At 41.3% G+C, this 72,089-nt stretch overlaps 2 protein-coding genes across 4 annotated transcripts in view; both read left to right on the forward strand.

Annotated features, from left to right (window-relative positions):
• Positions 1-8,981: 8,981 nt before the first annotated feature.
• On the forward strand, positions 8,982-34,519 carry LOC119871024 (putative protein ZNF720). Its single transcript, XM_038525533.1, is given in 5 exon segments — positions 8,982-9,398; positions 14,034-14,160; positions 14,661-14,756; positions 30,531-33,771; positions 33,773-34,519. Coding segments are annotated over 5 exon segments (3,567 nt in total). The 5' UTR covers positions 8,982-9,383; the 3' UTR covers positions 33,861-34,519.
• Positions 34,520-58,208: 23,689 nt separating this feature from the next.
• The window catches only part of LOC119870922 (putative protein ZNF720), a 15,383-nt gene continuing 1,502 nt past the window's right edge, over positions 58,209-72,089 (forward strand). The window contains exons 1-4 of one of the 3 annotated variants that reach the window (XM_038527927.1): positions 58,209-58,660; positions 60,485-60,611; positions 61,494-61,589; positions 71,105-72,089. The exon at positions 71,105-72,089 is cut by the window's right edge and continues 1,502 nt beyond it. In XM_038527927.1, the coding sequence (XP_038383855.1) occupies positions 58,646-58,660; positions 60,485-60,611; positions 61,494-61,589; positions 71,105-72,089 (1,223 nt within the window). In that variant the 5' untranslated portion in view covers positions 58,209-58,645. Of the gene's footprint in view, positions 58,661-60,484; positions 60,612-61,493; positions 61,590-62,479; positions 62,727-67,196; positions 67,659-71,104 lie in introns of those variants that run through there. The other 2 variants (XM_038527928.1, XM_038527929.1) reach the window with 2 other exon arrangements.

The raw sequence follows: 72,089 nt of genomic DNA on the forward strand, positions 1-72,089 counted from the left end.
ATTTTGTATCTTCTCAAGATTGTGAGTGTTGAGCCAGCATCCCCTCATTGGACAAATATTTTCTGCGAAAGATTGATAGACAACAAGTACAAATCAAAAGTAAATGACAATTCAACTGTGTATTTGTTCTAAACCAGGCCCCTGGCTCTGATAGTAGCCAACTGAAAATATTTGTTGGTACTTATCTGGACTTCGGAAAGAATTGTTTCTCTCCATGCCACCTGGAAGTCACCTCTTACAACGGCTGTGAGGTAAACTGGTGTAATACTATATGAGGGCACTGAATGACATAACATAGCATATTTGTGAACATAAAACCATGTATAAACACGAACCATGAATAAATGAACTCTTTGGTAGGAATAGCAAAACTTCAAAGATAATTTAAAAGAGTAGTGTTATCTCAGAAAAGCTGTTTAGAACCACATGTGTTATCCCTGATACTCTTAAAAGTTTTGAATTCAGAAACCATGCTCTTGGATTAAAATCCAGAGTTGGTGGGACACCTGAGTGGCTCAGTGATTGAGCGTCTGCCTTTGGCTCAGGTCGTGATCCCGGGGTGCTGGGATCGAGTCCCACATCTGGCTCCCAGGGGGGAGCCTGCTTCTGCCTCTGCCTACGTCTCTGCCTCTCTCCCTGTGTCTCTCTTGAATTAATAAATGCAATCTTTAAAGAGATAAAAATTAACCAAATCAAATCAAATCCAGAGTTGAGGGCTGTCTGGGTGGCTCAGAGGTTGAGCGCCTGCCTTTAGCCCAGGGCATGATCCCTGTCCAGAGATTGAGTCCCACATGGGACTGCTTGCATGGAGCCTGCTTCTCCTCCCTCGGCCTGTGTCTCTGCCTCTCTTCCTGTGTCTCTCATGGGTAAATAAACAAAATCTTGAAAAAAAAATATGGGATGCCTGGGTGGCTCAGAGGTTGAGCATCTGCTTTAGGCCCAGGCCTGATCCCGGGATCCTGGGATCGAAACCCACGTCTAGTTCCCCATGGGAACCCGCTTATCCTTCTGCCTCTCTCTCTCTGTGTGTCTCTCATGAATAAATAAATAAAATCTTTAAAAACAACAGCAAAAATCCAGAGTGGGTTGGTAGCTCATTAAGAGAGAAACTTGGCGAAATCTGCACCTTATTAACCTTCAGAAATGTGCACCGAATCATAATGAGGCTTTTTCCAAAAAGGTCATAAATAAAAGAGGTTTCTGCCTCCTGCAAGACATTGGGAAGTATATGTCCAGGGCACTTTCTATCCACAATAGAGTTAGAAGAAGCCCCAGTGAGAAAATGATGTGCCTGTCCATCCAGGGAAATCTGTGTCTCCAGATATTGTCTGCTTCAATTCAGGGAAACCTTAACCCTCAGATCCCCAGATGGTGTGCAGGTCCAGTCAGGGTTTGGTTTTTCCCTTCTTCCTCTCTTTCTTCCTCTTCTCTTTTTCAGATTTTATGTATAAATTTGCAACAGAGAAAGACAGAACATGAGCAGGGGGAGTAGCAGATGGAGAGGGAGAAGCAGACTCCCCACCGAGCAGGGAGCAGGTTGAGGGTCTTGATCCTAGGACCCTGGGATCAGGACGTGAGTCTGAAGGCAGACACGTAGCCATCTGAGCCACCAAGGTACCCTGATGCTTTCTTTAGACCTGTCACTTGGATACAAGAGTTTATTCTCTGCTGTTTGGGAGCAGTGTAGGTTGTTCAACGGGACCGTGTGACTATTTCTTCAGTGGTCTTACCTAAAAGACAGTAGCAGAAATGGCTCTGAGGCCAGGGGGATATCACCAAGCCACATGGTCCAGTTGATGGCTATAATTGCCTGTGGGCAATATTTTTGTCCCTATGTTTCTGAGTGAGCACTCCAAGGTCATTTCCTTCCCCCTTGCAAAGAAGAAAAAGGAAAGTTGATAATTAGGATATCTGAAGGTAGGGACTCTTTTAGACTTTTTTATTTTATTTTATTTTATTTTATTTTATTTTATTTTATTTTATTTTATTTTATTTTATTTTACAGTCTCAAAGGCTATGTCTTCCTCTCCTTTCTAAATAATAGGGTTAGGTTAGTCTTTTTTTTTTTTTTTTCTTTTCTTTTTATGTAAACATATACAGACTGAGACCTGAAAGAGAAGTTTGAAATCCAACTTTGACAATAACTAGCAAAGTCCAAGAAATCCTCAAAGTTGCTGCTTAGTTTTAAGTTTGGGGAAATTCAGGATGCCTTGAAGTCTGCCAAATCCAAATCTAGTCCCTGTTCTGAGAGCAGGTACCTTAAATATCCAAGCTAAGTGTGAGCAACCTGTAGGGTATTTGGGGGGGAGTAGACTTTAAGTCTACTTCGGGCAAAAGTTTTAAGGGATAGATAATGTCTGCATGTAAAGTAGCTTGAGAAGCGAGCAAAGAACCAAATCAACTACACATCATAACAAAGAAGAGCTTGCAGAAAACTTTATGTCATTCTTATTAGCCTTTAAGATTTGTGACAAACAGGAAGGACCTACCATGTAACCTGGAGGCATTATTGACCAGGTGTATTGCCATTCCTCCGAAGTGAAGGCAAAAAGAAACTGGCTACCCATATCAACTGGAATACTTAGAAATGAACTGCATAGGCCAGCCCCGGTGGCGCAGTGGTTGGCGCCACCTGCAGCCCAGGGCGTGATCCTGGAGACCCTGGATCAAGTCGCAGGTCAGGCTCTCCGTAAAATGCCTGCTTCTCCCTCTGCCTGTGTCTCTGCCTCTCTCTCTGTCTCTCTGTGTCTCTCATGAATGAATAAAGAAAATCTTCAAAAAAAAAAAAAAAAGGAAAGAAATGAACTGCATAGATGAGTTTCAGTGAAAAATTTGCTTTCAATGGGAATGGATGTCACTAGTACATGAGGGTTAGGAACAACCGGATGCAGACAGAAAACAATGTTATTTGTTTCTCAGAAATACTGGGAAAACCTCCATCCTCAGACTTTGGGTTTTCTCACAGGTAAAATAGGGATGTTATAGGAAGTGACTTAGGACAGAAGGAGGCCCTGAGCCTTGTAATCCTGTTATGTGCTTGATGCCCTGAAGGGCTGCTTTAGGTGTAGGGTATTGATTAATTCTAGACAGGTCTTTAGAGGATCTATTTGAATCTTGATGGGAGGGGCACTGTGGATTGGGCCAATATCGGTTGAACATTTTCCTCATAAAAAGGATGGTAGTGGGGACTCCTGGGTGGCTCAGTGGTTGAGCATCTGCTTTTGGCTCAGGGCATGATCCCAGGATCTGAGATCAAGTCCCACATTGAGCTCCCTGCGAGGAGCCTCCTTCTCCCTCTGTCTATGTCTCCGACTCTCTCTCTTTCTGTGTCTCTCATGAATAAATAGTTTTTTTAAAAAAAGAGGATGATAGTGGGCACCCAGGTGGCTCAGTGGTTGAGCATCTGCCTTCGGCCCAGGTCATGATCCGGGGGTCCTGGGATCAAATCCCACCTCAGAAACTCCTCAGGGAGCCTGCCTCTCCCTCTGCCTATGTCTCTGCCTGTATTTGTGCGTCTCTCATTAATGAATAAACAAAATCTTTTTTAAAAAATGAGGATGGGGGGATCCCTGGGTGGCTCAGGAGTTTGGCGCCTGCCTTTGGCCCAGGGCGCAATCCTGGAGTCCCGGGATCGAGTCCCGCATCGGGCTCCCAGCATGGAGCCTGCTTCTCCCTCCTCCTGTGTCTCTGCCTCTCTCTCTCTCTATGTCTATCATAAATAAATAAATCTTTAAAAAAAAAAAAATGAGGATGGTAGTTGATCCAATAGAAGTGATTGCTACCCCTCACCTCAACTATAATTGCTATCAGAGACAGAGCATAGGAAAATATTAAAGTGTCATTTATTTACCCTAGTTCCCAGTTGTGGTTACTACTGTGAGATTTTAGAATCATGTTCCTCTTTTGGGAGGAAGAAATTCTACTATGACATTTTTTAAAGAAATCTCAGGCCGGTAAATAAATATTTGGGGCAGATGAACTAAGGAGAAAAGACTGTCTAATGCTCAAAGGGTCTAGACACAGGAAGTGGGTTCAGACAGGCACCCAGGGAGATTTGTTACAGAGCCATAATATTTTAACTGTTTTAGTATTCTGAGGCAGGGGCTGCTTGATAGCAGTGGGATTGAGCACTGACAGGTGTAGCTCAGGTGTCAATAAGAACAGAGACAGATTTATTCGCAACGTGGAGAGTAGTTTCACAAAGCCAATTGAGAGGGAGGGTTGGGAAAAGCCCCTAGAGTTCCTTGGAGCCCTGCCACTGAGAATCAGGAGGACATTGAAAAAGTTGGCTAAAGAGCTGAAGGTGCCTAAAGCTCTTTTTTTTTTTTTTTTTTTTAAAGCTCTTAAATATGTAATACTGTTCTTCTCCAATGTCCTGGTTTCCTTTTTGTTTTCTCTTTTTCTTAAAGATTTATTTATTTATGGATGATAGACATAGAGAGAGACAGAGAGGTGCAGACACAGGAGGAGGGAGAAGCAGGCTCCATGCCAGGAGCCCGACGTGGGACTCGATCCTGGACTCCAGGATCGCGCCCTGGGCCAAAGGCAGGCGCCAAACTGCTGAGCCACCCAGGGATCCCAATGTCCTGGTTTCTTGAAGGAATTGCAGAAGCAAGGCTTCCATTTTTGTTTAGGGGCATTCATTTCCTGGAGTTGAATAATGAAAAATTTTAGTGGTCTTTCCTCTAGATGACTTCTCCAGGGTGTGAGCAATCTGGTTTGTTTAATTAATTAAATCTGAAGTGGACATGATGTCCCCTTTCATCTTGATGCTTTTAATTAAAAGGGAAAGATCCTGGATCACTCCACTAACAAACATAGAGTTAAGGGGCACCTGGGGGGCTCAGTCAGTTAAGCATCTGACTTTGGCTCAGGTCATGATCCCAGCATCCTTGGATTGAACCCTCCCTTGGGCTCCCTGCTCAGCAGGGAGTCTGCTTGTCCTTCTCTCTCTCTGCCCCTCCCCCTGCCTGTGCTCGCTCTCTTTCTCTCTCTGTCTCTTTCTCTCAAATATATAAATAAAAACTTTTTAAAAATTAAAAAATAAATAGAAAGTTAAAAGCTACACAAGTAGATTCAACTTATAAAGGCTAGAAATTTCTTTAAAGACAATTGAACTTGATCATAATCATCATGAAGGGAATAACTGGTCTTCTGTGTACAAGTCTGAATTTTGTTCCAATCCACAGAATTGGGAAAACCCATCATAATTGATTGGTGGGGCCTCTAGCAAGTTTTGTAGCATCTTGCCAAAAGTTACAGGTTTTGTTGCTTTGGATTCTGTTCATGATGTTCCCATTGGGCTAGTTTCATCCAGTGTTTGACCTGGCCCTCACCAACAAGCATGTAGACCAATTGATATAAATCTGACAAACCACTTTGGGAAGTTTGAATAACTATGTTACATTCTTGAGCAAATCTATTGGGATCCTCGGTCACTATAGGGAACTTTAGGGAACTTCAGCTCAATGTTCAGCCTTCCTCCAGAGAAAATAAGAGACATTGGGTCCACTGAGGTCCTCAAAAGACTCAAGGAAGGCAAATTTTTAATAGATTCAGGGGAGGAGGTAGCAGAGGGAGCTTCAAAGGAAAAGGGAGGTGTAACTAAAGGATAGAATGAGAGTGGAGATTAAGAGGGAAGAGAAGAAAGGAAGATTGCACTAGAGGTAGGGGCTGAGCATGAGGTGGCTTCCTAGAGGCAGTTGACAAAGAAGGTAGGGGAGAGGAAGAAGAGTTCCCAGAAGCCCCTTTTCATTTTTGTAATTATCTGCTTACCTTATTTATTTGAAAAAGTGTAGGTTGTCATGAGGCGATATTACATTCCTGATAGCGTTTGAAACCTTCAAAATACCAATTAAAATAGGAAACCCGTTTAATTTTGTCAATTTTAGAACCATGGTTGTCCACCTTATCTTTGATAAAAATTCCGTTGGATGGGGCATCGCGGGTGCCTCAGCGGTTTAGGGCCATCTTTGGCCCAGGGTGTGATCCTGGAGACCCGGGATCAAGTCCCATGCCGGGCTCCATGCATGGAGCCTGCTTCTCCCTCTGCCTGTGTCTCTGCCTCTCTGTCTCTCTCTGTCTCTCCCTGTCTCTCATGATGAAAAAAAGAAAAAAAAAAAAAAGTAAGTTCCTTTGGAAAGATCAAAGAAGGCAGTTGTGGCCATTGAAGTTCGTGATTACTTCCGGTTAAGTCAGTCCATTTCTGTTCAAATGCCCACGAGGAGGGAAAGTATTTTTCAAACATAAGTGTCTCTTCCTTCAGTTGGAATAGAGGAGTAGTATCTAGAAGTAAGATCAAGGCCATATCAGATCAAGCCCATCTCTTCCCGCTGGGTTTGCAATTGACTACCTGTAGTAGGGCAGAAAAGCTCCTTTCCAACTCCATTTTAGTGAGGCATTCCATTACTCATTTTCACAGTTGGAAGGGAAAATTTGCTTTGTTCAGGAGGTTGGCAGATGGAGACCATGGTGGATTTATGTCCAAAGACACTCTGTTAACCAGACTAAGCAGGAAGTCCTTCAGGGGAAGGAACATAGGAGTAGTGAGCATTGACATGCAGGGGAAGCAGTGCTTAATCGTTCTTGGTATGATCTCAAGGAGACCTGCTGGCATCAGGGAAGGCCACTTTCTAGTATGGTCAAACTTGATCTTCCAGAATCATCGGGTTCCTTGTTTCCCCCACATCGGAGGTCTGTTGAAATCTCAAGAAGCTACAATGAGTCAATCCTTAAGCAGGAGAGCATAGGGGAGTGAGTTAGATTTATGTAGCCAGGAGTGCTCGGCATAGCTAGAGTCTGAGAAAATCTACATCTGGAAAATAACATAGATATTCTATTAATGCAGTATATATTGAGCTTTTACTCTGTGCACACACATGATATTTTGCTGGGACCTTAGGAACATGTGAGTTAATCCTCATAATACTTTAGTGAATTCTCATAACACTCACAGTTGGTACTAAGTGTTTCATATTTTCCCTGAGAATGTAGATACCGGGCACCGCCTTTCTGTTTCTTTTTCTTCCTTAACATTGGTTGTATAAAATAGGAGCTAAATATTGATTGGAGAAACATACAAAAGCATAAACCAGAACATTATTGACTAAGAATCAAATTGGCATAAGATAAACAGGAAAATCAAATTTAAACCATACATATGGATACTCCCCACAGAACGGAGTGTTGCAAAGACTGGCAAAGTAATGGATATATGTCTTTGAGACGAAGGTTGAAGTCTGGGAACTCCAAGGGAAGAAGAAATTCAACTCACAGGGAAGAAGAAAACGAGGAAATATTTGATAAACAAATATCATCTAGGCCACTCAAAAATAATAGGCCATAGAGAACTTTTCTCAAACAGGCCTAACTATGTTCCTCCCTGTTTCTCAAACTTAGTTTATATAATAATGTAGTTACATATGGTGATAGCTTTCAGCCTGGGATAGGTTCTCTCTCTAAATTCTTTTTAGTCCGTGAAGGGGGTGAAAACGACATTTCCTGAATCTGCCCCATTTTGATTGCTTTTTCAGTCAAAATCATCTTTCTGCCAAAGTGGTCCATCATGGAGCAGTCTGGGCTTGGCCCACACTAAATGGAGGATATTTTGTTGACATAAATAAAGCACACACAGAAAAAAAAAATTTAGTATGAAATCACATGGAATCCTAAACAAGGTTAACATCATCATTTGAGGATGAGAATGTTTGCTGCCCAATACTGAGAGTGAAGGAAATGTTGAGATATTGATCAAATGTTGATTGAAAGTTAGTAATTGGAACCCTCACTAAAATGGAGTCAGGAGGTTTTCAGCAGAGGGAGATCTTAAGCCCTATCACTCATAGTCAATGGCAGTTCCAACAGGAAGGGAAGATCTTGACCTTACACAAGCTTGACCTTGGGAGCGGTTTATACCTACTATTGCAACCAAAGGCAGAGATGCTTTTCTTATCCCTCCCAGGCAACAGCCTCACCAGTGAAAACCCACCGTCCTTCAAACCATTTTACCAGAAATAATTTTTATTCTGTAACAGACTTCTCAACTTAAGCCTTGTCTCCTCAAACCAAGCACGCCTCTCTTTGTTCCCTGGACTTGCCTGCTTCTCTCTTGGCCTGCGTCTCTGCCTCTGTGTGTGTTTGTGATAAATCAATAAAATATTAAAAAAAAAAACCCATCTTTTGGTGAAAAAATCATAGGCAGTTTTTATTTTTTAAGAAGAATTTATTTATTTATTTACTCATGAGACAGAGAGAGAGAGAGAGAGAGAGAAAGGCAGAGACACAGGCAGAGGGAGAAGCAGGGTCCTGGGATTCAGTCCCGGGTTGGGCTCCCTGGTAAAGGAGGAGCCTGCTTCTGACCCTCTGCCTCTCTGCCTGCTTGTGCTCTGATTTCCATTCTCTCTCTCTCTCTCTCAAATAAATAAATAAAATCTTGAAAAAGAAAAAGAAACAGAAGACACAGGAAAAGGTGTGACACCCAATGGTTCTTTAAGGAAGAGATATTTGCATTTGTAAGGGAAAGGTCCTTTCCTAAGAGTATCTCCCTTTGTGTAGCAGGAAGAGGGAGAAGATATAAATCTTGAGAAACTCTTATCAGTGAAGAAGGCGTGGATTTAAATCTGGTAACCGCACAGCCTGGGCTGCGGTGCTTTGCCGGTCACCTCCCCAGATGTTTCCCGGAGTATCAAAATAGATCATCCCCGGTCGCCTGGGTGGCTCAGCAGTTGGGTGTCTGTCTGCCTTTGGTTCAGGACGTGATCCCAGAGTCCCAGTATCGAGTCCCACATGGGGGTCCCTGCGAGAAGCCTGCTTCTCCCTCTGCCCGTCTCTGCCTCTCTGTGTCTCTCATGAAGAAGTAAATAAAATCTAAAAAAAAAAAAAAAAAAAGTTCTTCCCCCTCTGATTCTGTCAATTGATGGTGGAAACAACAGCGTTGTTTTAAGTCAGTGCTCCGGGTGATTCGAAGTGAGGCCACAGTTAAGTAGAAAGGCTTCCTTTTAATTTCTGAGAATTGAGAGCAGGCTTCGCCTTAGGAGGGGTAATGGTCTCCACTACCCGAGTCAGGAGGGTTAGGGCCACAGCACACGGGGCCTAGGCTGTAGCTGAATCTGTGAGCATCTGGGGGAGGGGAGGGCCCTGGAAGCAGAGAAGGAAAAATCAGTTCCTGATTTCCAACTGGGAGTTCACAGCTTCTCAACAGCTCCACACCCAAAGGACTAGGAAGTTGGGCTTTTTGTGCATTTCAAAGTCCTGCCTGCAGGGGAGCAGTTTATAGGTGGAGAGACTTGGCTGCCTTTAAAGGTGTGTTCTCCTGATGCAGCTGGGACTCCTCCACGGAGATCTTGTGAGAGAGCTCGCTAGAGGCCGAGGTGGACGGAGCAGAGATGGCGGGGTCTCAGGTAAGCCTTGTGTCCCAGCTTAGAGGCCGCAGTGCCTTTTTGGCCCGAAATTCCCTGCATTTGGAGATTGCAAGTGTTGATTCCTCCAGCTCTGATATTTCTGCCTCGTGGTTTCACTTATTGTTAAAAACCTTTTCAAATCTAATACCCAAGGCTCGATCTTAGAACACTTCTCCCGCATCACCTTCTTTCCCTTCTCTCCAACGGGGCTTCCAATAAGCCACCAAAACTGTATTTATTTTTTATTTTTGAAGATTGTATTTGGGGGATGCCTGGGAGGCTCAGCGGTTTAGCGCCTGCCTTAGGACCAGGGCTTGATCCTGGAGACCCGGGATCGAGCCCCACATCCGGCTCCCTGCATGGAGCCTGCTTCACCCTCTGCCTGTGTCTCTGCGTCTCCGTATCTCTCTCGCTCGCGCTCTCTCTCTGTGTATTCTCATGAATAAATAAATAAAATCTTAAAATAAAATAAAGATTGTTTTTATTCTTTCATGAGAGCCACAGAGAGAAAGGCAGAGAAATAGGTAGAGGGAGAAGCAGGTTCCATGTGGGGAGCCCGATGTGGGACTTGATCCCGGGATCACGACCTCAGCTGAAGGCAGACATCCAACCGCTGAGCCACCCAGGCATCCCAACAGTTGTACTTTAAATTACAGTTCTGCAAGCTTTGAAAATGTACCCTTGCTGACAGATCCCTAGAGAAGACATTGAGTCCAACATTCCTGGTGGTGATGGGATCCTGGGATAGCAGCCGAGGAAAGCACTTGCCCTTTAGTGGCCACCTGGATGCTTTATCAGCTCTGTGTGGGCCAGGAGTAGGAAAATGCACCAATAAATGCTATAGATATATAAGGTCCAGGATAACTCAGAATACTCTTTAAAAAGAGGAGACTTACAGTTTAGAATGTGAAAAAGATAGTGTATTTAGGGACGCCTGGGTGGCTCAGCGGTTTAGTGTTTGCCTTCAGCCCAGGGCGTGATCCTGGAGTCCCAGATTGGATTGGAGTTGCACATCCGGCTCCCTGCGTGGAGCCTGCTTCTCCTCTGTGTCTCTGCCTCTGTGTGTGTTGCATGAATAAATAAATAAAAATCTTTTTTTTTTTTAAAGATACTCCTCTTAAAAATATATTAGGTAGGGACGCCTGGGTGGCTCAGTGGTTGAGCGTCTGTCTCCGGCTCTGCCATGGTCCCGGAGTCCCAGGATCGAGTCCCACGCCGTCTCCCCTCGAGGAGCCAGATTCTCCCTCTGCCTCTGTCTCTGCCTCTCTGTCTCTCGTGAATAAATCATATAATCTTTCAAAATATGTAAATACATACTAGGTATTACAAGACAATAAAAAAAAAGACAGTGAAAGTATATGTGACCGAAATGTGTATAAATCCACTGTATTCTCGTAATTCAATTAATATTTTTTTATTTTTATTTTTTTTATTTTTTATTTTATTTATTTATTTATGATAGGCACACAGTGAGAGAGAGAGAGAGAGAGGCAGAGACACAGGCAGAGGGAGAAGCAGGCTCCATGCACCTGGAGCCCGACGTGGGATTCGATCCCGGGTCTCCAGGATCACGCCCTGGGCCAAAGGCAGGCGCTAAACCGCTGCGCCACCCAGGGATCCCTCAATTAATATTTTAAACACATCAGTAACAACAATCCTCTTGATGAAGTTTTGGGGAAGTTTTCTTTTTTTTTTATTATTTTTTATTTATTTATGATAGTCACACAGAGAGAGAGAGAGGCAGAGACACAAGCAGAGGGAGAAGCAGGTTCCATGCACCGGGAGCCTGATGTGGGATTCGATCCCGGGTCTCCAGGATCGTGCCCTGAGCCAATGACAGGCACCAAACCACTGCGCCACCCAGGGATCCCATTGGGGAAGTTTTCAACTATATTTCACCTACATCTCACTAATAAAGTTTTCACCTATGTTAGGTGAAGTCCTGAGCCAACAGCCAAGAAAGAATTCTTGAGACGTCCTTTTGTGCTAAATGGTGGTTCTATTAAAGCACAAGGACAGGGCCTGCGGGCAGGAGGAGTCCCCAACCTGGGCCTGTGAGGGGTGGCTGATTATTTACTGGGAGTTGGGAGGGGTTTGAGGATAGCATACTCTGTAAGGAATTTTGGAAGCAAGGTTTCCAGGACCTTGAAGGGGCTGGCAATTGTTGGGAAAAGGCCACGTATACCATCTAATAAAACCTGAGTATGAGCCCCTTCTGCTGGATAACTGTGGGTCATGTGCTGGGGGGATGATTGCCAACACCTACCTTGGGGGTGTAGAAATAAAGGACATTTCTAAAAGAATTTTCAAAGGTTAAAGTAGACTTACAGGCTCCTAGGGGTCAGGCTAAGATTGCCTTTTGCCCTAGGCAAAGTGTGACCATCAAGACAGTTGAGTCCGGATTGGAATGTCCCTCTGCCTGTTTCAGGACTTGTCAATGTGCTGGCCCTGGCTCATCATTTGTCCTCAGCTAGCCCTCTGTTCCCCCATCTCTTTAGGCACTGCTACTAGTTTGTTCCCTACAGCTAATGTTACCTTCCTTTCCTTGGCTTACTCCTCTCTGCCAGACTTCTCCCTATAAAATTCATACTTTCCTTCTTATGTTTCCAAAGATCTTAGGTTTACTGAAGGATGTGCAGAAACTATCACATTTATTTATTTATGCATTTATTATTTTTAAATAAAATTTTTATTTATTTATGATAGTCACAGAGAGAGAGAGAGAGAGAGAGGCAGAGACACAGGCAGAGGGAGAAGCAGGCGTCACACAGAGAGCCTGACCTTGGACTCGACCCAGGGTCTCCAGGATCACACCCCGGGCCGCAGGCAGCGCTAAACCGCTGTGCCACCGGGGCTGCCCAGAAACCGCTTTTTGCAACAAAAATTGATCAACATACCTTTTTGATCCTTAGCTCCAGGCCCACATCACATTAGCTTCCAATGGACAGGGAAGACTCTCACCTTCCTGTAGTGAGATATTTACTTCTGGGAGTGGACCTCCATCTGGTGGGTTTCAATGTTACTCCACACTTAGTGTCATAGTTAGCCTTTTTTTTTTTTTTTAAATTTTATTTTATATATTTATTCCTCAGAGAGAGGCAAAGACATAGAGAGAGGGAGAAGCAGGCTGCCTATGGGTAGCCTGATGTTGGACTCCCCCTGGGATCAGGACCTGAGAAAAAGGCTGGTGCTCAATCACCTATCCCCCCTAGCACCCCTAGAGTTACTTTCTATTTACTTCTTTGAAATAAAAAAAAAAAAACAAACAAACAAACCAACCACACAAGAATCATAATTCACATATTTCAGTCTTAAAATCCTGAAAGATTATAGAACTACAGATAGAAACTATACCCGTGTGTGGATGTCACAGAAAGGAAACTTGATTTGCTGCCTCACAGATCACTGAGAATAACTTCCTAAGCAGAGACTCACAGAGCAAGGGGGAAAGGTTTTCTGTTGTTTAGGGTTAGGCTGGATATTTAGAAAGAGGGGCCTTGTCATCGTCTGTAGAACTGGGCAGAAACCCCACATGCATCTGAAGACAGCATTTCTACACATACTTGGGTTATATAACTGAGGTTTGTGCTCCTCCTTGCTGGAGACTTTGGTAATAAATGAGGTAAGAGACAATTTTGGTTACTCCACAGGTTACTGTTTGTTTCAACTGTAGAGGGTGAGTCAGGGGTTTAGCTCAAATTGGGCTGGTCCAGGCTGTTCCTCAGGGGGATGTAGTTCTGGAATGTTGCTGAGGTCCAGAACCTTGAGGTCTTTGGTGCAAAAACGTGTTTGTATTAAAGATGAGGACAGGACCAATGAGTAGAAAGAGTTGCAGCTGCTGCAGCAGCCTGCTGCCTGCTGGCTCCAATTGCCCAGGGATTGTGAGGAGCAACTGATTACACATTCTGCTGTTGGGGCAAGTGCAGAGTAAGGGAGTTCCAAATGGCTTTTCATATGCTAAAAAACACTCAACAGGATACAATGGCCCCGTTACTGTCAAACTAAGGTTGTTTGTCCCTCTAGGAAGGTATTCACCTTGAGAAAGTTGAGGACTTCCTCCAGGAGCTTTATACTCTAACTGACTCAAGTATTTGTCAATGGGCTGCGTTTTACAGGGTCATTTAATGTCATATACCTTTCTTTTTTTTCTTTTTTTTTTTTTTTAATTTTTTTTATTTATTTATGATAGGCACACAGTGAGAGAGAGAGAGGCAGAGACACAGGCAGAGGGAGAAGCAGGCTCCATGCACCGGAAGCCCGACGTGGGATTCGATCCCGGGTCTCCAGGATCGCGCCCTGGGCCAAAGGCAGGCGCCAAACCGCTGCGCCACCCAGGGATCCCTCATATACCTTTCTTTCTGCCTTTTTTCCCCACATCAAGATCAGTCCTTTCCTTTTGGTGGATAGTTTCTATTTCCATCACAGGAGACTCTGCCCATGGGGTGTTTTGCCTCAAGTAAAAGATGTGGTGGAAAGAGAGGTTAGTAAATGTGGGACCAAGGTTGGAGGGTACAAGCTGGTAAACACCTGAAGGTCAGGTCTTGGGGTCTAGCTGATGACACTAACTCCCTCCTTCATCACTTGGGCCATAATGAACTCTGCCTATGACCACTCGGTAATTGGTATTTATTGCAGCGACTGCTGACATTCAGGGATGTGGCCATAGAATTCTCTCAGGAGGAGTGGACATGCCTGAACCACACTCAGCGGAAACTCTACAGGGATGTGATGTTAGAGAACTACGGACACCTCCTCTTCTTGGGTGAGGATCACTCCTTCCAGATTTTCCATACCACACTCAGGGTTTCCTTCCTTCCTTTGAAGACTGTCTGTGTCTTGGAAGATTCCTCTTTGAATGACTGGAATGTGGATCTGGGCAGTAAAGGGAAAAAGTAGTGTTTTATAGACGTAGACAAAAGTCTTCAATTGCTTCCTTTCAGCTTTAATTTCCTCTTCCTCAAGGTAACATCATCACTTCTGTAGATGCGTGGGAATTCTGTACAGTGAGTGGCAGAAAATAGTATACCCCGTAACTTAAACTCCAACTTACACCTTTTATTCTTGTGTCTAGTACTTGGCTGTGGAGGACAATTCTGAACACTGGACATCTCTCCTGTGTGTTCTAAAGGGGCAGCTGGGCAACAGCCTTCAGGAAATCATTTTCTTGAATCTACAGTGTCTTTTTCTCTTCTCTACTGAGTATGAGGGTGGATTGAAAGTTAGCATCACCAACAATACTCATCCCTTTTTTCTAATAAACAGGTCTCATTGTGTCAAAGCCAGACCTGGTCTCCTTTTTGGAGCAAAAGACAGAGACTTGGAGAGTGATGAGAAAGAAGAGAGTAACCATCCATCCAGGTAGGTGGAAATGAATGAGGCAGATGACAGAGGTGCGGTCCACATGTGAAGGGGGGAAGAGAGACCTTAAACTGTGGTGGGAGTAGTTCTCCTTGAATGGATACACTCTTGAGAAACCTAGTTTATATTTTTCTCCCTGTCACAGAGGGACATGTGCTATCCAACATTATCAAGCTCTTAGCTTCTCTAAGGATTCTCCTTCAGCTCCACTGATGGTCCATCACTTCCACAGGGAGGGCCAGGAGACTCCCCTGGGAGTGGGAGGGTCTCCATAATCTGAGAGGTTCTCCATTGCTGTGAGGGTCCTGGGGAAGTCTCCCTGTTTCTCAGGATCCATAGCCTTAGCCCTTTGTAAGTTCTGTTTTGCGTCGTGAGAAGCATGTCGGGGTAGTGGTGGGCATACTGGGGTTGGTGCAGAAATCCTGGGAACACTGGAGACAGGTACCACGTTTTCTGGCTTATGCATTCCAATGTTATGGAGGCTTTAATCTTGATTGTACAAAATTGACACTCAGTAATTTCATCAGATAACAAAGCACCTCCCTAAAATAAGAAAATCTAATCATTTATTTCACTCTGGATGTTAATTTTTCTTTGTATGAACTGAAATTAGGATATAGCAGTGTGTTCCATTCCTCAGTGGTGAAATAATGTAACGTATCTGTTTGTATCCTAGAATTCCTACCTAAATTAATGCCATGAGGGAGCTAGAACATTTAGACCTTAGAACTTGAAGCCTATAATAAATTCTCAATTTTTACCTTCTTTCTTAATACTTGCATCATTGTATGAATTTATCTTGTATGACAGGAATTTCTTTTTATTTTGTCAAGTGTGTTTTCACTTTCTTATTAGTTATATATGAGATTCATCTGTTATTTATTAGATCAAAAGTTCTATATGACATGGCATGTGAGGTAGAGCGTTGTCTGGGTGGCCAGTCAGTTGGTCTCAGGTCATGATCTTGGAGTCCTGGGGCTCAGCCCTCCTACCCCCAATGGGATCCCTGCTCAGTGGGGAGTCTGCTTCTCCCTGTGCCCTTCCCCAGCTGCGCTCTCTCTCTCTCATTCTCTCTCAAATACATGGATAAAGTCTTAAAAAAAGAAAAAAAGCAGTGAGGTATAATTCGTATAATTCCTGTATTTTAAAGAAAGCTTTTGTTCATAAATGTAATTTCACTTCAGTGACAATTAGTCATTGGATTTTTCTTCTACTTTCCTTGGAGTATATATGAATTTTTCCAAATATGTATTTTATGTATAGTGGATTTAGCATATTTTGCAACTTTCTTGGTGTTTATTTAGAAATGAAGATGTTGTTTATTTCCTTGGTTTTAAGGAGTGGGTTGTGGCCTTAAATTCTCTGTTCAAGGAGGGATATATTAATAAAATAATACATTTGTATAATGCCTTTTTAAGTGGTTATTCATATGATTTTCACTTACAGCTTTTAATGATTGATTTTAATGAATATTCTTTACAATACTGTGGTCAGTGAAAATCTGCCAATAATTCATGCCTATTTTTTATGATACAGAGATAGAGTTTAAAATTAGTTTTATAGAAAGTTTCCTTGAGAATAATGCATCTGGGGCAGCCCAGGTGGCTCAGCGATTTAGCGCTACCTTCAGCCCAGGGCCTGATCCTGGGACCCGGGATCGAGTCTCGCGTCGGGCTCCCTGCATAAAGCCTGCTTCTCCCTCTGCCTGTGTCTCGGCCTCTCTCTCTGTGTCTCTCATGAATAAATAAATATAATATTTTTTAAAAAAACAGAATAATGCATCTGTTTGGTTTTTTTTTTGAAAGATTTTATTTATTTATTTCTTCATGAGAGATGGAGAGAGAGGCAGAGACACAAGCAGAGGGAGAAGCAGGCTCCAGGCAGGGAGCCCCATGTGGGGATGTGGACTGAATTCTAGGACTCCAGGATTACACCCTGGCCTGAAAGCAGACGCTAAACTGCTGAGCCACCCCGGGATCCTGTATTTTAATGCATGTATTTTAATGTAGCTTTTCTCGGGCTAAATTTTGTCTTATTCTGGCTTTGTAATTCCATAACAATGTGCTTCCTTTTGTCTGGGACTTTCCACTACATTAGTTAGTTGTGGTTTTGGTTTTACTTGTGTATTTAGTTACACCATGACCATTTTCTTTTTCTTTTAATTTTTCCATAAGATTTTTTATCTATTCATTTGAGATAGACAGAAAGAGCAAATGAGAGCATAGCACAGGGGAGGACCAGAGGGAAAGGGGGAAGCATAGTCCGCGCTGAGCAGGGAGCCTGACCTGGGCTCAATCCCAGGACCCTCTGATCAGGATGTGAGCTGAAAGCAGACACAGAACCGACTGAGCCATCCAGGTGCCCCAAGGATGACAGTTTTCAAGTACAGAGTTCAGAGACCATCTGAAGGATCGTGACCATGATCTGAACCGAAATTAAGAGTCCGATGCCTAACATGATTCCTTCCTCTGCTTCACCTCTGTAGTCTCTTTCTTGTTTGAACAAGAAACAAGACTTTCTTGTTTGTCTGAGCAGCCACCACAATGCATCCAGAGGGTGCTGTCGTTCCCTCTGCCTCCATGTCATGTGTGACAGAAACAAGTCCCTCAGGCAGCAGCCAAGAATCCATATCCCCGAACCTACAGGTCACTCGTTTCTTTCTCTCCTGAGGAGAGGTACGAGTTTTTTCACAGGGTGGCCTTCATGTGTCAGGGTGGGTGAGCTGCTGCTGTTGTGGGCAAGTGTCACAAACTTTCTTAGTCTCTTTGATGTGGCTCTTCTTCATCTGTTCCTGCCTGGGGGTGCTATGTTTTCCTAACTGGCTTCTGGAGCACTGAAAAAAGTAATTTGGTCAATTTTTGTTGTCATGGAAGAGCAAATCCTGGTGGTTCCTATGTCTCCAGATTCATCTGAAGTGCTATACTGGGTATTAAGTTTACACATTAGAATTTTAACATATATGCATGTGTGTTCGCTAAGTGGGATGTCTTATTTTAAATCTTTTAGTTGGAAAAAAAAGAAAAATAAATAAATAAATAAATCTTTTAGTTGGGATGTGGAGATGCCTGGGTGGCCCAGCGGTTGAGCGCCTGCCTTCACCCCAGGGCATGATCCTGAGTCCTGAGATCGAGTCCCACATTTTGCTCCCTGAATGGAGCCTGCTTCTCCCTCTGCCTGCGTCTCTGCCTCTCTCTCTGTGTCATTCTTGAATAAATAAGTAAATCTTAGAAAAATGAATATTCAATCTTTTAATTGTGTCTTTCCATAACACCCAGGGTTGTTGGCCAAGACAGGCAAAGAAGATTCATTCCATAGAGTGATAGGGGAGGATGTGGAATCTGTAGTCCTAAGTTTTTATACTTAATGACTGGGATTGATGGGGTCATGGAGGACAGGAGGGATGTGATGATGGATATAAGCATACTGGGACAGTTGCCCATAATGGAGTCTTTTCTGCCAGAAGAGATCAGAGATATAAAACAATTTTTGGAGAATCCCACTTTAATTCAGTTATATTTTCAGGATGATGTATTTGAGTGCAAGGACCCACATCCACTTTTAAACCTACATATTTTCTGAGGACATTTGGAAATTTTGGAAAGTCACCTAGTCCAAATTAATGAAGTTACCTTTAGTGAAAGTAATCATTCAAACCATTTGAAATATAAAGTTGGATAAATCATGCACTGAAAAAAAAAGAAAAAAAAATCATGCACTGAAATATTTCTGAAAGTCAAACACTTAAAAATTAAGATAAAAATTCTAAATTTGATTGATTTGAGAACTCCTTTTCAGTGGATTCATTGTTCTCCCACCAGCATGTAATCCCTCCTTATTCCAAAGTCTCTAATTTTGATAAACACAGGATGGTCTTTATCCAAATATCACTGTAAAGTAGTTGAGACATAATACTTGGTACAAGTATTCATGTGTTCTGAACTTTGGAAGATCTTTAGTGAGGACTTTATCTTCCATAATTACAGATGTATTTGTTTTTAAAAAAGACGTTATTTACTTGAGATAGAGAGCACAGGCAGGTATAGCAGGTGGGAGGGGGGATAGACAGAGAGGAAGAAGGAGACTCCCTGCAGAGTAGGGAGCCTGGTGGCAGAGCTTGATTTCAGGACCCCGGGATCATGACCCTAGCTGATATAAGATGCTTAACCAACTGAGCCACCCCGGTGCCCATACAGAGAAACAGTATAAAAGTAATAAAGGTGGGAATGTCTAATAAAGCTCAAATCTCATTGTATATCCTGTACCCTCGCTGGAGAAAGGACTTCCAAATGTAGCAACTAGAGCAAAGATTTTGGTTGTGTTCAGCACTCAATAGCAGAGATTTTATAACAGAAGAAACCTCTCTAATGTCTAAAATGTGGCAAAGCCTTTAACTACCACCCTAAGCCTAACAACCTAACATAAGACATAATGAGGGGATGGCTGACAAATGTTCAATAAAATTTGACAAAAACTTCATGCAAAACTACAAACTTTGTCAACAGAGAGGTACATAGTGGAGAGATGTGCATAGTGGAGCAGAGGGTGCATAGTGAGGGGAAGCCCTTAAATGTAAAGAATGTGCAAGGCATTTAATTCATAACCAGAACTATTCAACATGAGGTAATGCATCCTGTGGAATAATTTAGAGTTGTTAAGAATAGTGTCCACATCTATGCCTGGAACTGCACTCTTATTGAACATCAGTAAGATAACAAAGCATACTGGGCAGAAACCATAGAAATATGGGATCCCTGGGTGGCTGAGCAGTTTAGCACCTGCCTTCGGCCCAGGGCATGATCCTGGAGTCCTGGGATCGAGTCCCACATCAGGCTCCCTGAATGGAGCCTGCTTCTCCCTCTGCCTGTGCATCTACCTCTCTCTCTGTGTATCTCTCATGAGTAAATAAATAAAATCTTAAAAAAAAAAAAAAAAAAGAAATGTAAAATTGATGCAAGACCTTTGGTTTTACTACATACTTCAGAAAAACATCTTTATAAAGGATAAAAACATTAAGGATATAAAAAATTGGTAAGTTGTGAGATGGAAAGGAAATCTAAATAACATCAGAATTCACAGAAGAAAGCAGTAAGTCAATATCCCTTTTCAGGCATGATCTGAAATCAAAGTATTTATTATAGAGAAAAATCCAAAGTTAAAACACACAGATCACTCACATCTTAGCCTTGGACAATGCAAGTGTTAGGGGCACCACCTCTTTACAGTGAAAACCTGTGTGGGTCAGCCCCGGTGGGGCAGTGGTTTAAGCTACGCCTGCAGCCCAGGGCGTGTCCTGGAGACCCTGGATTGAGTCCCATGTCAGGCTCTCTGCATGGAGCCTGCTTCTCCCTCTGCCTGTGTCTCTGCCTCTCTCTCTCTCTCTGCATCTCTATGAATAAATAAATAAATAAATCTTTTAAAAAAAAGAAAAGAAAAGCAAACCTGTGTGTATCTTTTGAGAGCCCCAAATTGAAAACCACACCTGTTTTGTCATGGAAATAACCTGTTGTTGACCTCAGAAGCCTCACCTGGAACATAAACAGTCAATCATCGCAGTTTTTGGTATGTATTCCTGTATTATATATGGTATTTTTTATAATAATGTTAGCTTGAGAATAGAAAATCTTAAGGTGAAGACAAAACACATTTATAGTACTGTACTGTATTCATGTATTGTTACATATATATGGACCTCCGCTGTTGAAACCCGGTATTCAGCGGTCCTCTGTATCTGTTAATATCCCTGTCAGGATGGAGAGGAGATGGTTGTCTGAAGAGAGATTATTATTTTTGGTGTGTCTCCTGTTTTCTTTTGACCATATTTGACATTTTTGCATGGCAGATGTTAATTTTACTCTGAAATCCTCTCATCCCAAGGCTTTATCATTTGTGTACATGTAAGATGATTTGGTGGCTGCTGTCTCACAGACATGCAGGGCTCTGGTATGAGGGGGACTTCATTCCTACCTACTTTAACATGGAAGATTAAGGACATTATAATGTACAATTAATGAAGAAAGTCCACATGGAGATGCTGCTTGTGGCTGACCTGTAAGTGTGATCGAAGTCCCGAGGAAGTAAGTGTCCAGGGCACCTTTCCTTGCATTAAAGTACGACAGAAAATAAATAAATAAATAAATAAAGTACGACAGAGAAACACTCTGAATTTTAAATAGTTTTTCCATTTGCATTTAAAAATTTTTTTAAAAATTTATTTCTGATAGTCACAGAGAGAGAGAGAGAGGCAGAGACATTGGCAGAGGGACAAGCAGGCTCCATGCACCGGGAGCCCGATGTGGGATTCGATCCCGGGTCTCCAGGATCGCACCCTGGGTCAAAGGCCGACACTAAACCACTGGGTAACCCAGGGATCCCAACATTTGCATTTTAAGGAGAGTACAGTGGCAGTTTATTAAAAGCTGGATGTATCTTCATGATAGCAATTGATCCAAGTCAAGAATATTAGTTATGCAGTGGAAATAATGAGATTTTCACAGGTACCTGAGGGACGTATAACCAACTCTTCCGTAACCTGTTTTTTATTAAAGATTTTATTTACTTATTCATGAAAGGCACACGGAGAGAGGCAGAGACACAGGCAGAGGAGAAAGAGGCTGTGTGCAGGGATCATGTCCTGAGCCGGAGGCAAACGCCCAACCACTGAGCCACCCAGGTGCCTCCCATAACCTGTATTAATGTCTTGTATGAATTTCATAACTATCTTGAAAAAATATTTAAACATGTTCCAATTCACTTTCATCTGGATTCCATTCATTGTACAATGTGAACAGAGTGTATCTGGGGAGATCTCAGGAAGCTCAAGGAGAGTATTGAGAGAAGGCAGAGACAGAACTGCGGGAAGCCGAGGAAGACTTTTAGAGTCAAATTTATTTATGAATAAAGAAGATTTGTGTTTTGCACATTGTGTGTGTGTGTGTCTGTCACAATATTGACATGACTGTAGTAAGCTTAGAGGTTTTTTTTTTTTAATTTTTTAAATTAATTAATTTGAGAGAGCGACAGAGGGAGCAAGAACAGGGAGGAGAGGGAAAAGCTGACTCCCCACTGAGCAGAGAGCCCAAGGTGAAGCTCCATCCTAGGACTCTGGGACCATGACCTGAGCCCAAGGCAGACCCTTAACTGACTGAGCCACCCAGGAACCCCAAATAGAGCATTTGTAGGAATGACTTACCTGTGGATAACTCAGGGATGAGCTGTGACTTAGTGTCTGCAAGGTTGTCCAATTTAGCCCATAACAGAATCACCAGGAGCACTTGTAAATCTTAGATTGCAGTGTTTATCTCCACATTGCCACATTAGTACTTCTGGGGTGCACTCCCCGAATTTCCTTTGTTAACACTTTTTCAGGTACCTGTCCAGGGAACCCACTCTGAGAGCCAGTGACTAGATGCAGATGTCTATAACATCCCAGATTCTCCCAGGGAAGCCCTTGAGGCCAGACCTATGTGGGTACCCAAGAATCAGCTTGACATTTGGGGAATGCTGGGTGCCCACCATGGGCTCTCTCTCATGGTGGAACAATTGTAGTTTCAGCTGGCCCCTCATGGTGGAGCGCTGTGCTGTCCCCAGGGAAGGTGCAATGTCTCCAGCTAAAAATAAATGTTTCCCTATGTACACGTATGTATATCTGTGTATGTTTATATGTGTGTATAAATATGCACACAAATATAGGTTATGCTTATTCTCCATGAAATAGATTATTGAAATCCTGTACATCTAGATCTTCAAAAATAAATAAAACTAATAGTGACCAAGTCCTTTGGCGTTAAAGGTTATTCAATAGGATTTTTATTTTGCCATACCACTTCTTTGGTTGGTTATCACTACACACATTTTGTTCCGTTTTCTTTTTTTCAATTTACCCTCATGGTTTAGTTCTATCTTCACAAAGTTCCAGTGGAATATATTCGAGCAAAGTTTAGTGTCACCAGGAACATTTGGTTTATTTGTGTTTAATATCTTAATGAAGGTATTGGGGTTTGGCTATACTACATTTTTTGTCTTTCCTAATACCCTCCCTGTTTTTTTATTCCTTTCTGGTGTTCCTATATGTGTTTTAAGAAAATAATTCTACATTTTCTTCTCTTTTTTTTCTGTGAACTATGTATATCAGTACCATATTGCTTGAGCTAGAAACTAAAGCATTCTTTGAAAATCTATTCCTTCCTAGATTTTATTTCACCTTGTCAATATATCTATTTTATGACACTTCTCTTTTTACATCTATCTTTTTTGCTTCTTAGAATTTTTAAGTTTTTAACTTGATTTTTATTTATTTTAAATATTAGCACATCAACATTTTTAGGACCCCATTTCTGAGCAATTTCTGCCCCTAACACAAGGCTCAAACTCCCAAATCAAAGTTGCATGTTCCACAAACTGAGCCAGAGAGTTTCTCCATGTTGAATATTTTTTTGAAGTAAAGTCACACATACAGAACATATGTTAACAGCTCAATTGAACTTCACAAACTAAGCACGTCTGTATAAACTGTTGAGGTGAAGAAACAATGTTATTTGACCTCCAAAATATATTAATTGACCTCTGCAATTCCTTTTATTTCCTTGGTACCTTACCACAGGCTCAGCACTCTTTTAACGCTGAAAGCCGTAGATTGCTGTCCTCATTTTTGTACTTTATATAAATGTAATCAGGCAGTGGTAACTCTTGTATTTGGCTTTTTTTCTATCTATACTTGTGAATTGATCTGTATTCCTTCATGTTATTGTGCATCATTCTTTAGAATGGATCCATCCGACTCCATTGTGTGATTATCAATTGATTACATCATTTTATGGCTAATGGAGGGGAATGATTTTCAGTCCAGGACTGTCATGATAGTACTGGCATGTAAATCTATAATTTATCTTTTAGTGGAACGTGCATACATATCTGCTGTTTATATATGTGAGATCAAATTGTTGGTAAATATGTTTAATCATGCTCAGCTTTAATACCAAATACTACTAAATACTAAAGATTTTATTTATTTATTCATGGAGACAGAGAGAGGGGCAGAGACACAGGTATAGGGAGAAGCAGGTTCCCCCTGGGTGCCTGATGCAGGACTTGATCCCAGGACCCCGGGATCAAAACCTGAGCCAAAGGCAGAACCTCAACTGCTGATCCACCCAGGCGTCCCCATCCACACACTCTCTAAAATTTAGTAGTTTGTCATTTTCTCTCTCTCTTTTTGAAAGATTTTATTTATTTATTCATGAGAGAGAGAGAGAGAGGCAGAGACACTGGCAGAGGGAGAAGCAGGCTCCATGCAGGGAGCCCGACATGGGACCTGATCCCTGGACTCCAGTATCACACTCTGGGCAGAAGGGAGGTGCTAAACCACTGAGCCACCCAGGGATCTCCCCATTCCCACCTTGAATGTCAAAGCCTTCAGTGCGCCTCTCTGCTCTGATGAGTAATTATTTCTATATCCCAAAGCAGAATCCCTCTAGAGGCTTGACAGTTGCAATAATTTACTTGTTATAGATTATAGCTGGAATTTTGGCAAATCAAAGCCGTTTTACCATTATCTCTCTCTTTACCTCACTGGAGGTAGGTTAAGTTCTACAGATTTTATTGTCCAATACATGAGTATAGTCAACTCATGGGACATTGTCGCTAAAGGGGTCCCACCCACAGGTGACAGCCTCTGGGTGAAAATATTTCTGCCAGGACTTTGCATGCACACATCTTTGGTACGTGGCCAGTGCTGTGTCCATTATGGTACCATGTGGGTCTTCCTTATCTTGCAGATCATTAATGTTACCCTATGGACTGTTTTTTGGAGGGGGGTTAGTTAGAGTAAGAGCTTCCAGGTACATTGACTTTTTAATTTTCTTCTGTAGGTCACTGCCAAATGTACAGCAAAAGAAAATGAACAAAAACATGTTTTGGATAGGGTTGTGATATCTTGGGCAGCCCGGGTGGCTCACAGGTTTAGCGCCTACCTTTGCCCCAGGGCGTGATCCTGGAGACCCTGAATCGAGTCCCACGTCAGGCTTCTGCATGGAGCCTGCTTCTCCCTCTGCCTGTGTCTCTGCCTCTCTCTCTCTCTGTGTCTCATGAATAAATAAATAAAATCTTAAAAAAAAAAAAAGGTTGTGATATCTTAACAAAATGATACATTTGCTTTATGGAGCATTGTTATTCCTTGATACCATGTTGTGAGCTTGTGATCTGGACCAGCAGTTTTTTCATCCACTCCAGGCACAAGCAGTAGGTCAGCTGTATTCATAATAAGATCAACATTTCCTCCCAATCTTCACTCATTTCAGAGCCCCCCAAAGAACTTTTATCCTTGTGATCACCTGTTTCATTTTACCTGGTCTCATCCATCTTTTATGTCTATATACTTTTAATTTTTTTAAAAGATTTTATTTATTTATTCATGGGCACACAGAAAGAAAGGCAGAGACACAGGTAGAGGGAGAGGGAGAAGCAGGCTCCATGCAGGAAGCCCGACGCGGGACCCGATCCCAGGTCTCCAAGATCACACCCCAGGCTGCAGGCGGCGCCACACCGCTGCGCCACCAGGACTGCCCATTTTTTAAAGGTTTTAATATATTTATTTGACAGAGAGCACAAGCAAGGGGTGCAGCAGAGCAACAGATAGAAGCCAGCTCTCCACCAAGCAGGGAGCCTGACATGGGGCTAAATCCGAGGACACTGGTTTCACGACCCGAACTAAAGCTTAACCGACTGAGACACCGAAGTGCCTCTATGTTGTTCTTTTTTTTTTTTTTCCCTATGTTCTTTATGATATTTCTTGTTGATGAGTGGTGAACATCTCTGCCCTAAATCCTATGTGTTTCCCAATTCTCAGCCATTTTCTTGTAAAGAGGCATGATTGCACTGTTTCCAGGACCTGCTCTGCCTGGGTTAGAAGTACAAGATCTGTCATCAAATACATGTAAATTAATATGCTTCTGTACAGTTTAGGTGTTTCTTCACACATCTCCCTTGCTAAGTTCACTACAGAAGTTTAAGGTAGACCTTCATGAGTACTGGGATTTTTCAGTGTGGTTGAACGCAAGCCCCACAGGAACAGGGCAGAAGTGAATGTTATAAGTCACCCAATTCTTCTGCTTCGTATCCTGCCAGTGATAGCCTTGAAAATATTTCCTGATGTAAACTGCTTTTTTCAAGTTTTAAAGACTATTTATTTTACAGAGAGGGTGTATGTGGATGGGGTGGGAGGGAGAGGGAGAGAATCTCAAGTAGACTTCATGCTGAGCACCGAGTCCAGAGTCTGTTGAGGAACCTGAACCCACAACCCCTGAGATCATGACATGAGCCAAAATCAAGAGTCAGACACTGAACTGCCTGAGCCACGCAGGCAACCCACATTGAATAGATTTTATCCCAGATCCTGTGTCCGACTAATGAGTGTTTGATGAGGTGGTGCACATCTGGGGTAATTAGTCAGGAGACATACTGGGGTCAGACTGAGTGGTGGATAGTGTTGGGAAACGATTCTGTGGGTTTAAGTTACTCTGTATGTTAAGGATAGAGACACTGAAAGTGTTTATCCTTAATTGGCTCTCCGATGATGCGTGAATATTAAAATGCTTTGAAATATAGTGATAATATCTTACCCTTAGATGGAGGACAGATTTGTTAACTGTAGAGGAAAACAGATATCGTCTTCTATGGCAAAGGTTCAGGAAGATATGTTCTCTGCTCCTTCAAGATATTGGGATTCCCTGTGCTCAGGGTCTCATAGATGTGACACAAACCCACTGCATATGCAGCATCTACATGTGTGAAATGGGGCTTTGGAGCTGGCAAGTGAAGTTAGCGTGATCAAGAAATTTGTTCTGTTTCATGAACCCTAAGATCCTTGGACTTGAATCTGAGAGTCCTCTGTCTTCTGCTAGCATTGGAAAATTGTTACAGGCAAGCTTGTTCCACTATAGAATATGTGGAACATGGAATTTTTATATTTCTTGGGATTATCCATGGGTTTATTTAAAATGAGGTTGATGGGCACCTGGGTGGCTCAGTCACTGAGCCTCTGCCTTCGGCTCAGGTTGTGGTCCCAGGTTCTGGGATCGTCCCCCGCAGGGAGCCTGCTTCTCCCTCAGCCTTTCTCTCTGCCTCTCTCTGTGTGTCTCTCATGAATAAATAAACAAAGTCTTAAAAAATAAACATGAAATTGATATTTATGCGTCTGTTTCTGCTTTTTATTTGTTTGTTCACTTTTTTTTTAGCCTGCACCTAAAGTGAAATCATATGTTATTTGCTTTTATTTGCCTGACTTATCAGCACAGTACTTTCTAGGTCTATTTACATTGTCCAGCACAATACCTCCTTGGTCTCTTTTCTTTGTCATCAATGGCTAGAAACCGCAAAAATGGCAGAAACAGACCCACTCCAAAAACAAAACAGAACTGCTGCTTTCTGGAGTGGAATGGAGAGGGATGATGGGCCAACTGGGTAAAGGGGAATGGAAGGTTTAGGCTTTCAGTTATAGAATCGATAAATCATGAGGCTAAAGGATATAGCAGAGGGGATATGGTCAGTGGTATTGTGATCTGGTTCTATGGTGCTAGGTACTCGCTACACTTGCATGGAAAAACATTTAAGTTGCAAATGGATGTCAAAAGAAAGCCAGAGTAGCAACACCTATATCAAAAACTAGACTATTTTGTTCTTGTGCGATGTTAATCCTGCTTTCGGATCAGGGTAATGCTAGGCCTCATAGGATGATGTTGAATATGTTCTGTCCATTCCACTATTTGTAAGATTTTGAGGGATCCCTGGGTGGCGCAGCAGTTTGGCGCCTGCCTTTGGCCTGGGGCGTGATCCGGGAGACCCGGGATCGAGTCCCACGTCGGGCTCCCGGTGCATGGAGCCTGCTTCTCCCTCTGCCTGTGTCTCTGCCTCTCTCTCTCTCTCTCTGTGTGACTATCATAAATAAATAAATAAATAATTAAAAAAATTAAAAAATGTAAGATTTTGATGGATTGTCATTAATTATTATTATTTTTTTAATGTTCAGTTAACTGACCAGTGAAGGTATGTGGTCCTGTGCTTTTCTGTGCTAGAAATCGTTTTTATTCTACATTCAACTTTCATTCTTGTTATTGGACTGTGAGGATCTACTTGTTGGGTTTAAGATTTCTATTTGAATCTTGTTTGTTTTATATATATAGGGGAATTATCTGGGATTTTTCTAAGTTATCTGATTTGTTAGTATATGATTGTTCATGGCAATCTGTTATCACAGTATGTATTTCTGTAGTTATCTGTTGTGTTTTCTGTCCCATTTCTTGTTTTAATTTTTGAGGCTGCTCTCCTTTTTTCTTTAATGTTGTTAAAATTTTGATTATTTTTTGGAAAATCTGGGCATTGATGTCAATGTTATGTTACTGTTTATTATGCTCTATCTCTGATTTTTCTTTTTTAGTTCCTTTCTCTACTGGATCACAGCTAAATTTCTTCTTTTTCTAGTTCCTTGTCTTGTAACATTCAGAAGAAAAGTTGGGGGTGTCTAGGTGGCTCAGTCGGTTTCGCATCTGACTCTTAATCTCAGCATAGGTCTCGATCTCAGGGTCTTGGGTTCAGGACGCAGTTAGCCAGTTAGGCTTCATGTTAGGTATGGAACCTACTATAATGAAGAAATGAATAAATAAAAGAAAAGAAAAAAGTTGAAACTGCAACTTAATTCAGGCATTTATAGCATTAAAAAAATTGAAAATGGAGTGTGTCGTAGAAAAAATTACTAGAAATAAACAATACCAGTGATAGCCAACAAAACAACAAAAAAATAAGGATTCTTTAGGGTTTTTTATGGATGTCATCTGTAAAGAGATCAATTTGCATTTTCTTTTCCCATTTGGATTCATTTAAGGTTTTTTTTTTTTCCCATTCAGACTAGAATATCCAGTACTGTTTGAATAGAAGTGAAATCGCTTTGTTATGATCATGCAGAAGAAGCTTACAGTTTTTTTACTATTGAATATATTAGATTTCAGGTTTTCCATACCTATATGACCTTTATTAAGTTAAGGCAGTTTGCTTCTATTCCTACTTTATTGAGTGTTTTTAATAATGAAACATTGTCCAGTATGCTCATATTCTTGTTCTGCAGCAATATGATGCCATTTTTGATCTTCATTCTGTTAATGTCGAGCCTTTAACTTATAGTTTTCGATATGTCGAGACACCCTTGAATTCCTGGAAGAATTGCCTTTAATTGTGTTGTAAAACGTGCTTTTGATTCAGTGTGCTAGTTTGCTTTTTTTATTGTGGACTTTGTATAACTGCGCCTCACAGGTAGTAGTTTGTAATCTTCTTACTTGTACAGTCTTCCTTTGCCTTTGACAACCTGGTAACACTGGAGTCACAGAAACTATTTTGATAATTTCCCTTCTCTTCACTCCCTGAAAATGTTGGAAGAGATTTGAAATACGTTTCCATGGGGCTCCTGGGTGGCTCAGCAGGAGCATGTCTGCCTTCAGCTCAGGGCATGATCCCAGAGTCTCGACTGAGTCCCACATCAGGCTTTGTGCATGGAGCTTGCTTCTCCCTCTGCCTGTGTCTCTGCCTATCTATCTGTGTGTCTATCATGAATAAATGAATAAAATCTTTAAAGAAAGAAAAAAGAAGTACTTTTCCATTAAATCTCTGAATTAGGGCAACCCAGGTGGCTCAGCGGTTTAGCGTCGCCTTCGTCCCAGGGTGTGATCCTTGAGGCCCCGGATTGAGTCCTGTGTCGGGCTCCCTACAAGAGCCTGCTTCTCCCTCTACCTGTGTCCCTGTGTATCTCATGAATAAACAAATAAAATCTTTAGAAAAAAAATAATAAATGAATCTCTGAATTATCCAGTGAATTCATCTGAAACAAGACTTTTCTTTGTTGGGAAGTTTTAAATTACTTTTTCCATCTACTTGGTATTTGTCGACCAATTGTGACTTTTTAAATATTTCTTCAGAAAATATTTAATGGAATCCTGAAATCCAGGTATCTTATGTCTATTCTGAAATTTATACACATTTTTGGTATCTCTTTCTTGTCATATACTTATCACTTGTCACTTCTTCTTATTTGTGTTTTTATGGTATCAGTTAATACTGTCTGCTGTCACTTCACTTCTGATTTTAGTTGGCCTGTTTTTCGTTCTTACTTGATTTTGTTAAAAGTCTGTCAATTTTGTTGATCTTTCCTGAAAACCAATTCTTCCTGTTGTTGTTGATAATTTACTTTTTTTTGTTTGTTTTAGTATTTATTTATTCATGAAAGACAGAGAGAGGGAGGGGGAGAGAGAGAGAGAGAGAGAGATGCAGAGACACAGGCAGAGGGAGAAGCCGGCTCCATTCCATGCAGGGGACTGGATCTGAGACCAGGACCACACCCTGGGCTGAAGGTGACACCAAACCACTGAGCCACATGGAATGCCTGATATTTTCCTATTTTTGCTGTTTCCTCTTTTGTCCTTTTCTGTTGATGTTTAAATTTCCTCCCTTTTGCAAACTTTGGGCTCACGGTACATTCTTGATTTTTTTGATATATAAAAAAGTGATTATTACTATAGCATGAAAGTACTACAGCTGTCTATTAGGCTATGTGGTCAGTACATTCTGTGTAAGTTTATGTGTTCATTGAGGAACAAAGTCCTGAAGATTCCTTCTGGGCCTTTTTGCTGATTTTCTATGACTGGTTTTTAGGTTATCTATGAGTAGTTGTCAGCATATTCATCTGAGAGTAGTAAGTGGAATAATTTTACATTTCTCTTTCTTGATATCTTTCAGCCATATCTTTTCGTGACACCCAGAGCTTGCTGTCAAAGCCAAGCATCGAATCTTCTTTCCAAAGAGTGTCATTGGGTAAATTAAGAAATAATGCCATTGAGAATTTACAGTTCATGACAGACTGGGACAATGATGGAGAGAGTGAAGGGCATCAAAGACATCATGAAGGCCACAACCATACTGCAATATCTACACATAATAAGAATCTCCCTGCCCAAAATGGTGAAGGATATAGAACATTTTCAGTAACCTCCCTTTTTAAGTCTGCTACTTCCACAAAGCAGTGTGTTTCTGAAAACAAAAACTCAAATCAAATATTCAAACTTACATATATAGGGAACGACTACAGTTTGGAAAATCTGGGAAGTTACCTAGTCCATGCTGAAAATAATTATTTGAACCCTTGTGAAAAAAGAATTGGATTGACTATTCAGTCAAATTTTTCTAAAAATCAGAGATTTAAAAATGAAGAACAAAGTGCTAAACAGGATCCATTTGAGAGGTGTTTCACTAAGGAGTCGACCCTACAAAATTACCAGAGCCTGTTCAACGGAGACAGAGTTGCTCAATGCAGTGAATCTGAGAAAACATTTAACCAGGGCTCCAATGTTGGTCGATGTGTGAGGACTCGGCTTCTAGGGAACCATCATGAGGGTAGTAAATGTGCGGAAGTCTTTTATCAAAAGTCTAACCTTAGTACACAAAGTAGTATGAATACAGGAGAGAATCCTAAAAATGAATGTGAGAGTGCTCTTAACCAGTCCTCCAATGTTGATGATCAACAGAGAATTCATGTGGGAAAAAACCCATTCAGGTGTAATCAACCTGGGAAAATGTTTTGTCAAGCACCAAGGCTAAGTATACATAAGACAGTTCATAGTGGAGAGAAAAGTGACATTTGTAAGGAATGTGGCAAAGATTTTGACTTGGACTCAGTACTTCCTCAACATCACGGAACGTGTACCGGAGAGAAACCGTACAAATGTGAAGAATGTGGTAAAACCTTTAAAGTCTGCTTAACCCTAAATAGACATAGGCGAATCCATACTGGAGACAAACTTTACAAATGTGAAGAATGTGGCAAGGCCTTTACACAGCACTCAACCCTTACTCAACATCACACAATTCATACTGGCCAGAAACCTCACAAATGTGAGGAATGTGGCAAGACCTTTACAAGGCGTTCATATCTTACTCAACATCACAGAATTCACACTGGAGAGAAACCTTACAAATGTATAGAATGTGGCAGGGCCTTTAACGCTCGTTCACCTCTTATTCTACATCATAAAATTCATACTAGAGAGAAATGTTACAAATGTAAAACATGTGGCAAAGCCTTTAACCAGCGCTCACTCCTTTCTAAACATTTGAGAATTCATATTACAGGAGAACATTACAAATGTAAAGAATGTGGCTCGGCCTTTACACAGCACTGGAGCCTTATTCAACATCACAGAATGCATACTGGCGGAAAACCTCACAAATGTGAGGAATGTGGCAAGACCTTTACTAGGCATTCATATCTTACTCAACATCAGAGAATTCACACTGGAGAGAAACCTTACAAATGTAAAGAATGTGGCAAAGCCTTTTACACTCATTCATATCTGATTCAACATCACAGAATTCATGCTGGAGAGAAACCTTACAAATGTAAGGAATGTGGCAAGGCATTTCACCATCATTCAAGCCTTACTAAACATCACAGAATTCATTCTGAAGAGAAACCTTACAAATGTAAAGAATGTGGCAGGGCGTTCACACAGTGCTCGACCCTTACTCAACATCACAAAATCCATACTGGCGAGAAACCTCACAAATGTGGGGAATGTGGCAAGGCCTTTACACAGCACTCAAGCCTTACTCAACATCACACAATTCATACTGGCCAGAAACCTCACAAATGTGAGGAGTGTGGCAAGACCTTTACAAGGCGTTCATATCTTACTCAACATCACAGAATTCACACTGGAGAGAAAACTTACACATGTAAAGAATGTGACAGGGCTTTTAACACTCGTTCACTTCTTATTCTACATCATAAAATTCATACTGGAGAGAAACGTTACAAATGTAAAACATGTGGCAAAGCCTTTAACCAGCGCTCACTCCTTTCTAAACATTTGAGAATTCATATTACAGGAGAACGTTACAAATGTAAAGAATGTGGCACGGCCTTTACACAGCACTGGAGCCTTATTCAACATCACAGAACGCATACTGGTGGAAAACCTCACAAATGTGGGGAATGTGGCAAGACCTTTACTAGGCATTCATATCTTACTCAACATCACAGAATTCACACTGGAGAGAAACCTTACAAATGTAAAGAATGTGGCAAAGCCTTTTACACTCATTCATGTCTTATTCAACATCACAGAATTCATACTGGAGAGAAACCTTACAAATGTAAGGAATGTGGCAAGGCATTCCATCATAATTCAAGCCTTACTAAACATCTCAGAATTCATTCTAAAGAGAAACCTTACAAATGTAAAGAATGTGGCAGGGCGTTTACACAGTGCTCGACCCTTACTCAACATCACAGAATTCATACTGGCGAGAAACCTCACAAATGTGGGGAATGTGGCAAGACCTTTACTAAGCATTCATCTCTTACTCAACATCACAGAATTCATACTGGTGAAAAACCTCACAAATGTGAGGAATGTGGCAAGACCTTTTCTAGGCATTCATCTCTTACTCAACATCACAGAATTCATACTGGCGAGAAACCTCACAAATGTGAGGAATGTGGCAAGACCTTTGCTAGACATTCACATCTTACTCAACATCACAGAATTCATACTGGCGAGAAACCTCACAAATGTGATGAGTGTGGCAAGACCTTTACTAGGCATTCATATCTTACTGAACATCACAGAATTCATACTGGCGAGAAACCTCACAAATGTGAGGAATGTGGCAAGACCTTTGCTAGGCAATTATATCTTACTCAACATCACAGAATTCATACTGGCGAGAAACCTCACAAATGTGAGGAATGTGGCAAGACCTTTGCTAGGCATTTATATCTTACTCAACATCACAGAATTCATACTGGTGAGAAACCTCACAAATGTGAGATATGTGGCAAGACCTTTACTTGTCGTTCATATCTTACCCATCATCATAGAATTCATACTAAAGAGAAACCTTACAAATGTAAAGAATGTGGGAAGGTCTTTAGCCACCACTCAAGCCTTAGTCATCATCACAGAATTCATACTGGAGAGAAACTATAAATGTAAAGAATGTGACAAGGCCTTTATCCAGGACTCATACCTTACTCGTCATCACAGAATTCACTCTAGAGAAAAACCTTAACAAATGTAAAGAATGTGGTGAGGCCGTTTAATCACTGTTCAACCTTTACTCATTATCAAAGAAGTCCTACTAGAGCAAGGCTGCAAGATTTTTGGATTGTGAGAGACTTTTTTTTAAGTTCTTTTAAGCAACAAAAAACTTGAGTTCAACGGAAAATGATGAATATTCTTTTCTTTTAGAGTAATTTATCCCTACTGTAAGACAGATTGTCTAAAACTGTATACTATGAAATTATATAAAATATTCCTTGATTTTACAATGATTAATGAAAAACTTAAAAATTCTCCAATCCAACTGTGGAGGCCAAGAAAATTAAGGCCATTCCACCTTAAGGTCAACGTTAGCAGAAGTACAGCCATCTCAGGCCCCTGTGAATAAGAGCTGAATTTTACCTTACTTCGGTTACAGTTAAAAACAGCTTACAGCTTAACGCCCTAGAAAGTCCCATATCAGAATGAGAACAGAGCTTAATGCCTTTGAAAGCTACATATCAGAATGTAAACAGAACTTGAGAAATTCCTCCACCCCTTCTGGAGGTCACCTAGACCAGTCCATAAAACTAAGCTGGAACCCACCTCAGGGTGCAAGTCCCTGCGCCGCTGTCGAGACACTTGAACCCAAGCTCAACCTTGTAAATAAACCCTCGTGTGTTTGATTAAGTGTTGGCTCCTTGGTGGTTTCTTGGATACGTAATCTTGGGCACAATATTAACAAGGTATGCACGGATTTTTATGTTCTTTTATTGTTGTTGTCAAACTGAGAGCAAAATAACTCATGGAATGTAACAATAAGAGCTGAATAATCACAGCATTAATGTAAAAGAGTAGTTTCACAGAACCACTTCGTCCCCTCATCTTATCTCCTCCTGATGTTGATCAAACTGTACCATTGGCCATTTCTTTTTGTTTCTTTTTTTTAAAGCATGCTTGTGCAGAGACACAGTTATCTTATGTCCAATAGAGGAATGGGGAAGGAAAAAATGAAAGAACAGAGGAAACCCCTTCTTGGTCTGGAGGAGCAGAGTTGTAAAGTAGCAGGTTCCCTTTCTAGTATTCACCTCTTGTCTAGTGCTGGAACCCATCAGTGTATCTATCTCCTCCATTTCCAGCTGTGCAGGTGTGTCTTTCTCCTTTATTGGATGCCCATCAAATCATGTGACCTATTGCATTGACAAACCTTATTGTTCTCAATAGTTTTTCATTAGTTTATTTCATGCGGTATACACTTCTTCATCTTTAACTGCACTACAATGCAAACCAGCCCCATCACCTTCAAATTAATATGATCATTGTTCTCAGTCTTGATTCCTTCTTTGGGTTTTTCTTTGGCCATTGAGAGTGCCAGAATCTACTTGGCTGCCACTTCTCAGAAGTACCAGGTCCCCAACGACAGCACACAAGTAGCAGCAGGAGTGTCAGAAGAAGCAAATATGAAAGGATTTGTAAGTGCTGCTCAACTCTTACTCCACATTAGGTAATTCATAACAGAGAGTAATGAAATATGTGTAAAGAATGTGGCAAGGCCACAATCAACAACGGAAAACCGTGATTCCTGATCAGAAAATGTATAGTGGAGAGGATTTTACAAATACCACAGATTTGGCAAACACACTAACCAGTACTCAAGCCTTACCATCTGAGGAAAATCATTACAAGATCATTACATCTAGATAAACCTCTAGATAGAACTCTGGACTTACTCAATATCATAGCTATCATACAGGATAGAAACCATAAAGTGTAAAAGTTGCAGTTCCTTTAACTGGAATTCAGTCCTGAATCAATATCCCAAAATGCGTACTACATTCAAAACCTATAAACAGATGAATGAGGAAACACCTTGTTTTTATATATAAACTTTAGAAAACATCAGAGATTACAGAAAGGAAAGTAAGTTGAAATACATAAATATTTAGAAATGTACTTATTGCATATCATATGTCAATAACTCACAAATCAATAGAAAGCAGTATATAAGTTACCCTTTTTAGACAGTACTCTACATCAAATACTTACAAGGAATAGTACAAAGTTAAATGTGAGGATAATGTATTATGCTTCAAAAGATACAAGGGATGGATTTTTGCAAAGGTATAATTTCGATGTGCTTGTTTTACACTGACCCTGTGTGAGATTGGTGACTAGTACATATTAATGCATTTTGTACTTTAGAAAATTCATGGATGCCTAGTTGGTATATGAAATTATATGGCTGACTTGCTGCATCAAAGATGAGATGCCCTTCTTCCTTAGGTGGGTCTCATTCAGACCTCATTTCCCATTGAAGATGAACAACAACATGATTTAGAATATATGAAGAAGATCTAAATGCAGATGCTGTTCATGGTTATAACATTAAGTTACCATGAAATAAGTTTTCAGAATATCATTCTCCATTCATTAAAACTAAAATCTTTCTGGATAGTTTAAATAAAATGGTTTGCTAGTTGGTGTTTAAGGACAAAGAGGTGGCAGTCCTGTAAAATACTGACGAATCTTGATAATAGCAATGGTTATAAGTTGAATTCTCAACATCAGGTGGTGTGGTTCCAATGAGGAAATCGGCACAGATACCACAAAGAGAATAAATAAGTCTTCCCTACGATGGCATACAGATGGAAATTCATATTTCTTAAGAGTTCTCTCAAGCCTGAAAAAGTTTTATATGGAAATTAAGCGGTTAAGAAGTTAAAATCAACTGTTAAAAGAGGTCTTTCTTTAAGCCTCTTGGTAACCAGAGGTTAAAAACCTGTAGTCCATACATAATAGATAAGGAGAAAATAATGGAAGTATACACCCACAGAAAATCACCAAATCACAAAATAAATAGCAAATGAAGAAGACAGCAAATATTTCTAAAACAGACAGGAAACGAAAATGACAACAGTAACTCCACACTTTAATCTGTACTTACTTTAAATATAAAGGGACTAAATTCTGCAATTAAAAGTTATACCTGAATGGAAAGAAATAGAAGACCCAAGTATATTTTCCTTCAGCCTTAAGAACACAGAAAGTGCAGGTGTGAAAAAAGATATACCATGCAAATAGAAACCAGATGAAATGAGGATGGGTATGCTTACATCGATCAAAGTAGACTTTAAGTCAAAGACTAGTAAGACACTGCACGGGTCATTATAAAATAAAGGGGTTACATTGTGTAGTGTTTTTAATTATGGTGCATTTGGGAAAAAAAGATTTCCCCTATTCTAGTTTTGGTAGGACTCAAAAACAGTGTGTTTATAACTCATGTAATGCCCCTATGAAAAACAATGTACTTTCCCATAAATTTTGGTGGTGTTTTTCCAGGTACATCAATTATAGCTTATGTGATGTTTATGAACATCTATATCTCCTGTGTCCCCTAAATGCTAGTCAATATTCAAAAACCTACTCCTGTGCTTCGAGGTTGGGAAAAAGAGAACACTAAATGACAATTGGAGAAGGAGTTACTGCTTCCAGATTTTGATGTGTGTGGAAAAATATTGTTGCAATGATAATCTTGGTAATTACTGAAAGAAGTAGTCAATGGTTTATGGAAACCAACTAGTATGGGCTAATCAATCTTTTCCCCACAGTATTCAGTTTTCTAATCTCTGGCTATTATACATTGCAGATTTTTTCACATATAATTTGATTTACATTGTTCTCTGCTATTTAAAGTCTCCAAATAACTTACTTGTCCTTTCTGGTAGGTTATCATAATACCCCTTTGTAAGATTCCTGATATTATTCCTGGGCAGCTATTCTTTATATACAATGCAAATGACAGGCTTTGTATGGGTCACCTTTACAGTGCTTCTGATTGTGGCTTTAGTTCAAGTTGGATTCTTTCTGAAATGTATGTCTTCACTTAAGGGAATCTTACATTATGCTTTGATTTTTAGACTAACTACATTACATGTGACTAAAGGTTTAATACAGTATATGTGCATTTATTGAATATAAAACATTTACTCATTTATTGTTGGCACAAGCTGGCTAAGCACATGTACCTACGAGTTTGTATTAAAGTTGTAGGTTTGTGTATTTATTTAGTGTCTGTATTAAGAGGACATTTACTTCTGATTATTGCTTTTTTGCTCCTTGAGCTACATAATACTTTTGTGGGTACATTGTGGTGTCGATTTGGTCAAAGGTTGGTTAGATAGGAGTCACCTACTTTTATTCTTTTTTTTTTTTAATTTATTTATTCATGATAGTCACACACACACACACACAGAGAGAGGCAGAGACACAGGCAGAGGGAGAAGCATGCTCCATGCACAGGGAGCCCGATGTGGGATTCGATCCCGGGTCTCCAGGATCGCGCCGTGGGCCAAAGGCAGGCGCCAAACCGCTGCGCCACCCAGGGATCTTGGAGTCACCTACTTTTAAAAACGAATTTTATTTGATACATAGGAATCTTTCATAGTTTTTCAAATCAATATACCCTACTTTCCCTGAATAAAATAAAATGAAGGAGTTATTTCAACAAAAGGATGTAATCTTTAGAATACTTATGTACCCAACATAAAAGTACCCAAATATATAAGCAACAATGAACAGACAAGAACAGAAAAAGAGACAGCAATACAATAGCAGGGGACTTCAATTGTGGACCTTCAATATGGGACAAGATAATCAATAAGGAAGTACCAGACTTCAATGATATTTAGCAGATTGACTTACAACGTTCCAGCAACAGCAAAAAACACATTGTTCTCACATGCACAAGGAATATTCTCCAATATAGATTTTATATTGGGCCACAAAACAAGTCTTAATAAATTTGATTGAAATCGTATCAGGCATCTTTTCCTATGACAGTGCCATGAAAGTGGAAGTCAGGTACAAGTACAAAACTAGAAAAATTATAAACATGTGAAAAATAAATAACATGCAATAGCATTACTCCTAATAGCCAGGATCTGGAAATAACTTGTGTCTCTTGTCAGATGAGTAGATAATCTGGTGTATATATTTAATATATGTTGGCTATAATTAACAATATATAATAGTTAAATTGTACACTTTTATACTTATATAATGTCATGTCAATAGTCGGTGAAGAAAATTGGAAAAAGTAAGCAGATTACTAATTAGATATGAGGAAACGAATATGAGTGGTGACAGCTAAAGAGTATGAAGTTTCTTATGAGGTAATGAGATGTTTAGGATTGACAATGGTTTGCTTACACCTACATGTGACTTGGTTAAAAAGCTATCAAGTGTACACATTAGGTGGATAAATTATTGGCATGTAAGTATTTTTGGTTTTTATCTTTAAAGATTTATTTATTTATTTATTTATTCATTTATTTATTTATTTATTTATTATTATTTTTTTAATTTTTATTTATTTATGATAGTCACAGAGAGAGAGAGAGAGAGAGGCAGAGACACAGGCAGAGGGAGAAGCAGGCTCCATGCACCGGGAGCCTGATGTGGGATTCGATCCCGGGTCTCCAGGATCGCGCCCTGGGCCAAAGGCAGGCGCCAAACCGCTGCGCCACCCAGGGATCCCTATTTATTTATTTTTGATAGAGAGAGAGAGAGAGACAGAGACAGAGACACAGGAGTTGGGAGAATCAGGCTCCATGTCGGGAGCCCGACGTGGGAGTCGCTCCCAGGACTCCAGGATCGTGCCCTGGGTCAAATGCAGGCGGTAAACCTTGAGCCACCCAGGGATCCCCTGTGGCATGTAAGTTATACCAAATAAAGCTGTTTAAAAGGAACCTCAAGTACGAAATTCTTACAAAAGATCTCGTATTAATGGCAAATATGAAAAACTGCATACATTCAGGTATTAATTAAACACACATATGTGCATACACGCACACAGAAGACTTCACCTGGAATTTGGCATTTGACTTTCTCTTTTAATTTTTGTGATAATACAGAAAACAATTTTTCAAAGAAGCACATCGAAAGGAAGTTCTGTCAAATTAGACATAACATATAGTGGGACACCTGGGTGGTTGAGTGGTTGAGTGTCTGCCTTCGGCTCCCTTGTGATCTGCAGTCCCAGGACAAAGTCCACGCCTGGCTCCCCTTGAGGAGCCTCCTTTTCCCCCTGGTTGTGTCTCTCCATCTCTCTGTGTGTCTCTCATGAATAAATCAAGAAAATAATTTAAAAAAAAATAAAGGAAGATAAAACATATAGTAATTAACATCAATTAAGTTTAGCAGGTTGATTTTGAGTGGAAAAAATGTATGGACACTACAATCTATGGTAGGATTCTCCAAGGAATCAATGGAATGGATATGCACACATCTGTGCATATTTTTAATCTATATTTGTATAGAACCAGAGATAAGATATAGGCTTACTACATATAGAAATAGATATGTATCTATCTATATGTCTCTACGTAGATAGAGAGCTGGATAAATTTCCTGTAATGAATTGGCTAATATGATTGTGAGAGCTGGCAAGTCTCAAAGGAGTCTGCAAAGAAGGCCAGCAGGCTAGAGATCCAAGGCAGTGCGGATGGTGAAGCTTGAGAATCTGAAGACAGTCATAGATGAGTAGGAAAAAGCACCCCTGAAATATATAGGTAATCGCTTCTTTGCTTTTTGGCTAATATCAAGTGTGAAATATACAGGAAATTATTATGTTCTCTAAATGGACTGTCTAGTAAATGGTATGGTCTTTTGGGGTAAAACTTTAATATAAGCTAAATGGAAAAATGCAAATAGCTTCTAAAAAGAGTTACACAAAATCTTTTAAGTTAGAATATGTGACTACATGTGTGAGGATATACATCATTTTCAAGCATGCACTAGTACAGAAGATAGAAAATAAGAATTATGGTAGGATGTTTAACAATGTTGCTTCATAATGTCATCAAGGACCATATTCACAATATATGCCACTGAAAGAATAATGAGGAGTGCCACTTTAGGTTGAGGTACATGGCATGAAGACAAGTAGTGATATGGGGAGGGGGGCGCGATAGAATGAACGCACAGGGATAAATGAAATGCAGAGAGTCTGGGAGCTTGGGGTAACACAGCCACAAGGGAAGAGAAGACAGGACCCGTGTTAGTTTCTTAGGGCTGTTGTAACAAATTATTACAACTGGATGCTAAAGAACCCAAAAAATTATTGTGTCACACTTCTGGAGGCACTTAGACATCTGAAGCCAAGCTGTTGGCAGGGCCACATTTTGTCTCAAGAATTGAGTCTTGCTTTCTACCTTCGGAGGACTATAGCTATCCTTGATCTTTGGCTTAGTAGACGGGTCACTGTCCCTTCATCACACAGCACCGTATGTGTCAACTTCCCTCTTGGGATGCCTGGGTGGCTGAGTGGTTGAGCTCCTGCCTTCAGCCCAGGGAGTGATCCTGGAGTCCCAGGATTGAGTCCCACGTCAGGCTCCCTACAGGGAGCCTGCTTCTCTCTGCCTGTGTCTCTGCCACTCTCTCTCTCTCTCTCTCTCTCTCTCTGTGTATGTGTGTGTGTGTCTCATGAATACATAAATAAAACTTTTTAAAAATAATAATAAACAAACTTCCCTCTTCTCAATAGGACAAGAGGAATTTAATTGGGGTTTACCGGAATCCAGTGTGACATATCGACTTAATTACATCTGCAAAGATCCTATTGCCCAAAATAGGTTACAGTTACAGGCAATGAGGATTAGGACTTGAACATCATTGAGACACGTTCTGTAACTTGGAACACAGCTAAAAGCACTAGGTTGTTAAATGTCACTGAGGGGTTAAAGTGCACTACAGATTTTAAGGTTTGGTGGGTGTATGCAGGGACTTTAGGGTATGAGGCCTATGTGTGTTAAGGGAATGAGAGGGTAAAGGAAATCATGAGAAAGAAGGGGATAGTGGATGACAAATTAATGGGCAAAGGGAGTTCAAAGGCAAGGTTGGGTAAAAGACATATGCAAACTTTATTGCCCGTGATGGATCAAAGAACATATGGGTGGAAGGGGGATAGTTACTTGTGAATGCAGTCCTGGGAGTGTTCAGTGTTGCAAGGAGAGATAAACGATGGGAAGAACAGATGATACCTGGGGAACAGAGTGTATGTGGGTAGAAGGGGATCATCAGAGCTGGGAGAAGACTGGGCGTCAGTAGGCCAAAGGGTCCATGAGAAAGTCAGGGAGTGTAGGGTTGTGGGAATGAGTGTAGGGTCATGAGGAAACTAAGGACTCTGTTAAATGATGGGTCAGATATTGATAATGGACATAAGAGACACGATAAATGGGCTAAAATCATTGGAATTGGGTGGGGAAGAGACAAATGGCATTGGAGGAGGAGGAAAGAATACATGGAGGTTCTTGGGACAATGGAAGGAAGAGAGCTCTAGAATCAAGCAAGAAGGGTTTATTGGTATAGAGGTCTGAAACACACTTCATGGACTTAGAAGAGCAATGAAGACTAGGAGAGTCCTTTGCAGAGAGAGTTTTCACGGAAATGTAAAGGTCACAGAGGTGAAGACCTTAAGGTCACAATGGAGGATAAGGAGGAAGGAAGGAAGGGTTGGAGCTGGGGGTGGTAGAAATTGTAGGGGTACACTTGGAGGTCACTAATTCATTCTCCTACTCATTAATTGCCTTATTTGTACTTCGTTCAAAACTGTCAAGTTTGTAATTCCAGCCATGAGGCAATAACCTTACTTATATAAAATGCCTAGTAGTTCCTTCAGTTGAATTGGCAGTAAAGGACCACGGATAAAATATTGAGTAAACAGGGAGACTCAACATCCTCTGTCTCCCTTGAGGATACCACGCACAAGTTGTGACCATGGAGGAGATCATGTGGAAACCTTGATTTTAAGCTTCTAGCGCCCTAAACAGAAAGCCCAGTTAAGCTCAATGAAATTCAGACTTTAAAAACAGAATTCTGGGGGATCCCTGGGTGGCGCAGCGGTTTGGCGCCTGCCTTTGGCCCAGGGCGCGATCCTGGAGACCCGGGATCGAATCCCCACATCGGGCTCCCGGTGCATGGAGCCTGCTTCTCCCTCTGCCTGTGTCTCTGCCTCTCTCTCTCTCTCTGTGACTATCATAAAATAAAAATAAATTAAAAAAAAAAATAAATTCAAAAACAGAATTCTGTTTTTAGGACCTCCTTAATACTTGCAATTGGTTAAGATAGCGATAGCAAACATACACGTAGGCATATCATCAATTGTATAATGAGAAATATCTAAATAAAGTTTAAAAATGTCCATGAATTACCCCCAGTCAGTAATAGTTTGACCCTCAGACATACAGGTTGTGAGGTTGGGGGAGGGCTTCCGTTCTGCAATTTCAGAGTATAAAACACGTAGACACTACAATATTTTGTACTGGGTTCAACATAAATACGTAATGGTTGGTTTACATAAATATTGTCCTATCACACTCATTGTCAGTGACATTGCATTCCTTAACCAATCCTGCACGAAACTGGCATTTTCACATCAGTAGAAGTGGATGGGAGCACGCCACCTTCCATTCCTGGGATGTCCACTAATAGTCCATACCTTTAATTTAACCAAATAGACCCATGTTTAGTGGCTCTACACTAGAGAATGCAGGCACAGGGTGCCTGTGCACCTGAGCACCCTACCCCCACCGTCTTATGTCAACCCCAACAACTCCTGGTGAGTTCCCAGCAAAGAGTCTACTATTTACTTTTCTCTGTCCTGAGTTTCCTCTGTTGTGGATTCCCAATAAAGAACGCCAATCACCACCCTGAGGAACCACATTCTTTCTTTGCATTTTGGAGTTCACAGAAGGGAGTCTAGTCAATGTGCTGATGTCTGAGCAAGTCTCTGTTTGGAAAACAACGTGTATACTGCAATGTTGATTGAGCATGAATTTTGATAACAAGGAAGTAACGGTGTTCACAAGGAAGTTACAGTGCACCATGTTGGCAACTTCACATATACCATCCGATTTCGTCCCCGTTACACCATCCAAGCTGGGCATTAGGTGTCCTTTATTTTTTCTTAAGATTTATTTATTTATTCATAGACACACAGAGAGAGAGAGAGAGAGAGATAGACACAGGGAGAGGGAGGCAGAGACACAGGGAGAGGGAGAAGCAGGCTCCATGCAGGGAACCCGATGTGGGACTCGATCCTGGGTCTCCAGGATCACACCGCAGGCTGCAGGCGGCGCCAAACCGCTGCGCCACCAGGGCTCCCCTAGGTGTCGTATAATAACGATGAAGATGTAGATACTGGGCTCCCCCTATGTGCTTCATCTTCTGTTTCCCTATTGATTAAGAAAAAAAGGTTTGTAGATTATAGGGGTGAAATAAGGATAAATGGAAAACTAGAGAAAAGGTAGATTAGTTAAGAGGAAAAAAAAAGATTAGTTCAGAGAGCTCTCATTGTTGTGTTTGTATTTTCTTAACAGGATAGAAATATGACTGTGTAAGTATATGCCTGTTTTCCTATTGTCTGTCCACTCTCGTTAGCAATATATATTCATTTTAATTCTTCCACATTGGGGTTACCTTGTAGTTTCCTGAAACTTAGTTATTCTAGCAGATAGGAAGTGTCATCTCCCTGTAGTTTCTCTGCTTTCTAGGAGGAGTGGTTCAAGAGAATGTGATATAGCTATATCCCTCTCTATCTACTATAATGTAATATTGTTTACAATATAGAAATATATCAGAATCTATTACGTGTCATACGTACTATATAACGTCTATAATATCTATGTCTATCTATCTATAGATATCTGTATCCAAACTTCAGCCTTTTTTTTTTTAATTTTTATTTATTTATGATAGTCACAGAGAGAGAGAGAGAGAGAGAGAGAGAGAGGCAGACACACAGGCAAAGGGAGAAGCAGGCTCCATGCACCGGGAGCCGGACGTGTGATTCGATCCCGGGTCTCCAGGATCGCGCCCTGGGCCAAAGGCAGGCGCCAAACCGCTGCGCCACTCAGGGATCCCCGAACCTCAGCCTTTAAAAAAACGGCAGGCTTCCATTTGGGACAAAGTAGGTGAGCCTTGAGGATGTTATGCAATAACAATAAGCCACACAAAACGGCAAATACTGTATTATCTCAATAATACCTGGAATCTGCGTTGAACTCATAAGAATAGAGTACAACTGGGATGCCCGTGTGGCTCAGCAGTTGAGTGTCTGCCTTTGCTCAGGATGTGATCCTGGGGTCCAGGATCAAGTCCCACACTGGGCTCCTTCCAAGGAGCCTGCTTCTACCTATGTCTCTGCCTCTCTGTCTCTAATGAATAAATAAAAGCTGTTTTAAAAAGGATAGAATACAATTGTGATGGTCAGGAGATGACTGAGGACAAAGTAGGAGATGTTGGTCAAATGGTACAAAATTTCAGATATATAGGATGTACAGATTCTGGAAATCTGGAGACTACACATAATTCTATATCTATTATATTGGGAATTTGCTGAAAGAGTATATCTTGGGAGTTCTTAACACAAATTTATTAAAAATATCTAATAAAGTATCCTAACTATAGGAGGTCAGAAATATTAATCAGCTGCATTGTTTATTAATCAGGTCATTATGTATAGATATTTATATTTTGTAAATTGAGCAATACTGAATCTCCAGGAATGGAAAATAGGAATCTAGATGAAAGGGTCATGAAGCACGAGATTTAATGTTAAACACAGAAATGAAGGCAGCTGGGTGGCTTAGCAGTTTAGCACCACTTTCGGCCCGGGGTGTGATCCTGGAGACCTGGGATTGAGTCTCACTTCAGGTTCCCTGCATGGAGCCTCCTTCTCCCTCTGCTTGTGTCTGCCTCTCTCTCTCTCTCTCTCTCTCTCTCTCTGTGTTTTCTAATGAGTAAATAAATAAAATCTTTCAAACAATTAGTTAACAAGTATATGTTGAAAAAAAAAGCACAGATGAAGTTACTAAGATCTATAGTCCTTTGCTCCCATTTATCATACTGTGGGTTTGGGGAATTGTGAGCACCTGCCCTGAAGAGATGAAAAGAAGAGCCACTCAGAATCTGATCTCCTCTCATCTGTCCTGGGAAGGGAAGAGATCCCAGAGCTAGGCCAGAACTGGACACAGCCTCAGAAGGGGGTAGATCTGGGTGGGCTAGGGAGGGATCTGGTGGTAGAGTCTGATATCTATGCCACAATCATTGCTAAGCCTGTCCAAAGAAATTCACCACACACTGTTCATGTTAATTTAGTCTGGTCTAGTCTCTTTTATTTCTATTTTATAAAATAAAAGAAAAAGCAACTTAACATAAATAGAGTTTTCTGGGACGTGTATATTAGAAAGCTTTTCTTAAGAAGAATGTCAAATAAATACTGCTGCCATGCTAATAAAAAAGTCTTTGGTCCATGGATGACTCATCAGGGATGACACCAGAACTCACAGGATAACACAGACGGGGAACTGGCCCAACTGAAACAAAGTACCCTGTGTATCACCTCTTCCTCACAATGACTCCACATTCCTGAATTCAGCAAGGTACCCACTTGCTCTCACCTAAATTTTCTGGATGTTCTTTTTTGTTTGTTTGTTTTTTTAGTTTTTATTTTTTTTAAAGATGTTATTTATTCATAGACACACAGAGAAAGAGAGAGCGACAGAGATGCAGGGGGAGAGGGAGAAGCAGGCTCCATGCAGGGAGCCCGATGTGGGACTTGATCCCGGGTCTCCAGGATAACACACCAGGCTACATGCAGCACCAAACCGCTGCACCACCGGTGCTGCTCTGGATGTTCTGTTTCATGAGTCTTCATCCATTTTTCTTTCTTTTTTAAAGAAAATTTTATTTATTTATTCATGATAGACACATAGAGGCAGAGACATAGGCAGAGAGAGAAGCAGGCTCCCTGCATGGAGCCTGATGTGGGACTCCATCCCAGGACTCTGGGATCACAATCTGAGCTGAAGGCAGACACTCAACCGCTCAGCCACCCAGGTGTCCCTTCATCTGGTTTTCTCGTGACCAGATGCCTCGGAAAGAAACAGGTTCTATCTGTTTATATCTGGACACCTGCTTGGTCAGTGTTGTTCACTTCCCTCCACATGATCTAATGAAAAAGAAAAATTACAATGATGGCAGACAGGGGTATAAAAATTGACAAACATACTCTCAAGGACAAGAATCCTTAGGGTTCTGTCATCTCAGAGAGGATCTCGGTGAGATACTGTTCCTATGAAGGTGTTGCCCTTTAGGCTTGTGAATGCACAGAATGACAACCAGAATGAGTCCTACACATGAAACATCTGAGGAACATCTGAATGCTGCATGGAGTTAGTCTATGTGTTCCATACAATGTATAGCAGAACAAGATCCAAAGCCTATAATGTTTGTGATGTATTTGTTGAGCTTCCTGCCCAATGGACATATGGGAACTGTGGTATTTATCTGCTCATGTAGAATCTGGCACAGGATATTGGAGCAGCCAATGGAAACTATGGCTGTGACTTAAAGCTTCACACACCTGGAATCTGGGGACTGATGGTGATGGCCTAGAAGACATCCAAGGGGCCAGAGTTGCCGATGGACACACCTCTGGACACAGTGAAACTAGAAAAGAGGGATGCCTCTCTGGCTCAGTGGTTGAGCATCTGCCTTTGGGTCAGGTTGTGATCCCAAGGTCCTGGGATCAAGTTTCACATCAAGCTTCCTGCAAGGAGCCTGCTTCTCCCTCTGCCTGTGTCTCTGCCTCTGTGTGTGTGTGTCTCTAGTGAATAAATAAATGTAATCTTTCAAACAAAAAGAGAAACTAGGAAAGAAATCTCTATCCCAAACCATAGAGAAAATATTTCAAAGGCTCCCAAGGTGTGTCAGGTTCCACTTGAAAGTTATGACCAGGGGATCCCTGGGTGGCTTGGCCATTAGCGGCTGCCTTCGGCCAGTGTGGGATCCTGGAGTCCGGGGATCAAAGAAATCAAAGGGATCCAGTTCCACATCAGGCTCCCTGCATGGAGCCTGCTTCTCCCTCTGCCTGTGTCTCTGCCTCTCTCTCTCTCTCTCTCTCCCTCTATCCCTCTCTCTCTCTTTCTCTCTCTGTGGGTGTGTGTCTAAAGATTAAATATATAATTTTTTCAAAACAAGAAACAAAGTATGACCAACAGGTAGCTACACTCCTATGACTGAGAAAAACCTCCTTAACTTGCCCTGCTTCTATTGCACTACAGGAAAAGAAAGGATGACATAAAAGATGTAGAATCCTGCAAGTTTGCAGTAAAAAGCTGGACCAGATTAATCTCTTAAAAGTGCTATAGGCTTAGTACATTCTGCTGTTAACCTGATACTTACCGGGATTTTTTTTTCATTACATAGATTGTCATCTTATGACATCTTTAATGTTTTGAACATCTTTAATGTTTTTATGGTGTATAAACCTGTTTTTTCTAATATGTATATATTATTTAAAGATTTTTATTTATTCATGAGAGAGACATACAGACACACACACAGAGGCAGAAACACAGGCAGAGGGAGAAGCAGGCTTCATAAAGGAGCCCGATGTGGGACTCCATCCCGGGCTCCAGGATCAGGCCCTGGGCTGAAGGGGGCGCTACACTGCTGAGCCACCCGTGCTGCCCCCAAAATATATATTGAAAATAAAGATCTTTCCCTCTTCATTTCTAGGGTTTCTATGTAGTAAGCACTCTCTGATGTTGAGTAAGTGTCAATTTCAGGGTGAAGACGTTACCACATTCTTTACGTTTGTTCCAGGTGTCTCCAGGCTGTATTCTCTAATTTATACTGGTGGTGGCTCTAGTTAATGATTTGGCTATATTCTCTACATTTGTAGGGCTTCTCCCCTGCATGTATTGTCCTCCATCGAGGGAGACTTGAAATCCAAACAAACATTTTGCCACATAATTTTTACATTTTTAGGATTTCTCCCAGTATGAATGTACAAGTGTTCAAGTGTTTGCTTAGGTTGTAGTTCTGTTTAAAGGCTTTGCTTATATTCTCTGCATTTGTGGGGTTTCCCCCCAGGTATTTATACTGTGATATCAAGGAAAGTCTGAGCAATAATTAAAGGCTTGAGCAAACTCCTTACGTTGTAAGGTTACTTCCCAGTTTGTATTCTCTGATGTAAGAAAGGTTTGAGTGCTAAACTTTTCAAAACTACTACACACATTAAAATTGATAGAGTAGAATATTGTCTTGATGACTTAGGACCTATTCTCAATGGCACAAAATTTATAAATCTATTTGTGGGGATCCCTGGGTGGCGCAGTGGTTTGGCGCCTGCCTTTGGCCCGGGGCGCGATCCTGGAGACCCGGGATCGAATCCCACGTCGGGCTCCCTGCATGGAGCCTGCTTCTCCCTCTGCCTATGTCTCTGCCTTTCTGTCTCTCTCTGTGTGACTATCATGAATAAATAAATAAAATCTTAAAAAAATAAAATAAAAAAAATATAAATCTATTTGTGGATGATTATGTCTCTGTCATTTATTCACAATCTGAACATATATTCAGAATGCTATAAAGAAAACAGCTAATATTTCTCAGTCTTTTATATCATTGAAATTTTTTTGTTTCAATCATCATTTGTGTTATATCTTAGGATGTTTTTTAAAGATTAATTGATTGATTGATTGATTCATGAGAGGCACAGAGAGAGAGCCCGACGTGGGACTCCCTCTACCTACATCTCTGCCTCTCTCTGTGTGTCTCTCTTAAATTAATAAATGCAAACTTTAAAGAGATAAAAATTAATCAAGTCAAATCAAATCCAGAGTTGAGGGCTGTCTGGGTGGCTCAAAGGTTGAGCGCCTGCCTTCAGCCCAGGGCATGATCCCTGTCCAGGGATGGAGTCCCACATGGGACTCCTTGCATGGAGCCTGCTTCTCCTCCCTCGGCCTGTGTCTCTGCCTCTCTTCCTGTGCCTCTCATGGGTAAATAAACAAAATCTTGAAAAAAGAATATGGGATGCCTGGGTGGCTCAGAGGTTGAGCATCTGCTTTAGGCCCAGGCCTCATCCCGGGATCCTGGGATCGAATCCCACATCTAGCTCCCGTGGGGAACCCGCTTCTCCTTCTGCCTCTCTCTCTCTCTGTGTCTCGCATGAGTAAATAAATCTTTAACAACAACAGCAAAAATCCAGAGTGGGTTGGTAACTCATTAAGAGAGAAACTCTGCGAAATCTGCACCTTCTAAACCTTCAGAAATGTGCATCGAATCATAATGAGGCTTCTTCCAAAAAGGTCATAAAATAAAGAAGTTTCTGCCTCCTGCAAGACATTGGGAAGTATATGTTGAGGGCACTTTCTTTCCACAATAGAGTTAGAAGAAGCCCCAGTGAGAAAATGATGTGCCTGTCCATCCAGGGAAATCTGTGTCTCCAGATATTGTCTGCTTCAATTCAGGGAAACCTTTTCCCTCAGATCCCCAGATGGTGTGCAGGTCCAGTCAGGGTTTGGTTCTTCCCTTCTTCCTCTCTTTCTTCCTCTTCTCTTTTTCAGATTTTATGTATAAATTTGCAACAGAGAAAGACAGAACATGAGCAGGGGGAGTAGCAGATGGAAGGGAGAAGCAGACTCCCCACCGAGCAGGGAGCAGGTTGAGGGTCTTGATCCTAGGACCCTGGGATCAGGACGTGAGTCTGAAGGCAGACACGTAGCCATCTGAGCCACCAAGGTACCCTGATGCTTTCTTTAGACCTGTCACTTGGATACAAGAGTTTATTCCCTGCAGTTTGGGAGCAATGTAGGTTGTTCAATGGGACCGTGTGACTATTTCTTTAGTGGCCTTACCTAAAAGACAGTAGCAGAAATGGCTCTGAGGCCAGGGGGATATCACCAAGCCACATGGTCCAGTTGATGGCTATAATTGCCTGTGGGCAATATTTTTGTCCCTATGTTTCTGAGTGAGCACTCCAAGGTCATTTCCTTCCCCCTTATATCCAAAGAAGAAAAAGGGAAGTTGATAATTAGGATATCTGAGGTAGGGACTCTTTTAGACTTTTTATTTTATTTTATTTTATTTTATTATTTTATTTTATTTTATTTTATTTTATTTTATTTTATTTTATTTTATTTTATTTTATTTTATTTTATTTTATATTTTACTTTACAGTCGCAAAGGCTATGTCATTCTCTCCTTTCTAAATAATAGGGTTAGGGATCCTTGGGTGGCGCAGCGGTTTGGCGCCTGCCTTTGGCCCAGGGCGTGATCCTGGACCCGGGATCGAATCCCACGTCGGGCTCCCGGTGCATGGGAGCCTCCTTCTCCCTCTGCCTGTGTCTCTGCTTCTCTCTCTCTCTCTCTGTGACTATCTTAATTAAATAAAAATTAAAAAGAAAAAGCAAAAAAAATAATAATAATAGGGTTAGGTTAGTCTTTTTTTTTTTTTTTTTTTTGTAAACATATACAGACTGAGACCTGAAAGAGAAGTTTGAAATCCAACTTTGACAATAACTAGCAAAGTCCAAGAAATCCTCAAAGTTGCTGCTTAGTTTTAAGTTTGGGGAAATTCAGGATGCCCTGAAGTCAGCCCAAATCCAAATCTAGTCCCTATTCTGAGAACAGGTACCTTAAATATCTAAGCTAAGTGTGAGCAACCTGTAGGGTATTTGTGAGGGAGTGGGGGTGGGGACTTTAAGTCTACTTCGGGCAAAAGTTTTAAGGGATAGATAATGTCTGCATGTAAAGTAGCTTGAGAAGGGAGCAAAGAAGCAAATGACCTACACATCATAACAAAGAAGAGCTTGCAGAAAACTTTATGTCATTCTTATTAGCCTTTAAGATTTGTGACAAACAGGAAGGACCTACCATGTAACCTGGAGGCATTATTGACCAGGTGTATTGCCATTCCTCCGAAGTGAAGGCAAAAAGAAACTGGCTACCCTTATCAACTAGAATACTTAGAAATGAACTGCATAGGCCAGCCCCGGTGGCGCAGCGGTTTGGCGCCGCCTGCAGCCCAGGGCGTGACCCTGGAGACCCTGGATCGAGTCCCAGTCTGTATAATGCCTGCTTCTTCCTCTGCCTGTGTCTCTGCCTCTCTCTCTGTCTCTCTGTGTCTCTCATGAATGAATAAAGAAAATCTTCAAAAAAAAAAAAAAAAAAAAAAGGAAAGAAATGAACTGCATAGATGAGTTTCAGTGAAAAATTTGCTTTCAATGGGAATGGATGTCACTAGTACATGAGGGTTAAGAACAACCGGATACAGACAGAAAACAATGTTATTTGTTTCTCAGAAATACTGGGAAAACCTCCATCCTCAGACTTTGGGTTTTCTCACAGGTAAAATAGGGATGTTATAGGAAGTGACTTAGGACAGAAGGAGGCCCTGAGCCTTGTAATCCTGTTATGTGCTTGATGCCCTGAAGGGCTGCTTTAGGTGTAGGGTATTGATTAATTCTAGACAGGTCTTTCGAGGATCTATTTGAATCTTGATGGGTGGGGCACTGTGGATTGGGCCAATATCGGTTGAACATTTTCCTCATAAAAAGGATGGTAGTGGGGACTCCTGGGTGGCTCAGCGGTTGAGCATCTACTTTTGGCTCAGGGCATGATCCCAGGATCTGAGATCAAATCCCACATTGAGCTCCCTGCGAGGAGCCTCCTTCTCCCTCTATGTCTCTGACTCTCTCTCTTTCTGTGTCTCCCATGAATAAATAACTTTAAAAAAAAAAGAGGATGGTAGTGGGCACCCGGGTGGCTCAGTGGTTGAGCATCTGCCTTCGGCCCAGGTCATGATCCGGGGGTCCTGGGATCAAATCCCACCTCAGAAACTCCTCAGGGAGCCTGCCTCTCCCTCTGCCTATGTCTCTGCCTCTATGTGTGTGTCTCTCATTAATGAATAAACAAAATCTTTTTTAAAAAATGAGGATGGTAGTTGATCCAATAGAAGTGATTGCTACCCCTCACCTCAACTATAATTGCTATCAGAGACGGAGCAGAGGAAACATATTAAAGTGTCATTTATTTACCCTAGTTCCCAGTTGTGGTTACTACTGTGAGATTTTAGAATCATGTTCCTCTTTTGGGAGGAAGAAATTCTACTATGACATTTTTTAAAGATGGGATCCCTGGGTGGCGCAGCGGTTTAGCGCCTGCCTTTGGCCCAGGGCGCGATGCTGGAGACCCGGGATCGAATCCCACGTCGGGCTTCTGGTGCATGGAGCCTGCTTCTCCCTCTGCCTGTGTCTCTGCCTCTCTCTCTCTCTCTCTCTCTCTCTGTGTGACTATCATAAATAAATAAAAATTAAAAAAAAAAAAAGAAATCTCAGGCCGGTAAATAAATATTTGGGGCAGATGAACTAAGGAGAAAAGACTGTCTAATGCTCAAAGGGTCTAGACACAGGAAGTGGGTTCAGACACAGGCACCCAGGGAGATTTATTACAGACCCATAATATTTTAACTGTTTTAGTATTCTGAGGCAGGGGCTGCTTGATAGCAGTGCGATTGAGCACTGACAGGTGTAGCTCAGGTGTCAATAAGAACAGAGACAGATTTATTCGCAACGTGGAGAGTAGTTTCACAAAGCCAATTGAGAGGGAGGGTTGGGAAAAGCCCCTAGAGTTCCTTGGAGCCCTGCCACTGAGAATCAGGAGGACATTGAAAAAGTTGGCTAAAGAGCTGAAGGTGCCTAAAGCTCTTAAATATGTAATATTGTTCTTCTCCAATGTCCTGGTTTCCTTTTTCTTTTCTCTTTTTCTTAAAGATTTATTTATTTATGGATGATAGACATAGAGAGAGACAGAGAGGTGCAGACACAGGAGGAGGGAGAAGCAGGCTCCATGCCAGGAGCCCGATGTGGGACTCGATCCTGGACTCCAGGATCGCGCCCTGGGCCAAAGGCAGGCGCCAAACTGCTGAGCCACCCAGGGATCCCAATGTCCTGGTTTCTTGAAGGAATTGCAGAAGCAAGGCTTCCATTTTTGTTTAGGGGCATTCATTTGCTGGAGTTGAATAATGAAAAATTTTAGTGGTCTTTCCTCTAGATGACTTCTCCAGGGTGTGAGCAATCTGGTTTGTCTAATTAATTAAATCTGAAGTGGACATGATGTCCCCTTTCATCTTGATGCTTTTAATTAAAAGGGAAAGATCCTGGATCACTCCACTAACAAACATAGAGTTAAGGGGCACCTGGGGGGCTCAGTCAGTTAAGCATCTGACTTTGGCTCAGGTCATGATCCCAGCGTCCTTGGATTGAACCCTCCCTTGGGCTTCTTGCTCAGCAGGGAGTCTGTTTGTCCTTCTCTCTCTCTGCCCCTCCCCCTGCCTGTGCTCACTCTCTTTCTCTCTCTGTCTCTTTCTCTCAAATATATAAATAAAAACTTTTTAAAAATTAAAAAATAAATAGAAAGTTAAAAGCTACACAAGTAGATTCAACTTATAAAGGCTAGAAATTTCTTTAAAGACAATTGAACTTGATCATAATCATCATGAAGGGGATCCCTGGGTGGCTCAGCGGTTTAGCGCCTGCCTTTGGCCCAGGGCGCGATCCTGGAGACCCGGGATCGAATCCCACGTCGGGCTCCCGGTGCATGGAGCCTGCTTCTCCCTCTGCCTGTGTCTCTGACTCTCTCTCTCTCTCTCTGTGTGACTATCATAAATAAATAAAAAATAAAATAAAAATTAAAAAAAAAAATCATCATGAAGGGAATAACTGGTCTTCTGTGTACAAGTCTGAATTTTGTTCCAATCCACAGGATTGGGAAAACCCATCATAATTGATTAGTGGGGTCTCTAGCAAGTTTTGTAGCATCTTGCCAAAAGTTACAGGTTTTGTTGCTTTGGATTCTGTTCATGATGTTCCCATTGGGCTAGTTTCATCCAGTGTTTGACCTGGCCCTCACCAACAAGCATGTAGACCAATTGATATAAATCTGACAAACCACTTTGGGAAGTTTGAATAACTATGTTACATTCTTGAGCAAACCTATTGGGATCCTCGGTCACTATAGGGAACTTTAGGGAACTTCAGCTCAATGTTCAGCCTTCCTCCAGGGAAAATAAGAGACATTGGGTCCACTGAGGTCCTCAAAAGACTCAAGGAAGGCAAATTTTTAATAGATTCAGGGGAGGAGGTAGCAGAGGGAGCTTCAAAGGAAAAGGGAGGTGTAACTAAAGGATAGAATGAGAGTGGAGATTAGGAGGGAAGAGAAGAAAGGAAGATTGCACTAGAGGTAGGGGCTGAGCATGAGGTGGCTTCCTAGAGGCAGTTGACAAAGAAGGTAGGGGAGAGGAAGAAGAGTTCCCAGAAGCCCCTTTTCATTTTTGTAATTATCTGCTTACCTTATTTATTTGAAAAAGTGTAGGTTGTCATGAGGCGATATTACATTCCTGATAGCGTTTGAAACCTTCAAAATACCAATTAAAATAGGAAACCCGTTTAATTTTGTCAATTTTAGAACCATGGTTGTCCACCTTATCTTTGATAAAAATTCCGTTGGATGGGGCATCGCGGGTGCCTCAGCGGTTTAGGGCCATCTTTGGCCCAGGGTGTGATCCTGGAGACCCGGGATCAAGTCCCATGCCGGGCTCCATGCATGGAGCCTGCTTCTCCCTCTGCCTGTGTCTCTGCCTCTCTGTCTCTCTCTGTCTCTCCCTGTCTCTCATGATGAAAAAAAGAAAAAAAAAAAAAAAGTAAGTTCCTTTGGAAAGATCAAAGAAGGCAGTTGTGGCCATTGAAGTTCGTGATTACTTCCGGTTAAGTCAGTCCATTTCTGTTCAAATGCCCACGAGGAGGGAAAGTATTTTTCAAACATAAGTGTCTCTTCCTTCAGTTGGAATAGAGGAGTAGTATCTAGAAGTAAGATCAAGGCCATATCAGATCAAGCCCATCTCATCCCGCTGGGTTTGCAATTGACTACCTGTAGTAGGGCAGAAAAGCTCCTTGCCAACTCCATTTTAGTGAGGCATTCCATTACTCATTTTCACAGTTGGAAGGGAAAATTTGCTTTGTTCAGGAGGTTGGCAGATGGAGACCATGGTGGATTTATGTCCAAAGACACTCTGTTAACCAGACTAAGCAGGAAGTCCTTCAGGGGAAGGAACATAGGAGTAGTGAGCATTGACATGCAGGGGAAGCAGTGCTTAATCGTTCTTGGTATGATCTCAAGGAGACCTGCTGGCATCAGGGAAGGCCACTTTCTAGTATGGTCAAACTTATCTTCCAGAATCATCGGGTTCCTTGTTTCCCCCACATCGGAGGTCTGTTGAAATCTCAAGAAGCTACAATGAGTCAATCCTTAAGCAGGAGAGCATAGGGGAGTGAGTTAGATTTATGTAGCCAGGAGTGCTCGGCATAGCTAGAGTCTGAGAAAATCTACATCTGGAAAATAACATAGATATTCTATTAATGCAGTATATATTGAGCTTTTACTCTGTGCACACACATGATATTTTGCTGGGACCTTAGGAACATGTGAGTTAATCCTCATAATACTTTAGTGAATTCTCATAACACTCACAGTTGGTACTAAGTGTTTCATATTTTCCCTGAGAATGTAGATACCGGGCACCGCCTTTCTGTTTCTTTTTCTTCCTTAACATTGGTTGTATAAAATAGGAGCTAAATATTGATTGGAGAAACATACAAAAGCATAAACCAGAACATCTGAAGATGTTCTCATTATTGACTAAGAATCAAATTGGCATAAGATAAACAGGAAAATCAAATTTAAACCATACATATGGATACTCCCCACAGAACGGAGTGTTGCAAAGACTGGCAAAGTAATGGATATATGTCTTTGAGACGAAGGTTGAAGTCTGGGAACTCCAAGGGAAGAAGAAATTCAACTCACAGGGAAGAAGAAAACGAGGAAATATTTGATAAACAAATATCATCTAGGCCACTCAAAAACAATAGGCCATAGAGAACTTTTCTCAAACAGGCCTAACTATGTTCCTCCCTGTTTCTCAAACTTAGTTTATATAATAATGTAGTTACATATGGTGATAGCTTTCAGCCTGGGATAGGTTCTCTCTCTAAATTCTTTTTAGTCCGTGAAGGGGGTGAAAACGACATTTCCTGAATCTGCCCCATTTTGATTGCTTTTTCAGTCAAAATCATCTTTCTGCCAAAGTGGTCCATCATGGAGCAGTCTGGGCTTGGCCCACACTAAATGGAGGATATTTTGTTGACATAAATAAAGCACACACAGAAAAAAAAAATTTAGTATGAAATCACATGGAATCCTAAACAAGGTTAACATCATCATTTGAGGATGAGAATGTTTGCTGCCCAATACTGAGAGTGAAGGAAATGTTGAGATATTGATCAAATGTTGATTGAAAGTTAGTAATTGGAACCCTCACTAAAATGGAGTCAGGAGGTTTTCAGCAGAGGGAGATCTTAAGCCCTATCACTCATAGTCAATGGCAGTTCCAACAGGAAGGGAAGATCTTGACCTTACACAAGCTTGACCTTGGGAGCGGTTTATACCTACTATTGCAACCAAAGGCAGAGATGCTTTTCTTATCCCTCCCAGGCAACAGCCTCACCAGTGAAAACCCACCGTCCTTCAAACCATTTTACCAGAAATAATTTTTATTCTGTAACAGACTTCTCAACTTAAGCCTTGTCTCCTCAAACCAAGCACGCCTCTCTTTGTTCCCTGGACTTGCCTGCTTCTCTCTTGGCCTGCGTCTCTGCCTCTGTGTGTGTTTGTGATAAATCAATAAAATATTAAAAAAAAAAAAAACCATCTTTTGGTGAAAAAATCATAGGCAGTTTTTATTTTTTAAGAAGAATTTATTTATTTATTTACTCATGAGACAGAGAGAGAGAGAGAGAGAGAGAAAGGCAGAGACACAGGCAGAGGGAGAAGCAGGGTCCTGGGATTCAGTCCCGGGTTGGGCTCCCTGGTAAAGGAGGAGCCTGCTTCTGACCCTCTGCCTCTCTGCCTGCTTGTGCTCTGCCTTTCCACTCTCTCTCTCTCTCTCAAATAAATAAATAAAATCTTGAAAAAGAAAAAGCAACAGAAGACACAGGAAAAGGTGTGACACCCAATGGTTCTTTAAGGAAGAGATATTTGCATTTGTGAGGAAAGGTCCTTTCCTAAGAGTATCTCCCTTTCCGTTGCAGGAAGAGGGAGAAGATGTAAATCTTGAGAAACTCTCATCAGTAAGAAGGCGTCGATTTAAATCTGGTAACCGCACAGCCTGGGCTGCGGTGCTTTGCCGGTCACCTCCCCAGATGTTTCCCGGAGTATCAAAATAGATCATCCCCGGTCGCCTGGGTGGCTCAGCAGTTGGGTGTCTGTCTGCCTTTGGTTCAGGACGTGATCCCAGAGTCCCAGTATCGAGTCCCACATGGGGGTCCCTGCGAGAAGCCTGCTTCTCCCTCTGCCCGTCTCTGCCTCTCTGTGTCTCTCATGAAGAAGTAAATAAAATCTAAAAAAAAAAAAAAAAAAAGTTCTTCCCCCTCGGATTCTGTCAATTGATGGTGGAAACAACAGCGTTGTTTTAAGTCAGTGCTCCAGGTGATTCTAAGTGAGGCCACAGTTAAGTAGAAAGGCTTCCTTTTAATTTCTGAGAATTGAGAGCAGGCTTCGCCTTAGGAGGGGTAATGGTCTCCACTACCCGAGTCAGGAGGGTTAGGGCCACAGCACACGGGGCCTAGGCTGTAGCTGAATCTGTGAGCATCTGGGGGAGGGGAGGGCCCTGGAAGCAGAGAAGGAAAAATCAGTTCCTGATTTCCAACTGGGAGTTCACAGCTTCTCAACAGCTCCACACCCAAAGGACTAGGAAGTTGGGCTTTTTGTGCATTTCAAAGTCCTGCCTGCAGGGGAGCAGTTTATAGGTGGAGAGACTTGGCTGCCTTTAAAGGTGTGTTCTCCTGATGCAGCTGGGACTCCTCCACGGAGATCTTGTGAGAGAGCTCGCTAGAGGCCGAGGTGGACGGAGCAGAGATGGCGGGGTCTCAGGTAAGCCTTGTGTCCCAGCTTAGAGGCCGCAGTGCCTTTTTGGCCCGAAATTCCCTGCATTTGGAGATTGCAAGTGTTGATTCCTCCAGCTCTGATATTTCTGCCTCGTGGTTTCACTTATTGTTAAAAACCTTTTCAAATCTAATACCCAAGGCTCGATCTTAGAACACTTCTCCCGCATCACCTTCTTTCCCTTCTCTCCAACGGGGCTTCCAATAAGCCACCAAAACTATTTATTTTTTATTTTTGAAGATCGTATGGGGGATGCCCGGGTGGTGCAGCGGCTTAGCGCCTGCCTTCGGCCTAGGGCTTGATCCTGGAGACCCGGGATCGAGCCCCGCATTGGGCTCTCTCCAGGGAGCCTGCTTCTCCCTCTGCCTGTGTCTCTGCCTCTCTCTCTGTCTGTCTCTCAGGAATAAATAAAATATTTAAAAAAAGAAAATAAAATTCTAATTCACATTGCACTTTGATATGTACATTTGTACCCCACCAAAATTTTCCACCTAAGAAGTAAGCACAGCTCTGGGTGCCTGGGTGGTGAAGTCGTTATACATCTGCCTTCAGCTCAGGTCATGATCTCAGGGTCTTGGGATCCAGCCCTACATTGGGTTCCCTGCTTAACAAGGAATCTGCTTCTCCTCTCCCAACCTGTTTGCACTCTCTCTCTCTCTCTCTCAAATAAATACATAAAATCTTGAAAAAAATAGATGCAATGTATAACGCATGATATAAATTACAGTACTCAGGAATTTGTTATGCCTCTGTTGACACAGTTATTTATTTATTTATTTATTTGTTTGTTTATTTATTTTTTTAAAGATTTTATCTATTTATTCATGAGAGACAGAGAGAGAGGCAGAGACACAGGCAGATGGAGACGCAGGCTCCATGCAGGGAGCCCACGTGGGACTCAATCCCGGGACCCTGGGATCACGCCCTGGGCCAAAGGCAGATGCTCAACTGCCCAGCCACCCAGGTGTCCCAACACCTTTATTTTATAAATTATCTTGGATAAACATACAGTATTTATAATGGTTTTCTGAATCATATGCCATCCTCTTATGTCAAAGTTGGACAATACATTAGAGCATATTACTGTGTTAAACATTATCTTAGTGCATAAGCAGGAAGCTGACCTAAGCCAGAACCAGTTCTAATATAACTTCGCTAAAAGGAGTTCACTCCTTGGGGAATCAGAGATAGAAACTATCCAGGTAGAGTTGTCACACAAAGGAAACTTGACTTGCAGCAAATACGGAGATCACAGAGAGTAACTTCCCAACAAGAGACTCCCAGAGCCAGAGGGAATGATTTCCTTTTATTTAGGGTTAGGGTAGATATTTAGAAATTGGAGCCTTGTCATCTTATGTAGAGCTAAGTATAAGGTGGCATATGAAGCTGAAGATAACAGTTCTATATGTACTTTGTTATATAAATATGAGGTTTGTGCTTCTCCTTGAGTGGAGATTTTAGTATTATAATGAGTTAAAAGCAACTGTTGGTCATTCCATGGGTCACTCCTTGGTCCAACTGCATAATTGTGAGTCAGGGGTTAAGCTAAAATTGGCCCGGGCCAACCTTTTTCACAGGGGAGTTCGCCTCTTTTGCTGGATAGTTTCTGTTTCCATCACAGGAGTCTATGCCTGAAGTAAAAGACTAAGGTAGAAAGAAGAGGCTAAGAAAAATATGGGACAAAGAGGGTACAAGCCCATAAGCAGTAAGGGTCAGATCATGGGATCTAGCTGGTGACATTTAACTCCCTCTTTCATCTTAGGTACGTTGTGAACTCTGCCGGCCTCTTGGTAACTGTGGTATTTATTGCAGGGACTGCTGACATTCAGGGATGTGGCCATAGAATTCTCTCAGGAGGAGTGGGGATGCCTGAACCACACTCAGCGGGAACTGTACAGGGATGTGATGTTAGAGAACTATGGAAACCTTCTCTTCTTGGGTGAGGATGACTCCTTCCAGGTTTCCCAGAGCACACTCTGGGTTTTCTTCCTTCCTTTGAAGACTGACTCTTAGAAGATTCCTCTGCATGACTGGAATTCGGATCCATGCAATAAGGGAAATAAATGGGGATTTGTAGATGTGGAGAAAAATCTTCATGTTTCCTTTTCAGCTCTAGCTTCCCCTTCCTTTTTTTAAAAAAATTTTTAAAAACATGTTATTTATTTATTTATAAAAGACAAGACAGAGAGAGGCAGAGACATAGGCAGAGAGAAGCAGGCTCCATGCAGGGAGCCCGATGTGGGACCTGATCCCGGGACTCCAGGATCATGCCCTGGGTGAAGGCAGCCACTCAACCCCTGAGCCACCAGGGGTTCCCCCCTAATTCTCCTTCCTTAAGGAGCATCATCATTTCTGTTGATGAATGTCAGTCCTAAACATTGACAGGCATCAAATGGTACTGCCGATATTTAAACTCCAGTTTTTATTTATTATTATTGTATCTAGTACTTGGAAGTAGAAGCCATGATTTGAATATTTGAAACTCCTTCTGCTTGTTCTTTTTTTTTTTTAATATTTTATTTATTGATGAGAGACACACAGAGAGAGAGGCAGCAACACAGGCAGCGGGAGAATCAGGCTATATGCAGGGAGCCTGATGTGGGACTCCATCCCAGTTCTCCCGAAACTCACCCTGGGCTGAAGGTGGCACAAACCACTAAGTCACCCGGTGTGCCCTCCTACTGGTTCTAAAGGGGCTGTTGGTCAGTAGCATTTGGGAAGGTATTTTCTATAATTTTACACTGTCCTGTGGTCTCTACTGAGCATGATACTTGATTGAAAATCTCCAGCAATACCCATTTTCCTTTTTCCTAATAACCAGGCCTCATTGTGTCAAAGCCAGACCTGGTCTCCTTTTTGGAGCAAAAGAAGGAGCCTTGGAGTGTGAAGAGAAAGAAGAGAGTAACCATCCATCCAGGTAAGTGGAAATGAATGAGGCAGATGACAGAGGTGCGGTCCACATGTGAAGGGGGAAGAGAGACCTTAAACTGTGGTGGGAGTAGTTCTCCTTGAAAGGATACACTCTTGAGAAACCTAGTTTATATTTTTCTCCCTGTCACAGAGGGACATGTGCTATCCAACATTATCAAGCTCTTAGCTTCTCTAAGGATTCTCCTTCAGCTCCACTGATGGTCCATCACTTCCACAGGGAGGGCCAGGAGACTCCCCTGGGAGTGGGAGGGTCTCCATAATCTGAGAGGTTCTCCATTGCTGTGAGGGTCCTGGGGAAGTCTCCCTGTTTCTCAGGATCCATAGCCTTAGCCCTTTTTAAGTTCTGTTTTGCGTCGTGAGAAGCATGTCGGGGTAGTGGTGGGCATACTGGGGTTTGGTGCAGAAATCCTGGGAACACTGGAGACAGGTACCACGTTTTCTGGCTTATGCATTCCAATGTTATGGAGGCTTTAATCTTGGTTGTACAAAATTGACACTCAGTAATTTCATCAGATAACAAAGCACCTCCCTAAAATAAGAAAATCTAATCCTGGGATCCCTGGGTAGCACAGCGGTTTGGTGCCTGCCTTTGGCCCGGGGCTCAATCCTGGAGACCCCAGGATCTAATCCCATGTCGGGCTCCCTGCATGGGCCCACTTCTCCCTCTGCCTGTGTCTCTGCCTCTCTGTCTCTCTCTGTGTGACTATCATGAATAAATAAATAAAATCTTTAAAAAATATATCAAAAAAAAGAAAATCTAATCCTTTATTTCACTTTGGAAGTTAATTTTTTCTTTGTATGAACTGACAATAGGATATAACAGTGTGTTCCATTCCTCAGTGGTGAAATAATGTAATGTATCTGTTTGTATCCTAGAATTCCTACCTAAATTAATGCCATGGGGGAGCTAGAACATTTAGACCTTAGAACTTGAAGCCTATAATAAATTCTCAATTTTTACCTTCTTTCTTAATACTTGCATCATTGTATGAATTTGTCTTGTATGACAGGAATTTCTTTTTATTTTGTCAAGTGTGTTTTCACTTTCTTATTAGTTATATATGAGATTCATCTGTTATTTATTAGATCAAAAGTTCTGATATGACATGGGCATGTGAGGTAGAGGGATGTCTGGGTGGCCTGTCAGGTGGTCCCAAGTCATGATCCTGGAGTCCTGGGGCTCAGCCCCCGCCATTGGGCTCCCTGCTCAGTAGGGAGTCTGCTTCTTCCTGTGCCCTTCCCCTGCTGTGCTCTCTCTCTCTCTCCTTCTCTCTCAAATACATGGATAAAGTCTTAAAAAAAAAAAGCAGTGAGGTATAATTCCTGTATTTTAAAGAAAGCTTTTGTTCATAAATGTAATTTTACTTCAGTGAAAATTAGTCATTGGGTTTTTCTTCTACTTGCCTTGGAATATATTTGAATTTAATCCCAAATATGTATTTTATGTATAGTGGCCTTTAGCATATTTTGCAACTTGCTTGGTATTTATTTAGAAATGTGATGTCGTTTATTTCCTTGGTTCTAAGGAGTGGGTTGTAGCCTTAAATTCTCTGTTCAAGGAAGGATATATTAATAAAATAATACATTTGTATAATGCCTTTTTAAGTGGTTGTTCATATGATTTTCACTTACAGCATTTAATTATTTATTTTATTTTATTTTATTTATTTTATTTTTATTTTTTTTAAAGATTTTATTTATTTATTCATGATAGTCACAGAGAGAGAGAGGCAGAGACATAGGCAGAGGGAGAAGCAGGCTCCATGCAGGGAGCCCGACGCGGGATTCGATCCTGGATCTCCAGGATCGTGCCCTGGGCCAAAGGCAGGCGCTAAACCACTGTGCCACCCAGGGATCCCTAATGATTGATTTTTTTTTTTTTTTAATTTTTATTTATGATAGTCACACAGAGAGAGAGAGAGAGAGGCAGAGACACAGGCAGAGTGAGAAGCAGGCTCCATGCACCGGGAGCCCGACGTGGGATTCGATCCTGGGTCTCCAGGATCGCGCCCTGGGCCAAAGGCAGGTGCTAAACCGCTGCGCCACCCAGGGTTTTTTTAGCCTAATGATTGATTTTAATGAATATTCTTTATAATACTGTGGTCAGTGAAAACCAGCCAATAATTCATGCTTGTTTTTTATGATACATAGAGTTTAAAATTAGTTTTATAGAAAGTTTCCTTCAGAATAATGCATTTGTTTTGTTTTGTTTTGAAAGATTTTATTTATTTATTTATTTATTTATTCATTCATTCATTCATTCATTCATGAGAGATGGAGAGAGAGGCAGAGACACAGGCAGAGGGAGAAGCAGGCTCCATGCAGGGAGCCCGATGTGGGACTCATTCAATTCTGGGACTCCAGGATCATGCCCTTGCCTGAAGGCAGTCGCTAAACCGTTGAGCCACCCAGTAATCCCGTATTTTTAATGCATCTATTTTAATGTCGCTTTTCTAGGGTTAAATTTTTTCTTATTCTGGCTTTGTAATTCCATAACAATGTGCTTCCTTTGTCTCGAACTTTCCACTACATTAGTTAGTTGTGGTTTTGGTTTTACTTGTGTATTTAGTTACACCATGACCATTTTCTTTTTCTTTTAATTTTTCCATAAGATTTTTAATCTATTCTTTTGAGAGAGACAGAAAGAGCAAATGAGAGCATAGCACAGGGGAGGACCAGAGGGAAAGAGAGAAGCAGAGTTCGCACTGAGCAGGGAACCTGACCTGGGCTCAATCCCAGGACCCTGGGATCAGGATGTGAGCTGAAAGCAGACACAGAACCGACTGAGCCATCCAGGTGCCCCAAGGATGACAGTTTTCAAGTACAGAGTTCAGAGACCATCTGAAGGATCGTGACCATGATCTGACCTGAAATTAAGAGTCCGATGCCTAACGTGATTCCTTCCTCTGCTTCAGCTCTGTAGTCTCTTTCTTGTTTGAACAAACACTCACCCTTTGTCTGAGCAGCCACCACAATGCATCCAGAGGGTGCTGTCGTTCCCTCTGCCTCCATGTCATGCGTGACAGAAACAAGTCCCTCAGGCAGCAGCCAAGAATCCAGATCCCTGAACCTACAGGTCACTCGTTTCTTTCTCTCCTGAGGAGAGGTACGAGTTTTTTCACAGGGTGCCTTCAAGTGTCAGGGAGGGTGAGCTGCTGTTGTGGGCAAGTGTCACAAATTTTCTTAGTGTCTTTGATGTGGCTCTTCTTCATCTCTTGACAATCTCTTTTTCAAAGTGTCTACTGGGTTATTGTGCCCATTTTTTCTGTTTTGGTATTTTTTTTCTTCAGGCTTTATAGATCTATATATATTATGAGAATGGGTCCTTTTTTCCTTCTCCCACTCTATTTCTGTCTATTGAGCTTATGATGCAGAGAAGTTCTTAATGTAATCCAATTTGTCATTTCAAACTTTGTGGTTGGTGGTTTTTACCATTTTTAGAAATTTTCTCATATACTAAGACCACAGAGATAGAATCCTTTGTTTTTCTAAAAGCGTCGTAATGATCTATATAATATCAATCAGAGATGTATTCAGAGTCATTGCTCTCTGTGTAGTGACTGAGGTTTTCAATTTTTTCTTTTTTTCTCAACAAGGCTAACAAATTGAAGTATATTCTGAAAGTGTCATATTATGGTTTCTTTTCATTTGCTTTCATTAGTCATTTCGGGCAGCCCCGGTGACGCAGCGGTTTAGCGCCGTCTGCAGCCTGGGGTTTGAACCTGGAGACCCTGGATCGAGTCCCACCTCGGGCTCCCTGCTGGAGCCTGCTTCTCCCTCTGCCTGTGTCTCTGCCTCTCTCTCTCTGTGTCTCTCATGAATAAAAAAATAAAATCTTAAAAAAAAAAAAAAGGTTGTGATATCTTATCAAAATGATACATTTGCTTTATGGACTATTGTTGTTATTCCTTGGTACCATGTAGTGAGCTTGTGATCTGGACCAGCAATTCCATGATTTTCATCCACTCCAGGCACAAGCAGTAGGTCAGCTGTATTCATAATAAGATCAACATTTCCTCCCAATCTTCACCTCATTTCAGAGCCACCCAAAGAACTTTTGTCCTTGTGATCACCTGTTTCATTTACCTGGTCTCGTCATGTCTATATTGTTCCTTTTTTCTTTTAATTTAATGTTTTTATTTTTTAAATATTTTATTTATTTATTCATGACAGACACACACAGAGGGAGAGAGAGAGGCAGAGACAGAGGCAGAGGGAGAAGCAGGCTCCATGCAGGTAGCCCGCCATGGGACTTGATCCCGTGTCTCCAGGATCCAGCCCTCGGCTGTAGGCAGCGCTAAACCGCTGAGACCCCCGGGCTGCCCTGTTCTTTTTTTTTTTTCTTTTTTTTAAGATTTAATATATTTATTTGACAGAGAGCACAAGCAAGAGGAGCAGCAGAGGGACAGTTAGAAGCCGGCTCTCCACCAAGCAGGGAGTCTGACATGGGGCTCAATCCCAGAACACTGGGATCATGACCTCAGCTAAGACTTAACCGACTGAGCCACCCAAGCGCCCTTATGTTGTTCTTTATGATAATTCTTGTTGATGGGTGGTGAACATCTCTGCCCTAAATCCTATGTGTTTCCCGATTCTCAGCCATTTTCTTTTTTTTTAACTTTTTTTTTTTTAATTTTTATTTATTTATGATAGTAACAGAGAGAGAGAGAGAGAGAGGCAGAGACACAGGCAGAGGGAGAAGCAGGCTCCATGCACCGGGAGCCCGACGTGGGATTCGATCCCGGGTCTCCAGGATCGTGCCCTGGGCCAAAGGCAGGCGCCAAACCGCTGCACCACCCAGGGATCCCTCTCAGCTATTTTCTTGTAATGAGGCATGATTCCACTGTTTCCAGGACCTGCTCTGCCTGGGTTAGAAGTACAATTTTGTCATCAAATACATGTAAATTAATATGCTTCTGCACAATTTAGGTGTTTCTTCACACATCTCCCTTGCAAGTTCACTACAGAAGTTTAAGGTAGACCTTCATGAGTACTGGGATTTGTTTATGTGGTTGAATGCAAGCCCCACGGGAACAGGGCAAAAGTGAATGTTATAAGTCACGCAATTCTTCTGCTTTGTATCCTGCCAGTGATAGCCTTGAAAAATATTTCCTGATGTAAACTGCTTTTTTCAAGTTTTAAAGACTTTATTTATTTTACAGAGAGGGTGTATGTGGATGGGGTGGGAGGGAGAGGGAGAGAATCTCAAGTAGACTTCATGCTGAGCATCAGTCCAGAGTCTGTTGAGGAACCTGAACCCACAACCCCTGAGATCATGACATGAGCCAAAATCAAGAGTCAGACACTGAACTGCCTGAGCCACGCAGGCAACCCACATTGAATAGATTTTATCCCAGATCCTGTGTCCGGCTAATGAGTGTTTGATGAGGTGGTGCACATCTGGGAAAATTAGTCAGGAGACATTCTGGGGTCAGACTGAGTGGTGGATATTGTTGGGAAACGATTCTGTGGGTTCAAGTTACTCTGTATGTTAAGGATAGAGACACTGAAAGTGTTTATCCTTAATTTGCTTTCCGCTGCTGTGCGAATATTAAAATGATTTGAAATATAGTGACAATATCTTAACCCTTAGGTGGAGGACAGATTTGTTAACTGTAGAGGAAAACGGATATCGTCTTCTATGGCAAAGGTTCAGGAAGATATGCTCTCTGCTCCTTCAAGATATTGGGGTTCTCTGTGCTCAGCGTCTCATAGATGTGACACAAACCCACTGCATATGCAGCATCTATATGTGTGAAATGGGGATTTGGAGCCGGCAAGTGAAATTAGCGTGATCAAGAAATTTCTTCTGTTTCATGTGTTATGAACCCTAAGATCCTTGGACTTGAATCTCAGAGTCCTCTGTCTTCTGCTAGCATTGGAAAATTGTTATAGGCAAGCTTGTTCCACTATAGAATATGTGGAACATGGAATTTTTATACTTCTTGGGATTATCCATGGGTTTATTTAAAAATGAAGTTGATGGGCACCTGGGTGGCTCTGTCACTGAGCCTCTGCCTTGGGCTCAGGTTGTGATCCCAGGTTCTGGGATCAATCTCCTGCAGGGAGCCTGCTTCTCCCTCAGCTTTTCTCTCTGCCTCTCTCTGTGTGTCTCTCATGAATAAATAAACAAAATCTTAAAAAATAAAAACATGAAATTGATATTTATGCATCTGTTTCTCCTTTTTATTTATATGTTCACTCTGCACCTATAAGTGAAATCATGTGTTATTTGCTTTTATTTGCCTGACTTATCAGCACAGTACTTTCTAGGTATTTACAGTGTCTAGCACAATACTTCCTAGGTCTATTTTCATTGTCATCAATGGCAAGAAACCACAAAAAAGGCAGAAACAGACCCACTCCAAAAACAAAACAGAACTGCTGCTTTCTGGAGTGGAATGGAGAGGGATGATGGGCCAACTGGGTAAAGGGGAATGGAAGGTGTATAGGCTTTCAGTTATAGAATCGATAAATTATGAGGCTAAAGGATATAGCAGAGGGGATATGGTCAGTGGTATTGTAATCTGGTTCTATGGTGCTAGGTACTGGCTACACTTGCATGGAAAAACATTTAAGTTGCATATGGATGTCAAAAGAAAGAGTAGCAACACCTATATCAGAAACTAGACTATTTTGTTCTTGTATGGTGTTTATCCTGCTTTGGTACCAGGGTAATGCTAGGCCTCATAGGATGATGTTGAATATGTTCTGTCCATTCCACTATTTGTAAGATTTTGATGACGATATTCATTAGTTATTTTTATTATTTTAATGTTCGGTAGAACTGACCAGCTAAGGTATGTGGTCCTGGGCTTTTCTGTGCCTGGAATTGTTTTTATTCTACATTCAACTTTCATTCTTGTTATTGGTCTGTGAAGATCTACTTGTTGGGTTTAAAATTTATTTTTCAATCTTGGTAGTTTTATATATATAGGGGAATTATCTGGGAGTTTTCTAAGTTATCTGATTTGTTAGTATATAATTGTTCATGGCAATCTGTTATCACAGTATGTATTTCTGTAGTTATCTGTTGTGTTTTCTGTCCCATTTCTTGTTTTAATTTTTGAGGCTGCTCTCCTTTTTTCTTAGCTAATGTAGTTAAAATTTTGATTATTTTTTGGAAAATCTGGGCATTGATGTCAATGTTAAGTTACTGTTTATTATGGTCCCTACCTCTAATTTTTCTTTGTTAGTTTCTTTCTCTACTTGATCACAGGTAAGTTTCTTCTTTTTCTAGTTCCTTGTCTTGTAACGTTCAGAAGAAAAGTTGGGGGTGTCTAGGTGGCTCACTCGGTTTCGCATCTGACTTTTTTTTTTTTTTTTTTTTTTTTTTTTTTTCGCATCTGACTCTTAATCTCAGCTTAGGTCTCGATCTCAGGGTCTTGGGTTCAGGACGCAGTTAGCCAGTTAGGCTTCATGTTAGGTATGGAACCTACTATAATAAAGAAATGAATAAATAAAAAAAAGAAAAAAGTTGAAACTGCAACTTAATTCAGGCATTTATAGTATTAAAAAAATTGAAAATGGAGTGTGTCATAGAAAAAATTACAGGAAATAATACCAGTGATAGCCAACAAAACAACAAAAAAATAAGGATTCTTTAGGGTTTTTTAAGGATATCTTCGTAAAGAGATAAACTTGCATTTTCTTTTCCCATTTGGATTCATTTATGTTTTTTTTTTTTTCCCCATTCAGACTAGAATATCCAGTACTGTGTTGAATAGAAGTGAAATCCCTTTGTTATGATCATACAGAAGAAGCTTACAGTTTTTTTTTACTATTGAATATATTTCAGGTTTTCATAGCTATGTGGCCTTTATTAAGTTGAGGTGTTTTGCTTCTTTTGCTACTTTATTGAGTGTTTTTAATAATGAAACATTGTCCAGTATGCTATATTCTTGTTCTACAGCAATATGATTGCCATTTTTGATCTTCATTCTGTTAATGTGGAGCCTTCAACTTATAGTTTTCCATCTGTTGAAACACCCTTGAATTCCAGGAAGAATTGCCTTTAATTGTGTTGTAAAACGTGCTTTTGATTCAGTGTGCTAGTTTGCTTTTTTTATTGTGGACTTTGTATAACTGCGCCTCACAGGTAGTAATTGTAATCTTCTTTACTTGTACAGTCTTCCTTTGCCTTTGACAACTTGGTAACACAGGAGTCACAGAGACTATTTTGATAATTTCCCTTCTCTTCAATCCCTGAAAATGTTGGAAGAGATTTGAAATACTTTTCCAGGGGACTCCTAGGTGGCTCAGCGCTTGCGCGTCTGCCTTCGGCTCAGGGCGTGATCCCAGAGTCTCTGGATTGAGTCCCACATCAGGCTTTGTGCATGGAGCCTGCTTCTCCCTCTGCCTGTGTCTCTGCCTCTCTCTCTGTGTGTCTCTCATGAATAAATGAATAAAATATTTAAAGAGGGATCCCTGGGTGGCGCAGCGGTTTGGCGCCTGCCTTTGGCCTAGGGCGCGATCCTGGAGACCCAGGATCGAATCCCACATCGGGCTCCCAGTGCATGGAGCCTGCTTCTCCCTCTGCCTGTGTCTCTGCCTCTCTCTCTCTCTCTCTCTCTCTGTGACTATCATAAATAAATAAAAATTAAAAAAAAATAAAATATTTAAAGAAAAAAAAGTACTTTTACATTAAATCTCTGAATTATCCAGTGAATTCATTTGGAATAAGACTTTTCTTTGTTGGGATGTTTTAAATTATTTTTTCCATCTACTTAGTAGTTGTAGATCAATTGTGACATTTTAAATATATCTTCAGGAAATATTTATTGGAATCCTGAAATCTAGGGAGCTTACATCTTTTTTGAAATTTATACACATTTTTGGTATCTCTTTCTTGGCATATAGTTATCCATTGTCACTTCTTATTATTTGTGTTTTTATGGTATCAGTTAATACTGTCTGCTGTCACTTCACTTCTGATTTTAATTGACCTTTTTTTCATTCTTACTTGATTTTGTTAAAAGTCTGTCAATTTTGTTGATCTTTCCTGAAAACCAACTCTTCCTGTTGTTGTCCATGCAGAGAGCCAGATGTGGGACTCGATACCAAGTCCAGGACCACACCCTGGGCTGAAGGCAGCGCCAAACCACTGAGCCATGCATGATGCCCGATATTTTCCTATTTTTGCTGTTTCCTCTTTTGTTCTTTTCTGTTTATGTTAAAATTTCCACCCTTATGCAAACTTTGGACTCGCGGGACTTTCCTAATTTTTTGTGATATAAGAAAGTAATTTGTACTATAGCATGACAGTACTACAGTGCTACTACTATAGCTGTAGTACTACAGCTATCTATGAGGCTATGTGGTCAGTACATTCTGTGTTAGTTTATGTGTCCATTGAGGAACAAAATCCTGATGATTCCTTCCGAGCCATCTTGCTGATGTTCTCTGACTGATTTTCAGGTTAACTATTAGTGATTGTCAGCATATTCATCTGGGAGTAGTAAGTGGAATAATTTTACATTTCTCTTTCTTGATTTCTTTCAGCCATATCTTCTCGTGACACCCAGAGCTTGCTGTCAAAGCCAAGCATCGAAGCTTCTTTCCAAAGAGTGTCAATGGGTAGATTAAAAAATAATGCCGTTGAGAATTTACACTTCATGACAGACTGGGACAATGATGGAGAGAGTGAATGGCATCAAAGGCATCATGAAGGACACAACCATACTGAGATATCTGCGCATAATAAGAATCTCCCTGCCCAAAATGGTGAAGGATATAGAACATTTTCAGTAACCTCCCTTTTTAAGTCTGCTACTTCCACAAAGCAGTGCGTTTCTGAAAACAAAAGCTCAAATCATATATTCAAACTTACATATTTAGGGAAAGCCGACAGTTTGGAAAATCTGCGAAGTTACCTAGTCCATGCTGAAAATAATTATTTGAACCCTTGTGAAAAAAGAATTGGATTGACTATTCAGTCAAATATTTCTAAAGATCAGAGATTTAAAAATGAAGAACAAAGTGCTAAACAGGATCCATTTGAGAGGTGTTTCACTAAGGAGTCGACCCTACAAAATTACCAGAGCCTGTTCAATGGAGACAGAGTTGCTCAGTGCAGTGAATCTGAGAAAACATTTAACCAGGGCTCCAATGTTGGTCGATGTGTGAGGACTCGGCTTCTAGGGAACCATCATGAGGGTAGTAAATGTGCGGAAGTCTTTTATCAAAAGTCTAACCTTAGTACACATAATAGTATGAATACAGGAGAGAATCCTAAAAATGAATGTGAGAATGATCTTAACCAGTCCTCCAATGTTGATGATCAACAGAGAATTCATGTGGGAAGAAACCCATTCAGGTGTAATCAACCTGGGAACATGTTTTGTCAAGGACCAAGGCTAAGTATACATAACACAGTCCATAGTGGAGAGAAAAGTGACATTTGTAAGGAATGTGGCAAAGATTTTGACTTGGACTCAGTACTACCTCAACGTCACGGAATGCGTACTGGAAAGGAACCATACAAATG

This window comes from Canis lupus, chromosome 1 (assembly GCF_011100685.1).
Source record: "Canis lupus familiaris isolate Mischka breed German Shepherd chromosome 1, alternate assembly UU_Cfam_GSD_1.0, whole genome shotgun sequence".
Lineage (NCBI taxonomy): Eukaryota > Metazoa > Chordata > Mammalia > Carnivora > Canidae > Canis > Canis lupus.